This window comes from Coregonus lavaretus (assembly GCF_964263955.1).
Source record: "Coregonus lavaretus genome assembly, chromosome: 4".
NCBI classification, from domain to species: domain Eukaryota; kingdom Metazoa; phylum Chordata; class Actinopteri; order Salmoniformes; family Salmonidae; genus Coregonus; species Coregonus lavaretus.
Window position 1 is genome coordinate 52,424,651 of NC_139991.1, and position 71,015 is coordinate 52,495,665.

Genomic DNA, 71,015 nt, shown 5'->3' on the forward strand with positions numbered 1-71,015 from the left:
TGGTAGATCGGAGGGGAAACACAGGTGCCCTCTGTTTGACTGGCCTATTAGCACACAGCCCTGAGGGCAGGAAGCACTATTGACTGGAGACATCAAGAGAAACGCACCTTTCAAAGCACACACCTTCCGGACCCAAACACACACACTCCTATATACACCCACCTGGATAGAATCTGCCAGGTATCAGGTACTGCCCCGAGGGAGAGTCCTGAACTCTGGACATGGGGACAGAGTCAACCAAGACCAACACTGGTATCTCCATCAGACGCTTCAAAACATACTTTCCTCACACTCAACATTTCATTTGCTATGCAGTACTATTGTATATCTATCATGAATAACACCAAGATGAAACCCCTCACAAGTACTGATTAAAGATCAGTCAAGCTTAGATTGAAAAGAAAAATACAGTCAACATATATTCAGTGTTTGTCCTGCCTGTCGAGATTAAAAGGTCTAACGGCAGCGAATTGTTGCCTCTAAGCGCTATGTATCGTTATGTTTGTCTGCAGCTCGTGTGTCTGAGAAGCATTGAATCCCTGCCCAGGGAGTGTTGTCACAGGCAGGAGTGTGTGGAAGTGGAGAGGGCAAAGTTAGGTCATGCATTGAAATGCCCTTAAGCCAGGCACTTTACCTTAACTGTTCCAGTGAGAGGCTCCATGGGTACAAAGGCTTACATTCTAAAGGGTATGGAGGAAAGAGTAGAACATCGAAGTGTTATTCATGTTAGTACTGGGTCTGCTTAGCAAATTAAATAAATTTAGAAAAAACAACATATAGAGTGCTGTCTAGGAAAAAGAAAAGGATAGATGTAGCTAGTGCTATTTCTGGACTTACAGCCTCCATGCCCTCACATCTGGTCACCTATGAAAAGGGCCAAATAAAATAGAAGGAAGAGGGCAATAAGAAATACGATGATGAACATGAATCTACTAAGATGAAACAATCAAATGGATAAACAATAGAGTTAATTAAAGAAACAGCATAACTATGAAATGGAGCACCTTTTCTCTTGCTCCTTGTGGTGTGTGTGTGTTACAGTCCAGGGGTTGAGAGGCACACTAGAGACTCTCTACCTCAAGTGGCACGGAGGGAGCTGACAGAGTGGTTCAGTGAAGGGGGGACTAGGGTCCAAATGGAAAAAAGATTCCTGAAAAGATCACAGGGAGAAAGAGAAAATTCAAGAGCTGGACCACAGAGAAAGCCAGCAGTCAAGAGTGGAGCGACTGAAAGGCCAGGGATATAAAAGAGGAGGGGGAGAGTTAGAGGGAGTTAAAAGCAAAATCGAATACAGAGGAGTGTGAGAGAGAGAAATAAAGGGTTAGTGCGGATAAAAGATAAAAAGTAACAAGTAGAGCGTGCGAGGCGTCTGCACCAGATGGACAATGTGTGTCAGGAGGGACATAGTGCAGAGGCAGGAGACAGACGGAGAAAAGGAAGCAAAGAGACAAATATTGTGTGTGTGTATGTGTGTGTGTATTTGTGTGTGTGTGTGTGTGTGTGTCTATATTAGAGCTTTTGGAATGTTGGATGGCGTTCACAGCAGGATGAGTGTTGTTGTATGGAGGGGCTTATTTTGAGCCTGCTGCCCAATGCAACCGTTGGACAAGCCCCTAATGATCACAACTCTGGCCTGGCCTTTTTAATTACCCAACCAGCCCTGACAGAGCGCCACAAAGCTCTCCAGTCCACAGAATGGGGAGTACAAGGCGGAACAAAAACAGGACCTTTCCATCTGAAGTATGGCCCTAACCTCTGCTAATGCAAGCCTGAGTCCTGCCTGCCTCACTGCCATGGCCACTCTTTGTGCGGAGTGGAGGAGCATGATGGCACTCCAACCCAGCACCACTGCTGCTGTCATGGTCCAAAGGCCATGCATAAAGCCTGGGTCAAGACCCATCCATTGATGAAATCCAAAGTATGCACTGCAATTTTTTCCCTGCATGCATTAAGAAGAAACCCTATGTGAATGTATTAATGTCCATGGGCCTCATTTATCAATATTGCATAGAAACTATTCTAAAATACTACTTAGAACTGAATTTAGAATGGTCATATGCCTAAAAAGTGTGATTTATCAAACAATCCTACCAGCGTCATATGCACACCAGTAGGAGATAACTATTGATAAATTCCAATTTGTTCTCAGCCTCGGTGCTCTTGCAGTACCTTGGCTGTTTGCATTTCGAAACGCCCCTAATTAACCATATATGGTCAAAATCATCCCTTTAAAGCCTGTGGGGTATATACAACGCCGTACCATGAAATACAACCGCACAACCAAAAAAAGCTACAATGTTTTTTTGACTGAAATAGAAGTGCAAGTGTCAGAGATTGAGTACAACCAAAAGGTTTTATTTGGCTCGCTCAGTTGTGGCTTGACCAGTAAAAATAAAAACATACCTACAAAGAGAGGACCATTAGGACAAATGAGTAGGCAACAATCCACAGCCATCCATCCTCAACAGAGGTCTCCTTTAGGCCAGCCTGGTCTCATAGACTAGATGTAATATAGTAAATGTAAAGCCGGGACACTCAAATTAGTATGATATGTTATGTTTGGCATGGTTACATAAGACAGATTGTTACTTAAGGCAAAAACTAAAGTAGCGTGGTTGGGTGGGCGTATAACGCAAACGTCTGGCAACCCAAAGGTTGCGAGTTCAAATCTCATCACGTACAACTTTAGATTTGTAGCTAATTAGCTACATTTTATCATGTTAGCTAATTCCCAACCTTAACTCTAACCCTAACCCCTAGCCTAGCTAATGCTAGCCAGCTACCTAACGTTAGCCCCCTAGCTAGAATTTGTAACATATAGTACATTTTGCAAATTCGTAACATGATACTAATAGTAATTCGTAACATATCATACGAAATGGATGATCGACATCCACAAATTAATACATACCATATGAAAAGTAACATATCATACTAAATGGAGTGTCTTGGATTTATGCACAGAATAATACGAAATGCTCTAAGACCAGGTTGCAGCTGTAGGTGTATAGGCCAACATTGCTGTTCTGCAGAATGAACGAGTCGTGCGTTCCACCTGGCCACCTTGCCAGCACATTCAGCAGCAGCTTTTCCGCATCAAATATTTCTATCACCTGCACATAAAGAGTGGAAGCCTTTTCTTTTCACATAGTTGAAATCGTTTTGGGATGGGGATTTTATGGCGATTTGAGTGCCGTCTATTGCTCCATTCCTATTTGAGGACCCATTGATGACATCATGGCAAAGAAACCCCTCTTGACTTCAACCTGTTGTGCGATTGTGTATGGAAATGGTATGTGTTACTGTTCGTTTAGCTGAGATGGGCTGTGAGATGCCGATCGGCATGCTCCGACTGTTGCATGAATTCACAATGGAAATACAATGAAATCTAAAATGTATTTAATTATTACTCTCACAATTTCACACATTTTCAACATATATTTACCCCATTCTACTCTTGACAAGGAGTTCCCTTATTCCACCACTTGGCCCTGTGCATATGCATGGTCATGGCTGTGTGTAAATCTACGCACTCTCAAGCAACCGGTCATATTGACAAATCTCACACTTCCCACGCATGGTTTACGCACAGATGTGTGCCTATACATGATTGATAAATGAGGCCTCGTGTTTAACAGGTTAACATTGCCTCAGAACAGTAGGATTTCTGGATTTCTCCTACTGTTGCAATTCATGTACAACAGACCAATAACATGAAGGTTTTCCAAGATGGCTTATTTTCAGTTTATCAGGCAGACACACCTGGAGCATTGTCATGGCCTGAGGCTCCTGCCAATCTTTTGCCAATCATTCACATCTTTACAATCTGACTTCATCTTAATAGTCTGTTGTTATTCAAATAAATGAATAGGAACCATTTTCACAGAAAATACATACACATAAGCATTATCACATTAACCCAGGTCCTGTATCAGCAATAACATAAAATGACATATTTGATGAACCCATGTCTCATAAGAAGGGCCCTTCCTTTATCCTTACCAAGTGACCTGAACAAGAAAAACTCTGGGCCCTAGTAGGCCTGGAAAAAGGTGATTCCCAAGCAAATTATTTTGTATGTATAAATGATTTATGAATGTACAAATGTTCCTGTTAAAGCTACCAATCTGGATCCTGAAGAGACCAGCCCAGTCTGACAAGGTTAGCCCCATCTGTATTGTCTGTACCCCTCACTGTGTTACCTATTGTCACATCACATTCCTGTCTGTCATCCACAACAGTGACATTAAGGAGCAATGTGGGGGTCTTCTGAAACATCCTGTTCTTTATTGAGACACTCCAGGTTGACCGCGGCTGAAGATGTCACTCTGAAAGAGAACAAAACGACCCAGAATTCCTCCATGTGCCACCGAGAGAGATCAAAAAGTTGTCTTTGTCTACTATTAATTCCCTTTATGCCATTCCTATTACCACAAGGGCATATGTGACTGGCAGCTCAAAGAATTGGGATGGATAATTGAACTAAACTCAAAAAGTCTAATTGGGATTGATATAAATGAACTATCATAACCTTCTCTGTTCTCAGAAAATAATTGTGATACTTATAGTGAAATGTTACAGTAGTGTTAATCTTTCATGGAGATGCAATCAAAGTATGTTTATATAAAATTACATAAAAGATACAAGAATGCATAACAAAAATGAGCATATTGACATAATTTTGATGATTTGTCAAACTGTATGTGCCTTCATGTGTAATATGCTGTTGTATAGCACCCTCTTGAGGTTATAATTGCACACTGCATATAGACCATATGGAGCAAACAAGTAACATTTTGTAATTGCAGATCCCTTTCTAATAGAAATAAACAGGAATCTCAACATATCACAGAAAATTCAGAGGTGTAGGTATGTCCATGTGAGTTTTAAAGGGAATAAAATAATTCAGAGACAAACATTATCACTCTTCTTCACCTGTCTCAGCAAGGAGCATTGACTTCTGAGGTTTAATTAATTTTGTTAAGTTGAAAGTGCACAAATATGAACTAAAATACTTTTATGTAAAGCAAATGTAACAAAGAAAAGGACTCAAGCAAGTTCCCTGAGATTGACTTTTGCCTTCTTGCTAAATAACTGCAAGCTGAAAATGAAAAATGACAGTGCTTGGAAGTAACACATTGTGTCTATGTCCTAAAAAGAGCTATTAAAAACTCATGTAAGAGTCATGTGTGCATCACTTTTGGGCACCTGTTCTCATATGTCCTGGTTGCGTCGCGGTATGATGATCTTGCGATAGGTCCGTCTTTCCGAGATGTTGCGTTTGACTTTGACCACGTGGGGTGAGGCCATCTCCAGATCCAGGGAGGGGCTGGAATGGGACTTCTTCAGGGTTCCCTCCTCCCCCTCCTCATCCACTGTGTCCTTACACACAGCTCTGTCAAACAGGTTGAGCTCGCTGTTTCCCACCTCAGTGTCGACTGACTGGTTCAAACCCTTCCAGGCCTCCAGCATCTGGATGTAGGCCTCGTAGCGACATTTCTGTAGGGAGAGGTGGGGTCAGAGGGATTGTGAGTTAGAGACCAAAAAAGAACATACTCACACACACAAACCCACACCGACACACTCATCCCCCTCTCACACACCTCATGCTGCAGGTACTCCTCTCTGACTCGGTGTTCCTCCAGCTCCTTGGCCTTGGCCCTGCGGCTCTCAGGGAGACTCTGCTGCAGGTAGGCCAGGTCCTCCTGGAAGGACAGCAGCATGCGAGCATGGGACTGCAGCTGTCTCTCCTGCAGGGGGCAGCAGAGAGCCAGGCTCAGTGAACAGGCTCACAACACACCAGGTAGAAGGTGTCCCTAACCACAGATCTAGGATCCCTAAACACAGATCTAGGATCAGATTACCCTACTTGCCTCAGCACAACTATAGCACATACAGTCTCAAAGTACTACTATACCCCTAAATATCACAATTTACAAAGATGAAGACAATGCACTAGATTAGAAAACAAAGCAACAGGGACTCTGGGGAGTGAACCAAGAGTGCGAGAGTGTATGGTGAGTACAGTACCAGTTTGTGAGCAGACTGGGAGGCAGGCAGGATGGGTCTGCAGAACCTCCTCTGAGAGCCCACGGCAGCAGGGAAGGGAGGAGAGGAGTGCAGGGCTGACACCAAGTTAATACGGTTGATCCATGAGTTCATCTCTGCTGTGGAGCTGAGGACAACAATAAGTCCATGTACATAGAATACACTGTATTAGTTAACATATATCTAATATTAGTTTTATATTCTGTATAAGAACATATCATGTGAATTAAAGACAAAGTCATGGGATTATTGGACTGTTGCATCCTGATTCATTTGTTTGTTCCTTCACACCATCAAACATATTAGTCCCATGCGTAACAAACGTAGATTCACAATTCCAATACTACATATAGTTCCTGTCTCTCTCTGACACAACCGCTACCATACACACACACAGTAGACTCACGAGGCCTGGAAGAGGAAGACCCTCCAATCGGCGGTCTGCAGACGGAAGACATGTGGTCTCTTGGTGTAGTCTGCTGCCCGCTCTGCCAGGGCATGGTGCACACTGACCACCTCCTCTGTACTCTGCCACTCTGCCATCTTATACTCATCCTGTGGGGGTGGGGGGTTGGACAAGGTAACAAGCAGTGAGGGATTAGTGTGAAAGGCATCCTGGACATTATCAAGAGGCTGTGCAATGGAAAGTATGGAAAAGGAGGAGTTGACAAGAAAGAGGAGGAGGAGGAGATGACTTTAACCTTCTGTAAGTAGAGGACCATTCCCTTCAGCACTCCATTGAAGGTCTTCCAGCTTCTCTTCCCCCAAGGAGCTGTCAGACACAGTTACATTACATCACTCCTGAGGTCAAAGGATTCTTCTCAAACACACTCACACACTAAATAATTTAGTCAGACTGATGAATCATCAAAAGATTAATCAAAACACTATGATGCTATTGTACACGGTTCATTGCCCTGACATTTTAGTTCCTATGTTTTTGTGCAAACAGTGTCACAATCCAACTCACTGCGTTTGCCATCGATGTCAGCGTGGGTCTTGCGATTGAGAAAGCCCTGTTTGAACACTGTGGCCTTCTTGTCATGAGGCACATCTTGGAACGGGTTGCTCTTGGAGCGCAAGGGTGCGTCCTCTTTAGCGTCCTCCGCCAACAGCATGGAGCTCTTCAGTTCCTTCTCATCACTGCACAGGGCATATAGAGAGGGGAGGGGAGGAATGAAGAAGCAATGGAGATTAAATAAAAGAGGAATTAAAATATGAGAGGTGAAATGAAATCCAAATATATTGGGGAAAGCAACAGGAAGGCTTACAGTATGTACATCAGCATTGGGGACAAAGGGATACTGAACAGCTGGTGGTAAATAGTTTAGAATAATGTTACCCACTTCCTTGTTCTTAAATCAGACTACTTACACTGCCCATTCCAGAGGCTCGTTCTTAATGGAGTTGTAGAGAGCCTGAGAAAGAAACAAGAGAAAGAAGGACACTGAAAGGACACTTAAGTCTTACATAAGGACACTTAACAGTCTGTACTGAAATATTGAGTAGGTGTGGAATGAGGAGTATAATCTTACCTTTAACAGCTCCTTGCTGAAGTTCTCACCCACATTCATCCCATCCAGGTTGGAGATGAAGCTGGACACAGACATGGCTTTACCCACATTCTGAGGACAGACACACAAACATGATGTTTAAATGTGTACATATCCCACAACACCATTTCCTTTCAGTGAAAGTCCTGAATATCTGCATGTTTGCCACAGTATTTCATCACTGCAGTGGGGACTCACCTGTCCATGCAGATCAGAGTTCAGAAGCATCACAGCACAGGTGAGTGTGAGTACTTCTCCTGAAGAGGAGAAGGTGTGAGGGTTGCACTGCTGGAAGCGACAGGAGAAATGCTGCAGTACTCGCTCTCTCTCCTGGGTCTCACCGATTAGCACCACCACCCTCAGGAAAGACCTGGGAGAGGCGGGCAAAATAGAGGAAGTAGAAAATGATTTATCAATGGAAGATGTTAATTTAAGAGCATTACTTGTTACTATTATAGTGAACTAGGAGAAATCTCATTAGAAAGTGTGAAGGACTTACCTCAGGCCTTGGTCCAGACTCTGACCGGTGAAGTCAAAGAACTTGAGGTACTCCTCCCCAACAGCTTGGCTAAAGACATTGCTGAATTAGAGAGGGGCAGAGAAACAAGGACAGGTCAAGTTCATGATTCAAGGTGACACATTCTGAGAAAAAAAACTCTGAACATACTGCATAAGACCCATGTAATGTAAAGTTTGGCCACTCCGTGTTTTGCAGCCTTTAGTTCTTACTCTTTGTCTAGGTGTTTGACCACGTCTGTCTTGTGGATCCCATCCAGCCTGTAGAGTCTTTCAGCCAGCCTGCAGGCCCTCTCCCTGTCCAAACCTCCACCATTCATATGGACCACCACTGGTTCTGAGGCCTCTGTTTGCTGTACCTGAGACTCCAGTTGCTCTCCACTTCCTTCCCTGGGCAGCAAACATGAATCCTCTGTATACTCTTTCGGTTCCAATTGTTCTACCTGCTTGGAATGCTCTGTCTGCTCATCCTCTTCTGTCAATTCAGTCAGTGCAGTCTGCGCTGGCTGTTCAATCTCTGAGTGTTTCTGCTCTTCTGTATGGTCTGACTGTTCAACAAAACGTAGTTCTAACTGCTTTGAATGTACTGGTTTGTTATCTGTCTGCTCTGACTGTTCCGTCTGCTCTGACTGTTCCGTCTGCTCTGACTGTTCCGTCTGCTCTGACTGTTCCGTCTGCTCTGACTGTTCCGTCTGCTCTGACTGTTCTGTCTGCTCTGACTGTTCCGTCTGCTCTGACTGTTCCGTCTGCTCTGACTGTTCCGTCTGCTCTGACTGTTCCGTCTGCTCTGTCTGTTCCGTCTGCTCTGACTGTTCCGTCTGCTCTGTCTGTTCCGTCTGCTCTGTCTGTTCCGTCTGCTCTGACTGTTCCGTCTGCTCTGACTGTTCCGTCTGCTCTGACTGTTCCGTCTGCTCTGACTGTTCCGTCTGCTCCGACTGTTCCGTCTGCTCTGACTGTTCTGTCTGCTCTGACTGTTCCATCTGCTCTGACTGTTCTGTCTGTTCTGACTGTTCCGTCTCCCCTGATTGTTTTGACTGGTCAGAATCCCTTGAGTGTTCCATCTGCTCTGACTGTTCCGTCTGTTCTGACTGTTCTGTCTGCTCTGACTGTTCCGTCTGCTCTGACTGTTCCGTCTGCTCTGACTGTTCTGTCTGCTCTGACTGTTCTGTCTGCTCTGACTGTTCCATCTGCTCTGACTGTTCTGTCTGCTCTGACTGTTCCATCTGCTCTGACTGTTCTGTCTGTTCTGACTGTTCTGTCTGCTCTGACTGTTCTGTCTGTTCTGACTGTTCCGTCTCCCCTGATTGTTTTGACTGGTCAGAATCCCTTGAGTGTTCCATCTGCTCTGACTGTTCCGTCTGTTCTGACTGTTCTGTCTCCCCTGATTGTTTTGACTGCTCAGAATCTTCGGAGTGTTCCGTCTGCTTTGATGGTTCTGTCTGTGGTTCCATCTGCACTGAAAATTCTGTCTGCTCTGAGTGCATTGTTTGCTCAGAATGTTGTGTCTGTTGCAATTGTTTTGATTCTAAACATTCTGTCTGCTCTGACTGTTCCGTCTGCTCTGATTCTTTTGATTGTTCTGAGTGTTCTGCAGGTTGTAAATGGGCGTCTTCAGTTTGCTGTTCTTCCTCCCCTGACTGATTTGAATGCTCTACCTGGTCGGACTCTACAAGTTTCTCAGACTCTTCTTGCTGCTCTGTTGTCTCTGTGTTGTCTTTGTATTCACTCTGTTCTGTGTGGTTAGGCTCTGACTGCCCACTGTGTTCAGACTTCTCTGTGAGTTCTGACAGTTCTTTCAGTTCAGCTGGCTCAAACAGGTGCTCTAAGAGTTCTATCATCTCAGATTCCCCCTCACTGTCTGACTGTTCCCTCCCCTCTGACTGCTCGGTCTGTTCCGTCTGCTCGTCACAATCTCCATTATAATCTAAATTAGTTACAGTCTGTTCCTTCTCCTCCTCCTCTTCCTTCTCCTCATAGTTCGTAGAGCTTGATCCTTGCTCTGAACTGATCAGTATAGTTAGCACTCTGCCAGTCTGTTCCTGTTCCTCTCCCAGTACAGAGTCTAGACTCTCACTCTCACTCTCACTATCCAGCCCAGTCGCTGACTCTCCTGTCTGTACAGGGCTAGGAGCTCGGTCAGAGGGTGGGATAGTCTCTTCTGTCACAGGCTGTCCCATCCCTTTCTCTGTCTCTGGCCGTGGAGAGCTTCCTAAAAGAGAGTCTGAACACACAGACACCCATATTAACATTGACCGAGTTACTCTGTACTTTATGAAGTAAAAGTGGCATGAGAAGTCAAAAGCATTTGAAAGGGTTGCATCTATCAGAATATGTCAAGAATTATTCAATGAACTGTACAAAATTAAAATTGGGGTGGAACGATCAGTGTTTAGAAAAATGCAAGCTGTATGCTAATATAAGTAGCAAAGCCCATGCCCCGCCCACCTAAGGATCTCTCCTTTTCAGACATCTATTTCCTGTGTTTGGGGGGTGCAAAATCCACTTGTCACTTAAATCATGTCGCTGGATTGATTGCTTTCATTTTACTCAGGTGACTCTTTCCCACTCTTGCTTGTGTCATTGTTTTTTTCCCTTAACGTAACGACTGCAAAAACATGTGTAATTACCCATCAAACACACTCCGGTAATGGCTGAAATGAGCTCAATACATTGGCTTTCCGTTGCATCTATAAGAATGCTTCGTCTGAGATTAAACGCACCGTCTCGACACTTACATCACAAGAAAGAGAAGAAAGTTAACTTTATGTTGATGGGTGTTGATTTTTTGCGCAATTGTAAAAAGTAATGATTTAATACAGTTGAAATCTTTACAAATTAGATGCGCTGAAATAAAAGCAACTTCAGAAAATGAACACTTGGATTAAAGTTAAATTATGTCTGATTTCGCAAATAATGTAAAGTATGTATTGATAGGTGTAATTTAGAGCCAGGCGTTTTGATTTTAAATCGCATAGTATCCTTCTCTTGACACACTTGTTGAATTATGCAAGAATACATGACAACAACAGTAATTAATAATTAATGAGGCAGTCTAGCCACAGGTATAAGAGACAGGGCAAGTTTTTGGTGGTTGCAGCCCAGTTCCACCCCTTTATATACATTTTGTCATGTATGCAAATGAAAACAGTGTATACAGTGCATTCGGAAAGTATTCAGACCGCTTCACTTTTTCCACATTTTATTACGTTACAGCCTTATTCTAAAATGGATTCAATAAAAAAAAATCCCAATCAATCTACACACAATACCCCATATTGACAAAGCGAAAACAGGTTGACATTTTTGCACATTAAAAAAACAAAAAAAAAACGAAATACCTTATTTACATAAGTATTCAGATCCTTTGTATGAGACTCGAAATTGAGCTCAAGTGTGTTTCAATATGCTTTGCGTTGTAGTCACGACAGACAAAGATATATAGTTAAGCAAACTTTACTAGGCATGTTGTCAACCCGCACATTCATACAGTAAGTCCCAACTGGTTTCCGTTTCCTGTGTAACATCAATACGAGTAACATCAATATTGCTACATGTTCTCTTTATTTTTTATTTTTATTTTTATTTTTACAACAAAGGCAGACTCCACCTAACTTTGGCTTGTAGTCCATGTCTGCAATAAACTGGAACGTGAACTGAATGTTTGTTTACTGTCTCTGACTGTCCATTAATTATTATTATTTTTACCTTCCCACAAAGTCTTTCAGGTGTATAGGTCTTCGGATGGCCCTACCAGACCTTGTGTGGGGAGTGTTGATTACATCAGGAGGTGCTTGACCTGAGATGTTTGGATCTACTTGTTGAGGTGCAGCGTCCACCTCTAGGTTGTGTTCAGCACCCTGCTGGGTGTCAGCTGGTGCTCTGTTTACTGGCTCTGTGCCAGGCTCCTCAACAGTGGGGAAATCCTCCTCTATTTCTCTGCTCTTCCTCAGGTGTCGCCTGTTCCTCCTGAAGACTTGTCCCTGTTCTGTCTTCACCTCATAGGACCTTTGCTCCACTGGTCTGACTACTGTGGCCCTCTGCCACCAGTGTTTCTGTCCTGTGATTGGCTGAACTCTCACCCTGTCATCTCGATGCAGCTCTGTGAGATCCTTAGCAGAGGTGTCGTAGTACTTCACCTGTTTCTGCTGTCTTTCTTTGAACTTCTCCAGCTGACAGTTTGCCATCCCCGGTCTCAGAAGATTTTCACTCATTATAAGTAGTGTCTTTGTACGTCAACCCATGAGCACCATTGCAGGGCTGCTGTCTGTTCCTTGTGACGGGGTATTTCTGTGATCCAGCATGGCCAGGTATGGGTCAGCACCTGCTCTCTTTGCTTTTGCCATCAGTCTTTTGGCTGTTTTCACTGCCGATTCCACTTTCCCATTACTTTGCGAGTATCCTGGAGACTATGTTTTGTGTGTAAAGTCCCAAGCCTTGCTGAAACTTCGGAACTCGTCTGAAGAGTACTGGGGACCATTGTCTGAGTAAAGGATGTCAGGTATCCCATAGCGTGCAAAGTGTATCTTCAGTTTTCGAATGACCGTTTTCGACTGTGTGTTCTCCAAATGGTCCACTTCCCAGAAGTTGGAGAGATAATCAACTGTGACCATGTAGTCTCTGTCGTTGAACTGGAACAGGTCAGTCCCTATTTTTTCCCAGGGACGCTTTGGTGCTTCATGGGGCCTCAACGTTTCTTTCTGCTGCTTCATACCCCATGCTGTGCAGGTACTACATTGTACTATGTATGTTCACAGCTGTGCATTCATGCCTGGCCAGTAGACACACTCGCGAGCTCTTCTCAGACATCCCTCTGTTCCTATGTGTGAGGAATGGATTCTCTGCATTATCTCTGACCTGAGGGCAGTAGGCACAACGACTCGCTCACCTCTGAAGATAACTTCATTTTGCACACTCAGCTCATCTCTGTTGTGAAAATACATGGCTACTTCCAAGGGTACATGTCCTTTCACTTCAGGCCACCCCTGCAGGATCAAATTTTTCAGTGTCTGGAGCTCCCGATCCAGCTCAGTGGCTCTCTGGATGTGCTTTAGTCTCTTGCTTGACACAGGGAGGTAGTGTATCATATTGATTGATTCCACTTCGACCTCCACAGGGCCTCTGTTGTCTTGTTCTGTGAGGTATGCCCTGCTCAGGGTGTCGGCCAGAACCACATGTTTTCCGGAACGTATCGGAGACTGACCTCATAGTTTTGGAGTCTCATGAGCATGCGTTGTAGTCTTTTTGGTGCGCTGAGGAGAGGCTTTGTCATGATGCTCTCTAGAGGCTTGTGATCTGACTGCACTTCCACAGTTCGTCCATATGTGAATTGGTGGAACCTCTCCATGCCAAACACCACTGCAAGCAGCTCCTTCTCTATCTGTGCATACCCTTTTTCAGTCTCTGTCAGGGCTCTGCTGGCGTATGCTATTGGTTGTCCTCCCTACATTAAGGCTGCTCCTAACCCACTCTCTGAAGCGTCACACTGTAGTACAAGCTGCTCTGTTGGGTTGCAGTATTTCAGCACAGGGGTCTGTGCAATGGCATCCCTGATTTGATTGAAAGCCTGCTCATGTCTCTCTGACAACTCCCAAAGTGAGTCCTTGTGTGTTAGCTGTCGCAGTGGCTCGCAGAGCTCCGTGGCGTGGCTGCAGAACTTGGCTAGGTAGTTTACCATGCCCAGGAAGCGCTGCACCCCCTGCACATCTGTAGGCCTAGGCATCTGTTTAATGGCTGTCACTTTTCCTGGGTCCACTTTCAACCCCTCTGATGTTAGCAGGTGGCCAATGTAGGGCACTTCCTTCAGCCTGAGCTGCAGCTTCTCCGGATTCAGCTTGATATTGAGCTTCCTACATCTGTCCAGGAGCATTTTCAGGTTTTTGTCGTGGTCCAGAGTCGCCGCTTCATCGTTGTCTCCTTCTCCCACAATCAGGATGTCATCTGCAATGATTTTGACTCCTGGAAGACCTTCCATTGCCTGGTTCAACTTCCTCTGAAAGATCTCTGGGGCTGGACTGATTTCAATTGGCATGCGCAGCCACCTGTAGCGTCCCATGGGAGTAGAGAACGTGGTGCGATTGCTGGATTCCTCCTCCAGTTCCACATGCCAAAATCCATTTTTTACATCACAAACAGAGAACACGCGTGCTCTGTTCAGATCAGGCAGCACGTCTGCAATAGTGGGAAGTGGGTAATGGCTCCTCTTGAGCGCCTTGTTGAGAGGTTTCGGATCAATGCACACTCTTAGTATTCCAGACGGTTTCTTCACTACGATCAGGCTGCTAATCCAATCTGTGCTTTTTTCAACTGCTTTTATCATCCTTCTTTTCTCTAGACCACTGAGCTCCTCTTTAAGTGGTTTATATAGTGCTACTGGCACTCTTCTCTTTGGCAGCTGGACGGGCTCCACTCGTTCATCCACTTCCAGCTTCAGTTTGCCGGATAAGCATCCATCTCCCTGGAATACATCAGAGTACTCTTGTTTAATTTGCTCTTTAGTCCAGGATCCTGTTGTTTTCTCGATGGCCAGGATGTTGTGATGCTGCACAGTAATCAACTCCATTGCCTGGATAGCCTTACTGCCTAGAATGGGCCTGTGCACATTCTTGTTGACTACGATGAACTCAACTCGGTAGGTTTTCTTATTGCGTGGATTGATCACTTTAAGTGTAAACTTCCCCAGTGGCGTCAGAGTACTCTTGTTATACATCACCAATACCTGACTGCAGGGCTCTAGGTGACTGGCTTTTATGAGGTTTGCAGGGATAACATTACAACTAGCACCACAATCTAGCTGAAATCTGACTGACTTTTTGTTGACCAGCATGGTTGCAAAACGAGCTGCATTGGGGTCTGTGGTTTTCTCCTGCACCACGTTGATGCTCTCTGACTTTGGCCCTAGTGTGATGCAGAAAACATCCTCATCGCTCTCTGAGTCAGCTAACGCATTTTCCATTGCCAGGACTCTGTTTCTCTTGCTGGTCCCTGCACTTTTGCAAACCGTAGAGAAGTGATTGTTTTTTCCACAGGTTTGACATTTTTGTCCATATGCAGGGCATTTTTCCTTTTTCCTCTCATGTGTCCGTCCACAGTATCTGCATTGTATAATGCTCTGTCCCTCTGTAGGGTCTCCTCTCCCTCTCTGTCTATCTTTCTGTGTTACTGCATGCACTGCTACAGGGCCCTGCACATTTATGACTTTAGCTCTCTGTCTGAACTGTTCTGCAGCTCTTCCAATCTGTATGCATTTCTCTAAACTGAGATCAGTCTCTCTGAGTAAGCGCTCTCTTAAGTGTGGGTCACATGTGCCACACACAATCCTGTCCCTGATAAGAGAGTCTGTGATTACTCCAAAGTTGCAGGTGGCCACTAGAGTCCTCAATTCAGTGAGATATTTGTCTAAACTCTCATCTTGGCCCTGACTTCGCATGAAAAAATTATATCTCTCAATTGTTTCATTTTTCTTGGGATCACAAAATGCATCCAGTGCTGCAATTACTTCCTCAACAGAGATATTGTCTTTTGTACTGCCCACACATAGAGTCTCACAAATCTCTCTGCCTTTTCCCCAATGAGATAATACAGTAGCTTCACTTTGTAATCCTCAGGTTTTTCTCTCATTGTAAGAGCCATGTACAAATTGAATTCCTCTTTCCATCTTTTCCAGTTCAGTGCTAAATTACAATCATCAAAGTCTATTTTTCCCGGAGGTTTCAGTGCATTTTCCATGGCGATTTATTCGTAGAATGGAACGTTAGCTACTCACAAATCTGCTTGTATCCAATAGCCAGCTAGCTATTGGATACGATAGCTAGCTAACGTTAACGTTCGGCGCGATGACTAGCCTGTAAATGCGGCACTTTTTCAAACTGCCGCCTGGGATGTATTCTTCCTTTACATCGATGAGATCCAGGTTCTTTTGAGTACCGCTGCCACCATGTTTTAATATGCTTTGCGTTGTAGTCACGACAGACAAAGATATATAGTTAAGCAAACTTTACTAGGCATGTTGTCAACCCGCACATTCATACAGTAAGTCCCAACTGGTTTCCGTTTCCTGTGTAACATCTATATGAGTAACATCAATATTGCTACAAAGTGTATCCTGTTTCCATTGATCATCCTTCAGATGTTTCTACAACTTGATTGGAGTCCACCTTTGGTAAATTCAATTGATTGGACATGATTTGGAAAGGCACACACCTGTCTATATAAAGGTCCCACTGTTGACAGTGCATGACAGTGCAAAAACCAAGCCATGAGGTCGAAGGAATTGTCCGTAGAGCTCCGAGACAGGATTGTGTGGAGGCACAGATCTGGGGAAGGGTATCAAAACATTTCTGCAGCATTTAAGGTCCCCAAGAACACAGTGGCCTCCATCAATCTTAAATGGAAGAAGTTTGGAACCACTGAGACTCTTAGTAGAGCTGGCCGCCCGGCCAAACTGAGCAATCAGGGGAGAAGGGCCTTGGTCAGGGAGGTGACCAAGAACCCGATGGTCACTCTGACAGAGCTCCAGAGTTCCTCTGTGGAGATAGGACAACCTTCCAGAAGGACAACCATCTCTGCATTACTCCAACAATTAGGCCTTTATGGTAGAGTGGCCAGACAGAAGCCACTCCTCAATAAAAGGCACATGACAGCCCGCTTGGAGTTTGCCAAAAGGCACCTAAAGGACTCTCAGACCATGAAAAACAAGATTCTCTGGTCTGATGAAACCAATCCTGAACTCTTTGGCCTGAATGCCAAGCGTCACGTCTGGAGGAAACCTGGCACCGCTCATCACCTGGCCAATACCATCCCTACAGTGAAGCATGGTGGTGGCAGCATCATGCTGTGGGGATGTTTTTCAGCGGCAGGGACTGGGAGACTAGTCAGGATCGAAGGAAAGATGAACGCCGCAAAGTACAGAGAGATCCTTGATGAAAACCTGCTCCAGAGCGCTCAGGACCTCAGACTGGGGCGAAGGTTCACCTTCCAACAGGACAACAACCCTAAGCACACAGCCAAGACAACACGGGAGTGGCTTCCGGACAAGTCTCTGAATGTTCTTGAGTGGCCCAGCCAGAGCCCGAACTTGAAACCGATCTAATATCTCTGGAGAGACCTGAAAATAGCTGTGCAGCGACGCTCCCCATCCAACCTGACAGAGCTTGAGAGGATCTGCAGAGAAGAATGGGAGAAACTCCCCAAATACAGGTGTGCCAAGCTTGTAACGTCATACGCAAGAAGACTCGAGGCTGTAATCGCTGCGAAAGGTGCGTCAACAAAGTACTGAGTAAAGGGTCTGAATACCTATGTAAATGTGATATTTCCGTTTTTGATTTTTAATACATTTGCTAAAATTTCTAAAAACCTGTTTTTGCTTTGTCATTATGGGGTATTGTGTGTTGATTAATGAGGAAAATCCATTTTAGAATAAGGCTGCAATGTAACAAAATGGGGGAAAAGTAAAGAGGTCTGAATACTTTCCGAATGCACTGTATATGCAAGTGAGGCACATATAATTTTATTTATTTTATCACAAAGTATATATTTTTTACCTGATATACAGTGAGGGAAAAAAGTATTTGATCCCCTGCTGATTTTGTACCTTTGCCCACTGACAAAGACATGATCAGTCTATAATTTTAATGGTAGGTTTATTTGAACAGTGAGAGACAGAATAACAACAAAAAAATCCAGAAAAACGCATGTAAAAATTTTTTGAAATTGATTTGCATTTGTCACGCCCTGATCGAGAGAACTCTCGTTGGTTGGGTCAGGGTGTGAGTTTTCTGTTGAGTTCTATGTTATGTATATCTATGTTTAGGATCTAGAATGTGTATTTCTAGGTTTGGCCGGGTGTGATTCCCAATCAGAGGCAGCTGTCGCTCGTTGTCTCTGATTGGGGATCATACTTAGGTAGCCTATTTCCTACGTTGCATTGTGGGATCTTGTTCCGTTTAGGCTTGTATGTGTATAGCCTGAGGACTTCACGTTACTGCTTGTTTTGTTGTATGTTTATTGAGTTAATAAACATGTACGCTTTTCACGCTGCACCTTGGTCCGACCCGTCTCTCAACGATCGTGACAGCATTTTAATGAGGGAAATAAGTATTTGACCCCTCTGCAAAACATGACTTAGTACTTGGTGGCAAAACCCTTGTTGGCAATCAGAGGTCAGATGTTTCTTGTAGTTGGCTACCAGGTTTGCACACATCTCAGAAGGGATTTTGTCCCACTCCTCTTTGCAGATCTTCTCCAAGTCATTAAGGTTTCGAAGGCTGACGTTTGGCAACTCAAACCTTCAGCTCCCTCCACAGATTTTCTATGGGATTAAGGTCTGGAGACTGGCTAGGCCACTCCAGGACCTTAATGTGCTTCTTCTTGAGCCTATCCTTTGTTGCCTTGGCCGTGTGTTTTGGGTCATGCTGGAATACCCATCCACGACCCATTTTCAATGCCCTGGCTGAGGGAAGGAGGTTCTCAGCCAAGATTTGACGGTACATGGCCCCGTCCATCGTCCCTTTGATGCGGTGAAGTTGTCCTGTCCCCTTAGCAGAAAAACACCCCCAAAGCATAATGTTTCCACCTCCGTGTTTGACGGTGGGAATGGTGTTCTTGGGGTCATAGGCAGCATTCCTCCTCCAAACACGGCGAGTTGAGTTGATGCCAAAGAGCTCTATTTTGGTCTCATCTGACCACAACACTTTCACCTAGTTCTGCTCTGAATCATTCAGATGTTCATTGGCAAACTTCAGACGGCCCTGTATATGTGCTTTCTTGAGCAGGGGGACCTTGTGGGCGCTGCAGGATTTCAGTCCTTCACGGCATAGTGTGTTACCAATTGTTTTCTTGGTGACTATGGTCCCAGCTGCCTTGAGATCATTGACAAGATCCTCCCGTGTAGTTCTGGGCTGATTCCTCACCGTTCTCATGATCATTGCAACTCCACGAGGTGAGATCTTGCATGGAGCCCCAGGCCGAGGGAGATTGACAGTTATTTTGTGTTTCTTCCATTTGCGAATAATCGCACCAACTGTTGTCACCTTCTCACCAAGCTGCTTGGAAATGGTATTGTAACCCATTCCAGCCCTGTGTAGGTCTACAATCTTGTCCCTGACATCCTTGGAGAGCTCTTTGGTCTTGGCCATGGTGGAGAGTTTGGAATCTGATTGATTGATCGCTTCTGTGGACAGGTGTCTTTTATATAGGTAACAAGCTGAGATTAGGAGCACTCCCTTTAATAGTGTGCTCCTAATCTCAGCTCGTTACCTGTATAAAAGACACCTGGGAGACAGAAATCTTTCTGATTGAGAGGGGGTCAAATACTTATTTCCCTCATTAAAATGCAAATCAATTTATAACATTTTTGACATGCGTTTCTCTGGATTTTTTTGTTGTTATTCTGTCTCTCACTGTTCAAATAAACCTACCATTAAAATTATAGACTGATCATTTCTTTGTCAGTGGGCAAACATACAAAATCAGCAGGGGATCAAATACTTTTTTCCCTCACTGTATGAGTGCATAACAAAGTGACATTTTACAATAAATGGAATACCTGAATTCCCACCAAAATGCCTGACCTTGTTTTATTCTAAAAATATGGAGCATCTTCATCTATTGTCCAACTGATGCATTTTTTACCTTTTAACAATTTATAACATAAGAGTTAGCCTGTGATTAGTTTGTGAACAATGACTAGGGCCTGCACTCACCATGGTCCTCAAATAGCTGTTGTGCTGAAGCCTCCGCTTCCTGTGTATGTGCTGCATGCTCCTCCACATCTGGGCTTGGTGTATCACATGCCTGGAATTGCAACAGCAGTTGTCAACAATAAACATCGGGCCAGGAAGTACTTGTGATTAAGTAAGACGTGGGTTGATCATCACTCAGACAGAAGGGACCTTGGTCTCAGATGACTGATATGTATAACGGTATATATTCCATCCACCTCTTCTCCACCTATGACTGAAACCTAAATACTGGTGTCTATGAACACAGAGGTAGTGGTATTTTATCACCCTAAATATTATCTTCCTCTTGCACTCTCTCAGACAGACAAACACACACACACACACACACACAGTACCCAATGCTATCATCTCAAACAGACACACAACCACAGTCCCTCCCTGTCGGGCTGACGTACCGGATGGGAGTTTTCACTCTGGTCTGTATCCAGAGGCAACTGTTGCTCTGGTCTATTGTGCTTCTCGGTCTTCTCCTGGACAGACAGCTCTATGTTTATCACTGTCATACAGGATTCATGCTGCTGCTGCTGGTGGAGGGACAGCGGGCTCACAGTCCAGTCCAGACTGGCTGCTCCACTGGAGTCCAGCTCATCAGCCAAGCTGTTGTCAGTCATGGGGAAGGGCGTGTCAGGGGAAGGGTCAGGCATGTCCCACTGCACTGTGGCAAAGGACATAAGGACACTGGGACAGGTCATGGGGTACACAGGTAAAGTCATGGAGTCCCAGTGCTCATCTGGCTCCTCAGAGGTCCTTCCAGTCTGAGGAGAGTTGTCCTCTTTCACCCTGTCTGCCTCGTTCACCTGCTCCCCCATCTCTCCCCACCCAATATCCTCCTCCAGTGGCCTGCTTGGTGGTGGGAGCTCCATAGAGGTCCATGTCTGGCTGTCTGGCTCCCTGAGGTCTGGGAGAGGAGAGCACACCCTAGCCTCCTCCATAACCTCTCTCTTCACTCAGTCCTAAGCAGAGAGATACGGTTCAGCTTAGTTCAGTCTCGTTCCTCTATGCAGGGCAGGGTAACCATCTCGGAATTAGGTCACAATGATGCTGTCATGGTAGACTCCTGTGGTTGGTTACAGCTTCCGGTGCTGCCCTAGTAAGCAAGAACATTCATGTACAATAAAATGACTACACAACATACATTCATCCAAACCCCAGAGTAACTACTGAAAGTAGTGTTTGTAGAGTAGGGTGACCAGACGTCCCCAATTTCCGGGGAGAGTCCCTGATTTTGGTGACCTGTCCCTGTCTAGAGCTGTCCCCGGAAATGTCCCAGATTTGCCTTCAGAAAGAAAAAAGCAACTCTAGAAGTTAAATTGAGGCTGATAATTCAATAATCAAATGCTGTATCCAATCAGATTTGCATGTAAAAATGTCTGTCCCTGTAACAAAATCTTTGAGAACCTTATAAGAACGTTTGATCAGTGATATATTGTGACCACCGCATGAACAACCATGGCCAGAAAGTGTTGCCTCAAACAGCATAGGCTACCAAACTTGGATGATTCTGAAATTACTAAATAGGCTAAGATTAAGAAAACTGTTGAGAGGTAATCCATTTCTCTGTTATAATTAATACAAATATTTGAGAGGCATATAGTGAAAATGTATAGTTAAATATAGTTTCATACAAAAATATACACTACCAATCAAAAGTTTGGACACACCTACTCATTCAATTTTTTCTTCATTTTTACAATTTTATACATTGTAGAATAATAGTGAAGACATCAAAACTATGAAATAACACATATGGAATCATGTAGTAACCAAAAAAGTGTTCAACAAATCAAAATATATTTGAGATTTGAGATTCTTCAAATAGCCACCCTTTGCCTTGATGACAGCTTTGCACACTCTTGGCATTCTCTCAACCAGCTCCATGCGGTAGTCACCTGGAATGCATTTCAATTAACAGGTGTGCCTTGTTAAAAGTTCATTTGTGGAATTGATTTCCTTCTTAATGCGTTTGAGCCAATCAGTTGTGTTGTGACAAGGTAGGGGGAGTATACAGAAGATAACCCTATTTGGTAAAAGACCAAGTCCATATTATGGCAAGAACAGCTCAAATAGCAAAGAGAAATGACAGTCCATCATTACTAAGAGACATGAAGGTCAGTCAATCCGGAAAATTTCAAGAACTTTGAAGGTTTCTTCAAGTGCAGTCACAAAAACCATCAAGTGCTATGATGAAACTGGCTCTCATGAGGACCGCCAGAGGAATGGAAGACCCAGAGTTACCTCTGCTGCAGAGGATACGTTCATTAGAGTTACCAGCCTCAGAAATTGCAGCCCAAATAAATGCTTCAGAGAGTTAAAGTCACAGACACATCTCAACATCAACTGTTCAGAGGGGACTGTGTGAATCAGGCCTTCATTTTACATTTTACATTTTAGTCATTTAGCAGACGCTCTTATCCAGAACGACTTACAGTTAGTGAGTGCATACACATGGTCGAATTGCTGCAAAGAAACCACTACTAAAGGACACCAATAAGAAGAAGAGACCTGCTTGGGCCAAGAAACACGAGCAATGGACATTACACCGGTGGAAATTTGTGTAGTTCCCACCGTAAAGCATGGAGGAGGAGGTGTTATGGTGTGGGGGTGCTTTGCTGGTGACACTGTCTGTGATTTATTTAGAATTCAAGGCACACTTAACCAGCATGGCTACCACATCATTCTGCAGCGATACGCCATCCCATCTGGTTTGGGCTTAGTGGGACTATCATTTGTTTTTCATCAGGACAATGACCCAACACACGTCCAGGCTGTGTAAGGGCTATTTTACCAAGAAGGAGAGTGATGGAGTGCTGCATCAGATGACCTGGCCTCCACAATCCCCCGACCTCAACCCAATTGAGATGAGTCGGACAGCAGAGTGAAGGAAAAGCAGCCAACAAGTGCTCAGCATATGTGGTAACTCCTTCAAGGCTGTTGGAAAAGCATTCCAGGTGAAGCTGGTTGAGAGAATGCCAAGACTGTGCAAAGCTGTCATAAAGACAAATGGTGGCTATTTGAAGAATCTCAAATATAAAATATATTTTGATTTGTTTAACACTTTTTTGGTTACTACATGATTCCATATGTGTTATTTCATAGTTTTGATGTCTTCACTAGTATTCTACAATGTAGAAAATAGTAAAAATAAAGAACAACCCTTGAATGAGTAGGTGTGTCCAAACTTTTGACTGGTACTATATATATATATATATATATATATATATATTCCGCGCAGCTATGAAATGAAAGCCGATCTAAACAGGTACAGTACACCAAAGAGAAAATACCAGTCTGCTGCCTGCTGTCTAAAATCTACTCACCAATACTGGCTACCTGACCAATATATTAAGACTCTTACAGTAAGACATTTAAATTAATAAATTGTATTCATTTTCTAAAACTGGACTATGGTGTGAGATTAACATTCTTTAAATTGACAGAAAGACAAAATCCCAAAATATAGACCAGTGGCAGTTCATGTCCCTTTCACACACAAACAGCCATGGTTCAGTGACAAACAAACCAGAGCCTCTAAAACATTAAAATGTAAGCCAACACTCACCATTCACTTCTGTATACCAAACACTGTTATTTTATTTTATAAACCCTGTTTACTTCTCTCTCTTTTGGCGTGGCACGACGGATGCACCTTGCAATTACTTTTGCTGAAACATTACAGAGGCGCATTTACTTCCTGACCACAGAAGAGCAGCCTCCTCAGAACGAGATAGAGATAGAGATTGAGAGCCAGCGGGTTGGGGTGTGAGCAGGTGTCCTGAATATTAATGTCTACTGCTAACCATGAACCATTAAACACAGCTTGGTAACGATTCATGTGAAGCCTCATATTAAGCCTCAAGTATTCAGAATTGCGCTGTCATAAAAAGAAGGGCAACGTGGAAAAGGGTACAAATACTGGACACCTATTCCCTCCATTTTAAACTTTCACTCCATTTCTGTCTGTTACTCTCTCAGTCTTCTCTTCAATAGTCTACTCACGTCACATAACCGACATCCGGGACAGTGCTTGGCCACACTTCCTGTGTGGGTGCTCATTTTTCATTTCCTGTCAGGGTGCTGGGCTGGTACTCCATCTACCAATAACAAAGAGTGGTAGAAAGTTAGAATGATAAATGGACCGTTTCTTTCTGCACCTCATACTTCCTCATTGAATCTGTCCGATTGGGATTTTCAGATCACTGAGATTGTATAAAGACCCACACGTGTTGTACCAACTCTTTTACTCTTACATTGGAGTCTGGATAAAAACTTTACAGTCATCAACTTTCTTTAGGTATAAGATTTGAAGGTATTCAGGAGGTCATAGGTTCCACTTGAAATATAATTTGAGGAAAATTGTTCCCGTATGCAAGCACAATACAGGCCTATCTATTGTTTGGTGTATTTACAACAATAGTCTCTGTAATTGGATTTGAATGTTGCTGGTAATTAAGTCTTCAGATTTTAAAAGTTGAGGAATAAATGTACATTGATAAGACAGAGATTTCAGTTGTCCTTTAAATTACCAGCATAATTTAGCCAAATTAGGGAAGGAAGTTATAAGGAACAGCGACAAGAAGACAATGGCAAAGGTTTAGCGCAGCTGATGAACCATTACATGAACTTGTGAATGTCCCAGTAATTATGTGGATCTGTTAGTATCCCCTACCAGTGGACCGTTGTATTAGCACACATTTTGCATGAGACTCTAGAGTCTAGAGGTGTTGAAGCAGCCCACAGGCTATCAGAATGGGATGCCAAACTGATTGTAACCACATTGACTCTTAAACAACACAACCAAAGGTGCTACATGACATGTACAAATATGCAGAAATCAAACCACAAACTTGAATGATACCATAAATACCAACAGACTAACATGGTTAAAATACAGTATATTATTAATGTGTGGAAAAACACCAGATGCAAACTAGTCATAGCAGAACACGGCTGAGATCATTAAAAACTCAAACACATTAAATGCACCGTTAGATCTACAAAGTTAATAATGTCCCTAAAAACAACCAAGGTTTCAGAGAGTAACACTTGCCAATTTCGTAGTAAACTTGGATATCGACTTACCCTTTCAAGCTTTCTCAAGGGGTATCATATGATCAGTTAGCTAGTTGTGCTTTAAGTCAGTCTGCTGGGAAAACCTCTTTATTGCTATGTAGACAGACAGTTTACAGCACACGGCGTAATCCCTCCAATGACTTGTCAATCTGGGTGCTGCAGCACAGACCCACAACAAACAAGTCTTACAGACTCTCTCACTCACACAGTGCAAGCCTGGGGTGTCACAGAGAGGACGCATGCAACTCACAAGTCCTGATCCACTCCTCCTCTGTGACAGATACCTCTCATCTCCAGACAACAGATCCCAGACTTCCGCCTCCCTCTGCTCCTCTGCAACACGGATATGCCTGGGAAAGACAGGCGAAGGGGGAGGAGAAGTGGCATGAGAAAGAGCTGAAAGAGGCAACAAGAAGGAAGAAAAGGCACATTGTGATTGGCAGTCAGCGAATGAGAACAAAGACACCTGAGAGCATTGGGCCCCTGCCCACAGCCTAAAGGCAGACACACAGGTTTGGGGAGTGGCTGAACTTCATTCCTGCAACACTGACTGACACAAGTGAGTGAACTGGTAGAGCCTCAGAGCACAGCATGCATTCTTATAAGCAAATACTTATGTTAGCCATGAGTCCCAGTGGACCATATTCCCCCATGTCTACTTACAGAGGAAGAAGATGCTGTTCCAAGAAAATATTCCCTCTGTTTCTTCCTAAGAATTGTTCCATGTAAACCTCAAAATAACAATAAAGGTAAACAAGCACTTTGCATGTGTTGACTTCATAAATTATGTTGTTTTGTAGGGCTAGTTGTTGTGACAAGTAGTATGACTTGGATCTATGCTTCTTGAAGACTGGCTTCTTGAACAGTAAACACGTCTCAAATCACCAAACAACCCCCTACTAGACCCCCTCGACAGAATGCACTAAATGTATCTCATATGAATAAATATTAAACGTACCTTTACCTGGCAAATGGCTACTACGCTTGAATAGACGGCCAACACACATGCAATGAGTACTCCTTAACTGCGGAGGCGGTAAAAGTGGGAGAAGCGCGAGGCACTATAGAGAGAGAACAACAAAACGAAATAATGGTACGTCACTTTCACGCGACGATTACTGCTTTGCTTTGTTCCGTACACGGCAGCAACATCATACACACCCATCTTGTAAGATAGTTTAGAAGGTTTTAAAACATGTTTATCGTTTATTTGTAAGTAAACTATGGCCAAGTCAAAAGATTTAAAAGTATTCTTGGAGTCGTCTCTGAATGAGATTTTTAAAGCCACAGTGAGTGACATTTTAGAGTCAGTGGACCAGACATTGTCTGAGTACAAGGGTAAAATACAACGAATTGAAACTGAGAATGAAGATCTTAGACGAAGGCTGCACGATCAAGACAATAAGGATTCGATAGTTAAGGGTACGTACATAATGCACAATTGGCTTAAAAACAGGGGGGAAAAACACCAGCGCATCTATCGATGCACACTTGGTTGCATAATGGCGAGGTAGGCCTAGCTGTCCTTTGTTGTCCAAACTTGAGGTACACGCCGCCCTCAAGATGGCCACCGAGCCTAGCTGACCCTCACTCTGTTGCATGTTTACATGTCCTTTTCCAGGCACCCATTGAAACCATGGATAACAGTTTACATTTTTTTACTTGAAAATGTGTTTTGTTTTGCACAGACCTTAGAAGTAACCAGGATGCTGTTCACCTCCCTGACTTGTCAAGGAGGACCTGTTCCAGCCATTCATCTGTCAGCCAATCCCAGAAGCCAATCAAAACACAGGGTGATGAGAGAAGGAGCTCCAGGAGACAGCAGAAGGACAAAATGCCTCAGAGCAGAGGGTCTGTCTCTATTACGGATCCAGCAGCTCAGCAGGAACCAGAATGCCTCCAAAACATTTCCGCCTCAATGTTCAAAAACATAAAGACAGAACCTGATATGGAGGATGACTACGCCATAGACCTCTCAAAGCCCCCATCTCCTCTCAACCTGGCTTCGAAGCAAATTAAGACGGAGAGCGCTGAGGTGAACTACATCATTCCTGAAGAGTATGATGAATACCTTCAGTCACCACTGGACACAGATGTGGACTCTAGAGACAGCGACAGTGAGGTCAAAGTCACCATAGTGTCTGACAGTCACATGGCCATGGAGATGGGAGACGACGAGGGCGGCCATTTTGTTGAGTCGGAGGGAAGGCTGCGTCACAATGATACTGGAGAGGCTGAGCCAGAAGAAGACCCCTTCCTAACATACTACCCTGACATGGGAACTGACCCTGCTGGGATGAGTGGGGAGGACATTTTACCCACTTTGAACTCTGCAGAGCCCTCTAAAAACGCACAAGGCTTCTACAACTGCACCCAGTGTGAGAAAACATTTAGTCGAGTGAACTCCCTCAACATCCACCTGAGGACTCATAGTGGAGAGAAGGCCCACTGCTGCAACTACTGCGGAAAACGCTTTGGCCGGGCAGACCTGCTCAAGTCCCACAAACGCACTCACACGGGAGAGAGACCGTTCAGCTGCGACCTCTGTGGGAAGAACTACGGTCACCCGGGCCAGCTCAGGATACACAAGCGTGTTCATACTGGAGAGAGACCGTACAGCTGCCCACACTGTGGGAAGCGCTTCAGTGAACACAACCAGCTTAAAGTCCACTTACGAACTCACACAGGAGAGAGGCCATACAGTTGCACTGTGTGCGCCAAAACCTTCAGCAACGCAGGTAACCTGAGGATACACCAGAGAATCCACACTGGTGAGAAGCCTTACTGCTGTGTACAGTGTGGCAAGAGGTTCAATGGTATGGGGGACCTCAAAACACATTACAGGATTCATACAGGGGAGAGGCCGTACCACTGTGACCTGTGTGAGAAGACCTTCAGCCAGGCAGGCCACCTCACCATACACAAGCGGATGCACACAGGAGAGAAACCGTACACATGCTCAGAGTGTGGTAAGAGGTTCAGCGTGGCGAGTAGCCTCAAGCTGCACCTTAGGACTCATACAGGGGAGAAGCTCTTCAGCTGCTCTTACTGTGGGAAGAGCTTCAGTAGGTCTGGCCATCTGAAGAGACACGAGCAGGTCCACACCAAGGAGAAGGTCTACCCCTGTGACCTTTGTGGGAAGACCTACACCGACCAGTCATCCCTCAAAAAGCACCAGAAGACTCACAAAACTGAGGAGCTGAGGACTGAGGAGAATGAGAGCAGTACCAGTGGGACTGATGTTCCCCATAACCTGGAAATAAAGACTGAGGACTGAGACTGTTATGTCATGTTACTGTATGTGTTACAGTGCAACAATATATATATATGGCTATTTAATGTTGATGTATCAGTACGTTGTAGAAACACTATGCTGAATTTCACAAGAAGTCAAGCTTAGATTTCCCCAAGTAGTAGGACAGGCACCTGCTTTTAGTGTATGTAGCCTAAGAGCTACTCTTGCCAGTATTGAAGTATGGTAATGATTGTCATTCGTGTTAGAGCCTTTCTATGTATAAAGTGGTAATGTTATTTCCTCTATCAACAAAATGTTGATTTTCTTAAAAAGAGTGTCATGCATTTTAGGCTGTGCAAAGTGTAAATAATGAAATTCACCAAAATGACCTAGAGACAAAACATTTTATTTAATCTATGAACATGTCACTAATTTTCACAGTTAATGGTTTTAGAAACCATACTTTTAAGACATTGTTACACTATTATTTTGGTAAGAATGATGCCAAACTTTCCAAAGGATTTATTATTCAAAGTGTAATTAATAGGCCGATGTATTGTGGCAAATGATACATCAAAACATGGACTCGTTACTGAGGATCTAGCCTATATATGGAATATAGTCTGTGCTTTTAGTCCAAATTAAAATAATTTATCAAAACCAAATACCTGTATTCCTCAGTTTCTACAATGTTGTATTTATTTCTACAATTTTCTTTTGACCTTTTATCATTCTGACACCAGCATTCACATCAGTTGGTATACAGACACAACCAAATGCATAATCCTCTCAGACAATACAGTAGGTGTTAAGAACATTTTTGTTAGTAATTCATTACACGCCTTTGATACAACAGCAAAAACATATGAAATGACATTGGCATACATATCAAAATAACTGAGTATGCTCAACATTTGATTACATTTACTTTCTAGGCAGGCTTATTTTCTCGAAGGCCTTTCCATCCCTATAAATGCAGAATGAAGTAAGTAAAAACAAAGATATAGAGGAAGTAAAAAAACGTTTTGCCCATATGCTAATTTGGTTTCACCTTAAATCTGATAATTGTTTTCTACTGGTAGTCTACCTACATATTGTGTCCTCATCAATACCTGACATTGTCAGTTTTGGACCAAAACTACTTCACACAATAATAACCAGACTTCTACCTGTACAGTATGTGTGTTGAGGGATCATCCTGAGTTGGCTTTATTTCCGGTACAGCAGCAGCCAGGTTTCTGTGGTAGTATTTTCTCTTTGGACAGGTAAAGCACAGGCTGAATACTGCTGCTAATGTCCATGAAGCCAAAGGCAATGTAGTGGATGTAGCACTGGAATACATCAGGGGAGAAGTATTGCTGGAAGGGGAACAGAGCCACGGGAGGGAAGTAGTTAAAAACAATGATTGCCAATATGATGAGGACCATTTTAAAGGCTCTCTTCTTGACGGGGTGCATCTCGTCGCGGCCCGGCCCAGACTGCTTCAGGGCCCACAGGATGGCGACGTTACAGAACATCATGAAGGCGAACGCCGCCAGGATCATGACTGTGAAGACTATTTCAAAGTTAAAGATGTTGCCCACACACTTGGCGGCGGAGTAGGCCAGCGTGACAAGCCACATGACGGCGGCAAGCACGGGCCGGTGGCGGCGGTCCTTGAGCTCTGTGAAGGTGATTGGGTGGAGCACGGCCATGTAGCGGTCCAGGCAGATGCAGGAGAGGAAGAGCGGCGAGGAGTCCTTGACGCCATAGAAGAAGCGCAGCACGTACCAGTTGCTGGCGGTGCTCAGGTAGACGATGTTGGCCAGCTCCAGAGGAGGGATGAGGCAGAAGAAGGTGTCCAGGATGGCCAGCTGCAGGATGAAGATGTCCGAGGTGGTGGAGTCACTCTTGTTCTTGTGCAGGAGCCACAGCACCATGACGTTGGCTGGGATCCCCAGGAACATGTTGATGAACTGCAGCGCCAGGTAGAATAGAAGCACAGCTGGCATGCCATCACACTGCTCATACACAGTCTTGTCCCGTATGCTGGAGTTTAATGGTCTGTGTGAAATGAAGAGCAAAGACGAGTTGAAGAACACCTCCATGATGACTGGATTTGTGGGAGACTCAGTGGACACCGGACAACTGGACAAGAACTCTATATCTGGACAAACAAATAATACAACTGTGTCAGATTTAGCACAACTTCTCTAACAGCTAGTTGGACACTTTGACATATCATTGATCATGCTTTGTAATAAAACAACCTTTCCAGTAGCATCTTCCTTTTTCTCTTTACCCACTGAAGAACATCAACATGACTTAATATCTGTCTTAAAAAATAAATCATTTTACCTGATTCCAGAATCTAGTTGTCTGATATTGAATAATTCCCCTTGCCACGTTTGTAATATGTACCACTGTTTAAACGTAAACGGAGGACATTTTAGTTTCTGTGCACGTAATAAGGACTGAGACTTGCCATGACACCTTATTGCAGGTGCATGTATTTGCAAAGTAAACGTGCATAAGTAGTAGATATTCCTATGTACCTGCAATAAAAAAAAATTAAACAAATGTACGGTAGCTAAAGCCCAGACTCGTATACTATGGTTGACTATATAATTAAAATCCTTGGTTCTTCTGTTGGAGAATATATCCTATTTCTAATAATAGTCTGCATTCTGGACACCTGAACTGGAGCTCGACTGATAAGAAGCCTATTGAAGGTTTAATAAAACATCTGAATGGACAGAACCTCCCAGTATATGCAAAATAAAGATACAGACTTACCAGTAGGTTACAGGGCTTTTGGTTATAAAACATTTGAATGGAGAGAACCTCCCAGTATATGCAAAATAAAGAGACAGACTTACCGGTAGGTTACAGGGCTTTTAGTTATAAAACATTTGAATGGAGAGAACCTCCCAGTCTACTCAAAATAAAGAGACAGACTTACCGGTAGATGAAAGGGCGTTTGAAGGTACAGTATGTCTTCAGCTGGTTCAGCTCTGTGTTGCAGTGAATGGTGTCTCCACTGTAGCTCATCCTCCTTAGTCCTTCATCTGTGTTCAACTGTGAGTGTGTGAGTATGGACTGAGCCCTCACCTCAAAATAAGGTGTAGAGAACACCCCCTCACCGATGACCCAACACTACAGGGATCCTAACGATCCAATCACCACATGAAGAGAAGGGTGTGGAAACCTGGAAAATGTTCCCCCTGGCAGCCATAGCTCGCTTGGCCGTTAATTCACTGTACACACATCATTAATCCATTTGCATGACTAAAACACTATGTAACAGTACTGTTTTGTCATTAATTAAACAATTATAGTTTAATCAATATTATAGTTTAATAAATATGGAAATAATAATACATTTAAAGAAAGAGAGGTTGGGGTATTTTGGTTCCATTGGTTTGTTTGGGGAATGTGTCATGGGAAGCCATTGCCATTCACACTGATTGGCAATGATGCAACACGCCATTGGAGCCTGACGGAAATTTAGTGGTAAACAACTGATGTAACAATCCAGAAGATCACTTCTGAAATTCAGTGTAACAAAGTGTAATCTGTTACATGGGCATGACATGCATTATTTTGTGATCCGTGAGCCGTGATGACTGTCAGTGGTGTACACATTACATTGGCAGGGAGGATTTTGTGTGTGGCTTCATTGGCGAAAAAGACTCCTTGATGCATAGCCTACATGGGGTGCTTGGCCTGTTATCTGTACAGATGTGTAAAATGGCTCCTAATAGCCTACTCTTAATGTCAGAAACTGATCTCATAGTTTGTTTGACCTTTCAGATGACCTCTCAAATTACAGAGCACAGATTGTTCTTTCTTCATTTTCATACAATTATGGAAGAACCGAAACTTAGAGGACTAAAGACATCTACACAAATGAAGGACGCTTTTTTCAATGACAAATTGGAATTAAATGACACTTCGCTATGATGCCACATATTGGTGGTTATCTTTAAAATATTTGAATAAACTTCTCATACAGTGAAAGTCAATCAACACAACTGGATCCAGTCCAGAAGGATTCACCTTTTTAGTTTACTAATTTGTCTGTCTGATTTGTTTCTGTTTGGGTGAATATGGTTCTAACTTCTGTATAACTTTGTGTGTTTATCTTGGTTAATGGTTACAACTCGCCACAGCATCTATTGAAATACAACCCAGGTTTGTTCATCATGTTACTGAATCCAAGGTGGTGTTTACATTAGTTCTATGTTCACACAGGACATCTTTTGCTCATATAAAGGAAGACTCCCAGACATGTGCCACTTTCAGCCCGGGCTCTGAGCATCACCTGCAGCCACAAGACAAGGGTTCTGTTTTTTATCATGCAACAGCAGACAAAATATCTAACCAAAGTTAATTTTTTATGTCCCCACATTCAAATGTCATATACATTTTAATTATTCCATTCTGATTTAGTTTCATGTCATTTCCTTGTAATTTCAGTTATCAGTTTCAGGAAATGTCTCATTAGATTGTCAATTTTGAAGAAAATGCCAGCAATGAAACTGCTAGGTTAAAAGGAGATGCCATTTAGTTGAGTTAAATCCCCTTCTCTTGCAAGTATCTCAGAGAAAAGTGACTACCTGAAGTCCCATAATTGAAGAACACATAATGCCAGACATGTTTTCATGCTTCTCCTATCCCACAGACAGTTTGTTGTGTAAAAGTCACAACCCCACCATGCAGCAGTCAGTCATGCAGACGACATGATGCCCCTGGGATGCCATTGCCATTCTGTTTAGTTAGTCTCTGAGAGAGAGATGAACAGCAGAGGAAAACTGCCCTTGGAGTCTCTGAATCAACATGCTTAGTTGTTGCTGCTTTGGGTGCTCTTTTAATTAGTGGGAATTTATGCTTCAAGTGGAATCAGTGGAGTCTAAGATAATCGTAATTAATTAGGAATGTTCATTGTTGTTGTTGTTGTGTCTCAAGCTGGTGAAATGTAGTGTAATAAAAAATGTGAATGTCATAAGTTCATTGTTAATTTGTTTATAGTTATTACATATATAATACATTTTAAACTCATGTTTCTAATGAATAAACCCCACTGTCTCACCATTTCCAAAACTTTGGAAAGACATTACACCAATTCCAATCAAGTTTTTCCTGAGAGTTGTATGCCCAGGCCAAACAGAATTATATTCCTTATTGAAATCTCCTCCATTGGATCTGACCTAATAATATCCAAGGGTACAAACTGAATATTGGATGAATCATGTCATACAGTGAGAATGTAGTAGGGCCTTTCCTAATCTGACGGTTACGTGTGAGGCAAGATCCCCCTACTCAACTACAATGGGTGGCATTGATCTGTCAGAGAAGCCAAATATATTATCTCTCAACAGAGAAGATACAAAGATCTCTATCTGAGAGTTGATTATGTAGCTTCTAGTAGTCTGGAAGAGGTGGTTATTTTCTTATTGATAGACAGATCATTTAGCATGGTAGATTTTCTGGTTAGTTACACTGTGTGTCTGTCCATCCCTCCTGTTACAATAACACATACTCAATCAAAGGTTATTCATTTCAACCTGTCCATCAACTTGGCACTGGTGACTTTTATATTTTAACAGAATGAACAAATTGGAAACAAAAACAGTCATCATTGTTCAGTGCTACTGTATATGTGTGTGATTATTTAATGGTGCTATTAACAAGCAACAACAGACACGATGAGTTATACAAAAGAAGGGGGAAAAGTGTTTCAGATGTAGACTTATCAGTCAGTCTCTATCTAGACAAACCATACACAACCAGTCTTCATTCTCTCCACCATGGAGGAGAAACACATGAGTCCTATTACATGTCATAGAATAACTGTTATCTTGCTCACTGACACATTTTCTCATTGAGACATTTGTGTACCAACAGTTTTAATAAGATCCTATATTTTCCATAGACACCCCGCACTGGCAAACATTGGTTGAGACTACGTTGTTCCCACAATGTAAACATTGCATCAACATTGCTCTTTGATAGATGTTGCAGATTTCTAAATTTAACCCAGGTTACAACCACAAATCAACAACAGTGTTTGGTTGATTTCAAATTGAATTCATGTTTTCTGTCAACTCAATCAAATATTCATACAAATTTGAAATATTTTCCCAGTGTGCTGTCCGTATAAACATTTTTTAAACCAAAGTAAATATTCTTTCTATTTTACTGCCATGCTGGAAAAGAGGTTGGAATATTAATTGAGGAGTAATATGAAAGGTCTAAGCTCCCAACTGTGCCATGTAAAATACGACTTGGAGACACCTGCACCCAAAAGCTGTTCAGTCAACATCCTATAACATCCCCCTGAATAGAGGTGACTGCTTCCTAAATTAAGCAAACTTTGTGCAACAAGAGGCTAATATCAAATCTTCAAAACACTGCTGATGACCCTCATCTGGATCAACCCTGTAATACAAAGGAATGGAAGAGAGAAGCTAAAGTGTTCCCAAGGTAAAACACTACAAAATACATGAAAAGGGGGCTGATTATATGACCTTACTGGCACCTTTTGGTCATGTTTATTTTAGTCAAGTGGGAATACTACAATAGAAAGAGGAAAGGATAGGGTGGCATTCACTAACATACAATGCGAAGCAAGATAATCACAAGACCAAAGACATACAATCTAACAGGAGAGACAGCTAGGCAGTCAGTCACAACAGATAGTATTTATACGCAGACATCACAACAGTACCTAATAAGAGTTGCATTGCAAAATCATTACATAGTTGCGTTACATAGCAATTACTGCCACTAAAAAACATATTCTCAATTAGAAATGTAAAGGGATTCAAGACTGAATGGGCCCAGATGACTATGTGGTTTATGAGACCACTGGTTTAGATTCTGGTTTGGTGGGACCATTATAAGTACAGCATTGAAAGAGCAGCAGTATCTTTGCTTGGTCTTAACCTCTCAGCAAACCAGGTCTCACAAACCACATTCTGTTCATCCTGTACTAACATTGCATTACTCATTTTTGACACAAAGGCTCTGAGACACCTCTGTAGGAAGACAGAGAGGAAGTGGCACTATAAAGCCAGTCTTGCATGAATCATTACAGCACATTACATTACATTTGAAGTCTATCAACCAAGGAGGAGTTGTTTTTTCCCACTAGCCAATCCAACATTACTCTTCTCTGAGACCTGTCCCGTTCCGGTGGTCCCTCTGCCACCAGGGACCAGGGCTCAAACACATTCATGAAATACCAATCCTTCTCATCTTCAAGTCTCTTCTACATGCAAACTTCTCTCCTACCCTCTCCACTACTAGATCTCATTGGCTTGTAGGACATGTGTCACTTTTCTAGTGCTCTCAATTATTTAATTTTAAGGGAAACAAAACAACATTTACATGCTGCTCATGTTCTACTATTAAAATGGTGGCTATATGTACTAGTGCTTCACGTCATGTGCATTTGGCCCACTTAAAGGGTACATAGAGTGACAAACAGTAAATGAGATACTATACAGTCATGGTGTCCTCCTTAGGGTTAAGCTCTCTACAAACTAGTAAGCTCCTCCAGGTCAGGAGAGCCCAGCTTCTCATCTTACCAACTATTTCAATTAGGTTTGAGATACACAAGTGGATATATTGGAATACAATGGGAGAAATATCTATCAAAGTGTGACTGAGATCAAAGTATCTGGAGTAAATGTTTCATAAAATAAATACATTTTGTGTGGTGTGTGTCCAATGGAATCCCTCCAACTAATGTATTTGTACAGGAGCTGTTGTCATGGTGATTGGCAGGGATCCTGTAGCTCCATGTAACGGTTTTAGATTTAGTTCATGATGTCCAATCACATAGCTTATACTGTGATGGGAGGGAGGGTAAACATTAAGTCAGGTTCAATAAGGTAGGATCCTAGTGGATCACAGTAGATCCTTGGAGTGATCGAGGGGGAGTGGAATCCTGGGCAGGTCCCAGTTAGGAATGGTTAGACTATGGTGTTCCAGGCTTTCTGCCCAGTGGGTGAGGCTGACGGTATCAGAGTGAGGGTGGACTCGGGAGTCCCCCCCCCCCCCCCAGGAGGGGTCGGCCCAGATTAGTGGCAGGCCATTTTAAGTGGAGTGGTCAGTTGGGGAGATCCAGAGGGAGTGGTCAAGTGGGGGGGGGGGGGGGTCAAAGTTCAAGGTGCTTTCATCATGCCAGGAGTGGTGAGTTGAGTCTGATGCAGTTGTCTTGTTGTGAGTGGGGGTCAGATAGAGCTGGAGACCAGTATAGTTGTATTATGGTGTCTGTATTCAGATGAAGGTGGAGTCCATGGTGCTGCTGTCGTTCGTGCTCTGGGCGCGAGCCTCAAACAGCTGTTTGATCAGAGCAGACTTCTCCTGCTCCAGCTGAGTGATGCGCTCACTCTTATCAGTCACCTCCTGCACCGGGACGTAGAGAGGGTTGGAGGGGTGGAGAGAGGAGGAGTGGTGGAGAGAGGAAATGAGGAGGGGAGACATGGACAGGGGAGAAGAGAGTTTAAACAAGCTTTTATTGCGCATTTAAGGAGTGTACATACAGATCTTCAATGCAGCAGGGAAAAGAGAAGAGATAGGTAGAGGTTAGACGATCATAGACGGGCAGTGGTGATGGATATATATACAGTATATATACAGTACATTTAATTGACATCTAACAGCATCTTCAGTTTACCTGGGTAAGAAGGCGGTTCTGGTCCTTCAGTCTCTGAATGGCTTGTGGGGGGGCAGGGGCAGGGGGCTGGGAGCTGGAGGAGATCGCTGTGGGCTGGTTGCCAGAGAATGGGAAAGACTGCTAAGACAGAGAGAGAGAAATAAATAGATTATTCACAATTATTTACCATGTTTCAGTAAAGACTCCAGTGTTTAGGGTTGACTATACTCTCTGTCTAAAACATAGAACGAACATTCAACATCTAATTGCCACTGAGAGGACTCCAGTAAGAGGAAAATAAGTAACTTGACAATTACTGTGGAATTCAAATTGACCTTAGAAATTGCACAGTCATATGAGACAACCATCCCTCATAGGGCGGTGAGGAGGCGGAGTTAGACACAGTCATATGAGACAACCATCCCTCATAGGGCGGTGAGGAGGCGGAGTTAGACAAAGTCAGGTAATATGTCTTATTTCAAGGTAAATCATCAATACCATTCCAGAGCAGGAAATGAGGTCATTAAGGCAGCGGTTGACTTCCTGCAGTTTGGGAAGCAGAACATCCATGCGACTTTGATTCTGGGATTCTGTGAAGAAATCCTGGTGGGAGAGAGAACGCGAGACAGTAAGAACTAGACAGTTTCAGATAATGTATATATTATCCATACCTACTGTACTGCATTATACATGACCTGGGTCATGTTCATTAGGGCATATTCATTTTTAAAACAGAAAAAGCTTTAAAACGTTTTGCAACGGAAAATGGACAAGTCCAGGAGGTAGTCCCTCCCTGTTTCAGTTAGTTTTCTTCTGTTTGTTGCCTAATGAACAGTCCTTACCGTGCAGTGGCTGCTCTGGCCCACGTGTCTCTGTCTCTCGGTGACGTTGTGGATCTGGGTCTGGTACCACTCTCTAGCCCGCTCCAACACATCCAGACCAGCCAGCAGAGAGTCCTTCTCTTGCTCCAACTCCTTCATTTGCTTCAGCTGGAGCAAGAGGGAGTCAACATCTATCTCACTATCATTGTCAATATGGGTCACTTACCTGAAGTCATTTGGCGACTCTGTATGCTTGCTGCTTGCTCCTCAAGCTTATACTCACCCTGAGCTCCAAAAAAGGGGTCCCTAATTTACAATCGTCTCAGGGTAAATGTTGTAAACTAGCTAAGCTTGCATGTCACATTTATGATGGTAAAAATGCTACATCTCTACATGTTGTCTTGAGACAATGGCCCAGGGCCAATTGTGCCAGAATGGTACCCCAACCTCAAAAGGAGGAGCAATGTTTAGAGGAGCAATCAGCCCTGCGCCATAGCAACGGTGCAGACACCTAAGAATGGGTAAACAGTAGCCACTCCAACAGGCCGTCCTGTCCCAGTGGAGTTCTGCTGACCATCCTGTCCCAGTGGAGTTCTGCTGACCATCCTGTCCCAATGGAGTTCTGCTGACCATCCTGTCCCAGTGGAGTTCTGCTGACCATCCTGTCCCAGTGGCAGGCAGACATCAATGAGTTCTGCTGACCATCCTGTCCCAGTGGAGTTCTGCTGACCATCCTGTCCCAATGGAGTTCTGCTGACCATCCTGTCCCAGTGTAGTTCTGCTGACCATCCTGTCCCAGTGGCAGGCAGACAGCAATGAGTTCTGCTGACCATCCTGTCCCAGTGGCAGGCAGACAGCAATGAGTTCTGCTGACCATCCTGTCCCAGTGGCAGGCAGACAGCATTGAGTTCTGCTGACCATCCTGTCCCAGTGGCAGGCAGACAGCAATGAGTTCTGCTGACCATCCTGTCCCAGTGGCAGGCAGACAGCAATTAGTTCTGCTGACCATCCTGTCCCAGTGGCAGGCAGACAGCAATGAGTTCTGCTGACCATCCTGTCCCAGTGGCAGGCAGACAGCAATTAGTTCTGCTGACCATCCTGTCCCAGTGGCAGGCAGACGGCAATGAGTTCTGCTGACCATCCTGTCCCAGTGGCAGGCAGACAGAAATTAGTTCTGCTGACCATCCTGTCCCAGTGGCAGGCAGACGGCAATGAGTTCTGCTGACCATCCTGTCCCAGTGGCAGGCAGACGGCAATGAGTTCTGCTGACCATCCTGTCCTCCAGTGTCACAGCACAGCACAGGCCCCATTCCTGGCATTCAGCCACCTGATGTGTCATCCACCCTCTCTATCACTGTCGGGAAAACCATGTCTGTACAAAGGCCTATTTCCTAATGATATAATGCAATGGTCAAACCAACCAGCATTGTCAAAGTCTGCTGATACTGTTGTTGTTATCTGATCTGGACTGTAACCAGCCAGGGTAAACCTGTGCCCTCTTGTACCATCATTGCATACTAAACACATTTCCCCTTTCAGCTCTGGCCCTGCTGGGTTGAATGGGAGCCGCAAACAGAGGACAGAAGAGAGGAGAGAGAGGGATGAAAGAGAGAGAGAGCAGAGAAATACGGAGAGGGGTGGGGGGTTTTGTGCCTAGAATTAAGCGTGACCCAGTGTCAGGCTGTGTGTTTGTGTGGTGGGCCACAGGCATAGGGAATGATAGAAAAGTTAGAGAGGGGAGAGGGGGGTACAGGAGGGGGAGGGTATCATGTCCCAGCTGGCTGACAAGGCTAACATCACTAGTGTTACAATGACAACTGCTACCATACAACTGCTAGGGCTAGAGCAACAATATGACAACTAGGGGTTTACAGGTTATCAACAAGACACAACCTGATACAAACCCACACTAGCACTGTCTACTGGCACTGTCCACTAGCTTCAACAACTCATTAACCACAGACACAGAACAGAACTGTCAAACATTCAGCTAGTTGACAAGCAGTTATCACTCTCTGACTCTGCTCATAGCATATATATATACATGGCAACTCCTCAAACAAGACTCTCCTCCAGTCTAATTATCCTTTCTTCTCTTCCTCTCTCCTACTCTTTACCGTCCTTTCTCCTGTAGTTGTTCTCACTCACCCAAAGGAAAAAGTGCAGTGCCTTGCTGCTGTACAGACTGCTGCTGAGAGGGATGAAGACAGTGGTGTAGGCTGCCCAGACGGCTGTCCAGGCTGGGCCGGGTGGACCAAGCAAGTCCCCTGCTTCCAGGCCCCTGGGTCCGACCCGGCTCATTACCATGTGGACAGGCAATCAGAGGGGGGAGGAGGGAGGGGGAGGGGGAGCAGCTCCCTCTATAACTCCACACAGAGAAAGAGTGGAAGGAGAGAGGAAAAGACAGAGAGAGAGGGACAGAGAGAGTAGGGCTCAGAGAAATGAGAGGCAGGGGGATAGAGAAAGAGAGAGAGGGAGAGAGAGGAGGCATGGAATGGGGGCAGGAGATTGGGAGGGCCACAGAGGAAGAGGGGTTGGACTGAGAAAAAAGAGGGAGGGGTGTAGGGAGAGGGGTGGAATGGGGGAGTGAATGGTGGGTGTTAGCCAACAGAAACAAAGTGACAGAGAGCAGTAGAAGTCTGCACAGAGCAGAGAGGCCTGTTTATCCTTGAAACTGTTCTCTGCTTCACCCCTACTCTAGATAAAAAGTGAACTGACCCCTAACATGAACCCCATCACTGAACATCACTAGCAGTGAGAAGATGGTTGTTTGACTGCCTCTCTTAAATCTGTGCATATGCAACAGTGTGTGTGCGTGTATGTGTGTGAGTGTGTGTGTGTGTGTGTGCGTGTGTGTGCACTCGCGTAAGTACCATTCCATAACCCACTCCGTTGGTGATGGTGTGGCGTCTCTGCTCATCTCGGCTCCGCCCATGGTGTCTGGAGGCAGTGAATCCCGTGGCTGACTCACTCTGGGACCTCGGCAAACCAGCCTCCACAATACCTGGACCAGAGAAAGGGCAGGAAGGGGTGGTCAGAAAGATTCTTAGCTGATTTCACCAACTGACTTCCTGATCTTGTCTGGAACACAGGTATCAACTGTCTGGTTAGTACAACGTACAGTGAGTTCCAAAACTATTGGGACAGTGAAGATTATGTTGTTGTTTTGGCTCTGTACTCCAGCACTTTGGATACAATGACTACGAGGTTAAAGTGCAGACTGTCAGCTATAATTTGAGGGTATTTTCATCCATATTGGGTGAACTGTTTAGAAATTACAGCACTTTTTCTACATAGTCCCCCCATTTTAGGGGACCAAAAGTATTGAGACAAATTCACTTATATGTGTATTAAAGTAGTAGAAAGTTAAGCATTTAGTTTCATATTCATAGCACAATGACTACATCAAGCTTGTGACTCTACAAACTTCTTGGATGCATTTTATTGTTTGTTTTGTTTGTGTTTCAGATTATTTTGTGCCCAATAGAAATTAATGGTAAATAATGTATTGTGTCATTTTGGAGTCACTTTTATTGTAAATAAGAATATAATATGTTTCTAAACACTTCTACATTAATGTGGATGCTACCATGATTACGGATAACCTTGAATGAGTGAGAAAATTACAGACGCACAAATATCATACCCCCCCCAAAAAATGCTACCCTCCCCTGTTATTGTAATGGTGAGAGGTTAGCATGTCTTGGGGGTATGATATTTGTGCATCTGTAACTTTCCCACACCATTATTCACAATTCCTTTAAATTAAAGCTGACAGTCTGCACTTTAACCTCATAGTCATTGTATCATTTCAAACCCAAAGTGCTGGAGTACAGAGCCAAAACAACAACAAATGTGTCACTGTCCCAATACTGTTACGAGTTCTGAGTTCTGTATATGCTTCTGGGTACCCATCACCTAACACATCAAATGAAAACATAACCATTTGCTGTAAGGAAGAACATAAACTTTAGGTACATGTTAGTGTTTGGGTATTTTGCTCTTATATAATGTTAGTATCAAATACATAGAGCTAGGTGGACATGAAAGCCAGAGATGAACTCAGAGAGAAGTTCTGACTCACTCTGTTGTGTTCAGTGGATCAAGGTTTTTATCTATGATAGAACTGAACTGTGTCTCCCAAACTAGAATCACCAGAGATAACATCAGACTAACACATTGTCACCACAAACCCACCCCAAATCCTGCGAGTTTGTGAGAGACAGAGACATCCTACTCTGCTATGGTGGCCACATGAGGGAGCTAACCTCCCTGCTAACCAATATCAACTGAGAGGCAAGAGGTTTCCTCTGGTTGTATTTAATGGGGACAAATTACAATTCTGAGGGTGATGAGAAGAAAATGCAAGACCTTATGCATAGAAAAACAGTTCATGTGATAGTAGATAACAGAGCAGAACAAAGATGATACTCTTCCATGTTGTATCATGACTCCCAGAAATCCTGTTAATCGGTAACTGGATATACAGTGGTGTGAAAAAGTGTTTGCCCCCTTCCTGATTTCTTATTTGTTTGCATGTTTGTCACACTTAAATGATTCAGATCAAACACATTTAAATATTAGTCAAAGATAACACAAGTAAACACAAATTGCAGTTTTGAAATGAAGGTTGTTATTATTAAGGGAAAACTAAATCCAAACCCACATGGCCCTGTGTGAAAAAGTGATTGCCCCCTACAACCTAATAACTGGTTGGGCCACCCTTATCAGCAACAACTGCAATCAAACGTGTGTGATAACTTGCAATGAGTCTTTTACAGCGCTGTGGAGGAATTTTGGCCCACTCATCTTTGCAGAATTGTTGTAATTCAGCCACATTGGAGGGTTTGAGAGCATGAACTGCCTTTTTAAGGTCATGCCACAACATCTCAATAGGATTCAGGTCAGGACTTTACTAGGCCACTCCAAAGTCTTCATTTTGTTTTTCTTCAGCCATTCAGAGGTGGACTTGCTGGTGTGTTTTGGATCATTGTCCTGCTGCAGAACCTAAGTTCGCTTCAGCTTGAGGTCACGAACAGATGGCCGAACATTCTCCTTCAGGATTTTTTGGTAGACAGTTCCATTTATCACAGCAAGTCTTCCAGGTCCTGAAGCAACAAAACAGGCCCAGACCATCACACTACCACCACCATATTTTACTGTTGGTATGATGTTCTTTTTCTGAAATGCGGTGTTACTTTTACGCCAGATGTAATGGGACACACACCTTCCAAAAAGTTCTACTTTTGTCTCGTCAGTCCACAGAGTATTTTCCCAAAGGTCTTGGGGATCATCAAGATGTTTTCTGGCAAAAATGAGACGAGCCTTAATGTTCTTTTTGCTCAGCGGTGGTTTTCGTCTTGGAACTCTGCCATGCAGGCCATTTTTTCCCAGTCTCTTTACTTGTGTTATCTTTGACTAATATTTGTTTGATGATCTGAAACATTTAAGTGTGACAAACATGCAAACAAATAACAAATCAGGAAGGGGGCAAACACTTTTTCACACCACTGTAGTTCCCTGAGGACAGAATTATGTGGGGTTCAGAGAGGCCAAGGGAAATATGTAAAGCACCGAGTTTAGTGTTTCTAGATAATCTTCAAGTTGGACTGTGGCACCCAAAGAGGATATTGTTTACCAGTGTAGGTAAGCCTCATTTGCACAACTTATAACAGTATTGCTAATTGAAATGGTTTCCCCTGTCGATGTGTCATTTCCCATTTGGTCTGAACACATAAACACAACAGGTGTCAGTACATGCATTGTTTTCCCATTCCAGCAGCAAGAAATTGTGATGAAAAACGATTTTGATTGTACAGCACAGAGGAGAGGTTAGGTTGAGAGAGCATGTGAGAAAGAGCCAGTCAGTGAGAGAGAGTATAAGGATGAGAGAGAGCGAGACAGTGAGAGAGACAGTAAGAAGAGTTAGTTAGTAATGAGATCATCATATCAGGGTCAGAATCTGCCCTACAGAGCATGAATGCTGCTCAGCTAAAGATAAGATGGTGGCCCACGGGGGAACCTGTAGGCTTATTCTATCACACACAACTGATCTAGACTCAGCTATGGAAATGTAATTTAATTTGCACTCATTACAGAGCCTCTTTATCACTTGGATGGAAGGCTGACAATATTTTTACATTTACTGTAGCATTGTCTCTTATTAACTCAGTGTTGATGGAAATATTGACATTTTCACATATGGCACTGACTATCCCTGTGCTACATTCCTAACTCTGTTGTGCTGTGAATGAATAACGTTCCAGGCAGTTGACAGACGTCTTTATAGCAGTTTCTATTGCTCCATCCACAGGTGATGTCATGTTGTCTTGAGCAGTAACGGCTGAAAAAGAATGTCCCTCCTGTCCTTATGAGCTCACTCTGCCCCTCCCCTGTTGTCTGTGTCTGTGTCTGTGTCTGTGTCTGTGTGTGTGTGTGTGTGTGTGTGTGTGTGTGTGTGTGTGTGTGTGTGTGTGTGTGTGTGTGTGTGTGTGTGTGTGTGTGTGTGTGTGTGTGTGTGTGTGTGTGTGTGTGTGTGTGTGTGTGTGTCTGGCTCCAGAGCCAGTTTTTCCTGAGTTGAGTTGTTCCTCACGCCTCACAGCTAATCTGCAGTCAGACGGGTCAGGAAGGCAAGCTTTGACAAGCTCTCTCTCTCTCTGTCCAACCTCTTCCACACAGCCTCCTCCGCCTGTCTGGCTGCCTACAGCTCACTGCTCAGATACACAGAGATAGAACAGCAGGAACTGCAGCCATGAAAAATGCTAAATCTTTCCTAATGTTTAGAGCATCGTATAGCATGGATGTCATGTCCCCCACACAGTGATGCTGTCCAGATGCTGCCTTTAAAAGCGTGGGAATTATTTTCCAGTGCTCCAGTGGAGTGATACTTGTTATTGTGCCTTCAATTCAGCATAACCTTGGCAGGACACTAAAGCATTGGGGTCAGTAGCTCTGTAAACCATAGCCCATAATCCAGCTCCAGCCGCTGGCCCATTACCCTGCTCCAATACCACATCAGCCTCTTCACTGAGTACCACAGGGGCAGCTGTGACCTCTATCCATGGTTTTGGACATCCCCCAAGAAGAGGCTGCATCCCAAATGGCACTCTATTCCCTATATAAGGCACTACTTTTGAGTAGTGCACTATATAGAGAATAGTGTGCCATTTGGGACGCAATCAGAGAGAGACAGAGAGAGAGAGAGAGACGGAGAGAGAGAGAGAGAGAGAGAGAGAGAGAGAGAGAGAGAGAGAGAGAGAGAGAGAGAGAGAGAGAGAGAGAGAGAGAGAGAGAGAGAGAGAGAGAGAGAGAGAGAGAGAGAGAGAGAGAGAGAGAGAGAGAGTAATGGTCGCTTGTTCAGGGGTGGGCATGATTTCACCGCTGACGTGCCTCAATTACCCTGCGTGTGGTAATCTGTGCTAATCCAGCGGGTTTGCTGGGGGAGTTTACATCGCCATTCAACACACTTTCCAATCCCATGTAGAGGCTCCTGTAGAGTGGCTCTGTGGCACTGATGTAAGTAGCTAGCCAGGGCCTCCAGGCTGCTGCTTCATGGACATGTTACCGTTATAGCTCCAGACAGTCACAGTTATACATACAGACAGGCTCGGAGCAGTGCCATTAGAGAGAGAGAGAGAGAGAGTGTGTGTGTGTGTGTATGTGTGTGTGTGAGAGTGAGAAAGGATGTGTGTGTGTGTGGGCGTGCTTGCGTGACACATGTGACAAAGCAGGATTTTTCCCATGGCTTTCCCGACCTCAGTGAACACAGGCCAGTCTAATGAGGGACACCAGGAAAGGACCAGGAAAGGTTGGGCTGATGATTCTGTTAGGAGCAGCCCAGACCCCAGTCTAAACTCTGGCTAAGCATCCAGAGGATTTTGTGACTCACTCTGGACAAGCTGGAGGTCAATTACTCAATTACACACTCTTCACTGGAGCGGAGAGATTTAAAAGGCTACCAGGGCTTTGAAATAATGGTGGTTAGTTAGCTGAGCTCAACCATTAGTAAAAACCCAGAGAGTGTGGAAGGATTGACCCCTAGCTGTGGCCCCTAGCTGTGGGCTCTGGTTCTCTGTTTTAATGTGGCCATTTGGCAGTGGTTCCAGTGGTTCCAGGGCTAGAACATTTACAGCAGCAGTGTGGCTGGTCTTATCATCTTCACAGAGAGGGAGAGAACAAACATTTAGCAGGCGCTATCGACAATGATCAGTGGAGAAAAGTTGTGATGGACTACTTTTCTGCACAAGGTCAGTGTGAACCAGAATGACTTGACACAACAACGGGCCAAACAAGTTGTAGCTAGCTACAAACCAAATGGAAAAGACACACTTGAAACGTACATCCATGTATACGGGTAAGAGTCTAGGTACATTTTCAGATATTATACATTTCTAATTTTGTCAGAAAGTCGTTTTCATTGAAAATTAAAGAGTACTATTAGCTAGCTAGCAAATGTTAGGTTGCTGGCTCGCTAACTAACATTACGTGTATGATCTGTGTAGTAATATTATTCGTATCTCAGGAAGCCATTTGCATTGCTAGTTATAGCCTAATGTTAGCTAGCTAGCTAACATTGAACCTAGTTGGTTAGTTTGAGCTACCTGCAGATTCATACTCCAGCATATCATGCATAGTGGCTAGCTATGACAATCCGTTTGTACTGTAGCTATGGGCTGGGATTATGGTTAATTGTTTAGCTAGCTAGCTGGCTACATGTCTAAACAAAAGACTCCACTTCGCAAGATAATGATTACATGACCCATCAAGTTAGCCAGGTATGTCTGGGGGTGGTTATGGCCATCGATTGTATTTCATGAACATGTGTACATGTCTAGACAATAGTGACCCATCCACTTAGCTAGATGTGGGTAAGGGGTGGTTATAGCATTTCTTTCAGATGACCCATCAATTTAGACAAGTGTCTGTGTAAGCATCATCTAATAGGCTAATTATACAATATTTATAAATATTTTTTCTCTGGACACTTTCAAAGTCAGATTAGGATATAGGCCAAGTACTAGATGAAGTGTGTTTTGTAAAGAGATGGGTGGGGCTAAGGCTTAAGAGGGTGTGAACGATGCTGAATAGGTGTAGACAATGAAGAGCTCTTCAGTAGGTGTACCAAAACATTCAAGGGACATTTTCTCAAACGTGGGGTTACAAGTTTATCAACTTTCAAAGCATAATTACTTTACCATTGTTCCTCAACTGCAGTGTATGATATACCATTTTGTAGCTCTGAGTCCCTACATGTATCCAATGTAAAAACACAATTTCAAATGTTGCTAGTCTACATAAGACCGAATGGAGGCGGTGGTCACATATAGCCAATTTTGACTTTGCAGCTGTTCCATCTAGCAGAAATCGCTCAGTTCTGCCTCCAGGGCAAGATTCATGACAATAAACGTCAACCTGCGAGACTGCATGCATCAAGAGCTCAGAAGGCAGCTGACATTTAGTCCAGTTGTGGAAAAAGTACCCAATTGTCATACTTGAGTAAAAGTAAAGATACCTTAATAGAAAATGACTCAAGTAAAAGCTAAAGTCACCCAGTAAAATACTACTTGAGTAAAAAAAAGTACCCAATTGTCATACTTGAGTAAAAGTAAAGATACCTTAATAGAAAATGACTCAAGTAAAAGCTAAAGTCACCCAGTAAAATACTACTTGAGTAAAAGTCTAAAAAATATCTGGTTTTAAATATACTTAAGAATCAAAAGTAAATGTAATTGCTAAAATATACTTAAGTATCAAAATTAAAAGTAAAAGTATAAATCGTTTCAAATTCCTTATATTAAGCAAACCAGACGGCACCATTTTCGTGTTTTTTATTTATTTTACAGATAGCCAGGGGCACACTCCAACACTCAGACATAATTTACAAACGAAGCATTTGTGTTTAGTGTGTCCAGAGGATCAGAGGCAATAGAGATGACCAGGTGTGTTCTCTTGATAATTGTGTGATTTTGACCATTTTCCTGTCTTGCTAAGCATTCAAATTGTAACGAGTACTTTTGGTGTCAGGGAAAATGTATGGAGTAAAAAGTACATGACCTTCTTTAGAAATGTAGTGAAGTAAAAGTAGTCAAAAATATAAATAGTAAAGTACAGAAAAAACTACTTAGGTAGTACTTTAAAGTATTTTTACTTAAGTACTTTACACCACTGATTTAGTCTGATGCTAAACATGTTGTAACCTGGAACTCGCGTGTGTGTTTCATACTGCTCTATGTCCACACCTGGGTCAATGAGACTGAGGCGGCAGAATTGTCCTGACCTGTTTACAACCCACTTGATCTTATTACTGAGTGACGATCATTGAGCTTTACATAATTGAGTCTTTCCTGATCGCTTAGCCTAGTGAGAAACAAAATACACACACCGGCCTCACCCTACTAGAATTTGAAGTCAAATGTCTTCTGTTTGCTGATGATCTGGTGCTTCTGTCACCAACCAAGGAGGGCCTACAGCAGCACCTAGATCTTCTGCACAGATTCTGTCAGACCTGGGCCCTGACAGTAAATCTCAGTAAGACAAAGATAATGGTGTTCCAAAAAAGGTCCAGTTGCCAGGACCACAAATACAAATTCCATCTAGACACCGTTGCCCTAGAGCACACAAAAAACTATACATACCTCGGCCTAAACATCAGCGCCACAGGTAACTTCCACAAAGCTGTGAACGATCTGAGAGACAAGGCAAGAAGGGCCTTCTATGCCATCAAAAGGAACATAAAATTTGACATACCAATTAGGATCTGGCTAAAAATACTTGAATCAGTTATAGAACCCATTGCCCTTTATGGTTCTGAGGTCTGGGGTCCGCTCACCAACCAAGAATTCACAAAATGGGACAAACACCAAATTGAGACTCTGCATGCAGAATTCTGCAAAAACATCCTCCGTGTACAACGTAAAACACCAAATAATGCATGCAGAGCAGAATTAGGCCAATACCCGCTAATTATCAAAATCCAGAAAAGAGCCGTTAAATTCTATAACCACTTAAAAGGTTATAGAATTTACTTACTCCTGAGTGGCACAGTGGTCTAAGGCACTGCATCGCAGTTCTAACTGTGCCACTAGAGATCCTGATTCGAATCCAGGCTCTGTCGCAGCCGGCCGCGACCGGGAGACTCATGGGTGGCGCACAATTGGCCCAGGGTAGGGGAGGGAATGGCCGGCAGGGATGTAGCTCAGTTGATAGAGCATGGCGTTTGCAACGCCAGGGTTGTGGGTTCGATTCCCACGGGGGGCCAGTATAAAAAAACAAAAAAACAAATGTATTCACTAACTGTAAGTTGCTCTGGATAAGAGTGTCTGCTAAATGACTAAAATGTAAAAGGAAGCGATTCCCAAACCTTCCATAACAAAGCCATCACCTACAGAGAGATGAACTTGGAGGAGAGTCCCCTAAGTAAGCTTGTCCTGGGGCTCTGTTCACAAACACACACAGCCCCAGGACAACAACAACAACACAACTAGACCCAACCAAATCATGAGAAAACAAAAAGAGAATTACTTGACACATTGGAAAGAACAAACAAAAAAACTGAGCAAACTAGAATGCTATTTGGCCCTAAACAAAGAGTACACAGTGGCAGAATACCTGACCACTGTGACTGACCCAAACGTAAGGAAAGCTTTGACTATGTACAGACTCAGTGAGCATAGCCTTGCTATTGAGAAAGGCTGCCGTAGGAAGACAGGCTATGTGCACACTGCCCACAAAATGAGGTGGAAACTGAGCTGCACTTCCTAACCTCCTGCCACATGTATGACCATATTAGAGACACATATTTCCCTCAGATTACAGCGATCCACAAAGTATTTGAAAACAAACCCAATTTTGATAAATTCCCTTACAGTGTGCCATCACAGCTGCAATATTTGTGACCTGTTGCCACAAGAAAAGGGCAAACACCATTGTAAATACAACCCATATTTATGTTTATTTATTTTCCCATTTGTACTTTAACTATTTGCACATTGTTACAACACTGTATATATACATAATATTACATTTGAAATGTCTTTATTCTTTTGAAACTTCTGAGTGTAATGTTTACTGTTAATATTTATTGTTTATTTCACTTTTGTTTACTATCTACTTCACTTGCTTTGGCAATGTTAACACACGTTTCCCATGCCAATAAAGCCCTTAAATTGAAATTGAAATTGAAATAGAGAGAGAGAGAGAGAGAGAGAGAGATGGATGACTGGTCTTGATCTTAGATAATTAATCTATCCTGCAGACCCACTCAATACTCATTCAAATATGTATTTAATTTATCACAATGTGAAATCAATCAAGAGTGACATTCAAACTTACTTGGTTTTTGGAGGCTTGGTGACTCGAGCGCAAGGGACTCTATGGACCTCACCCGACTCTGCTGTGGATGCGCTTGCTTCCCCACCCGAACCGAATCCGCTCGATACGAATCGCTTTCGAGCACAATGGGATTCCGTTCCAAACTTCTGCCTGTTCTCTCATAACCCGCATTGGTGTACCGCATGGGACCACCTGCGGTAGAAGTGACTGGGTATCCAGTTTTCCCCTCCTCATGTCTGGACCGAATCTGAAGTGAGGACGCGCGGTTGTGATTCGTATTGTTGGTCCCGTTGCTCGGATCCAGTGGAATAACTTTGTTTTCAATCCGAGTTCCGACAGAGCAGGCAGAGAGCGGGGCAGGTTTTTGCGCTGGCAGATGGTGCTGTTTGGAGTGCGGGTGTGCTTGTTGCGGATGCACCGCAGCCTGGCCCTTAATTTGGTTGTTGTTGTCCGGGTTCAGCATGGAGTATCGCAGCCCCGCCACGAAGCGCTCAAATGTCAGGCAACCATGCCGTGGGGCCACCCGCCTCAGGCACTCCAGCACCCCGCCGGGCAAATCATGAGTATCTGCCCCTTGCCATCGACTCTCAATCTCCGATATGTGCACATACCCTCTCTTCCCGTCATCAAGGATGTCAAAGAGTGTCCTTAAACTGTGTAAAAATGCTTTGGGTAACCCATCTGTTGAATATTCCGGGTCTTTCGGCTGCATTTTACCGGTTCTGCCTGTCTTGCCTTCTCTTCTTGTGCCAATCCTACCGTAAATTGTCGACGACCCGTTCAATTCGCAGCTCCGATCAGTTGCTATCAGAGCCATTAATTTATCAATCGTTGAACTGAATGATGGCAAACTCAAACCTCACCAAGATATATCTTATAAAGTGGTTATAACGTCGTATTACTTTGCGCGTGATACAAACATTATTCGTTTGTAATAGGTAGCCTAGCCTTTGTATTTAGCTTATAGGCTATATTTATAAAAAATTGATTAGAAATTCCACCAGCTTCTCTTTATGCCTTCCCTTAAAGAAACTCTGCTTTCCCTCCCCGGATTTGCGGCTCCAGGATACTTTTTTCCAACAGGACAGTCCTTCAAACGTCTGCGCAGATTTGTCTAGGGACTCAGCCATTGGTCATCGTCAGAATTGCCGTGCGCTTATTGGTAGGAGCTTGTGGAAGGCAGAAGTTTGAGTTGTGCTTTTGTTATTCATAGAGCCGGACGTTATTCACCCCAGGATTCATACCCAACCCACTTTATGAGTGAGGAAATATGTTTGTTTACCCTACCTGTGGATAATAATAATAATAATAATAATAATAATAATAATAACATGCCATTAAGCAGACGCTTTTATCCAAAGCGATTTACAGTCATGCGTGCATAAATTTTTCTTATGTGTATGGGTGGTCCCAGGGATCGAACCCACTACCTTGGCGTTACAAACGCCGTGCTCTACCAGCTGAGCTACAGAGGATCTTATTGTAAAAACAAAAAAAGAGGCAGTCTTTTCCCAAGATGTTTATAATAACGCTTATACATAGTATCAGGCTTATGATACATTGTAGCCTATGAGTGATACATTGTAGATTTGAACATTGTATCACAGCTACATTCCATAAATGAAAGTGTTTTAACTGACTATGCCACTTATATTTCAGAATTTTTGACATATAGGGCTTTGTAAGTTTTATATGACCAAACATATCATAAAATATCTTTAGAAAAAAGGTTATTATAACTAACACAAGTCACAACAATCTCTTCTTTCCTCCATGTAGATACATCATTAGAGAAGGGTAGTCACTTCCAGTCCCATTTTATCCTTAAGCCTCGCTTGCTCAGACTTGAATTCTTTTCTCATCCCTTGAGGGCAACTTTTAATTTGATGTAATTTAGTTTCACACTGTCACTGGGAATGCTGCAACTTATATAGGCTACATTTATGATGTATCCCTGTTTCTACTCCCTCCTCGCCTCTCACTGTAAACCAACCAACACAGCACTAGTCATTATTGATAACATATTGATTGTGGGAACAGACTCACTGAATGCCTGAGGGTGAGATCAAATTGATTGTCATAGTAAAGGATCTGACCATTGCATACAGTAGAAAGTCCTACACATACAGTGGCTTTGGTCATTCGTGGAGGGAATTATCCTAACAGTAAACCCCGTTTGGCTACTCCACCAGGGTCAGCAAGTTCACTCTCCTATGTAGTAGCATAGATAGAGAAAGAGATGGTGTGTGTGTGCATGCGCATGTGTGTGTGCACGTGACGGAGAGAGATAGACTGCACTGTCCAATGTGAGTGGTGTTCTTTTACTGATCGGCAGGTTCACAGGGTCAGACAATTTCATCCTCAATTCTCTACCAGCCTCCCTCCCCTCCCTCTTTTCCTTTTACCCTGTCTCTCTCCCCCTGTCACGCACATACACTGCCACAGTCACACAAACACATGCGTGCACACACACTACAGTGCCCACAGTTCATGAGTGGAAGCTAAATCAAGAGTGCGCTGAGGGAATTATCCCTGACCCTGGTATTGTTTATCTTACTTATTAGAACCATAGGTATACCCACACCCCACTGGCCAACTCAGACCCCAAGCCAGCACGCACACGCACAATATATCATTTATATATTTTACAGTGGAAGACAGAGAGAAGTGGAAGTAAATTTAGGCCACGGAGGCTAAAGGAGAGAACAGATAGTGGCAAGTCTTTCTCTCATTTAGCCTTCAGATTAGACTGTGAATGTTTATCCCCAAATAATGAAACCAATCCAGTCCTCGTCTATGACAATCCAAGCCTTCATTCTATTCCTGCTCCTCTGGTGTTTCTGGAGCCTAGTGTCGTGTATTAGGATTATGCCTTTGTTAAATGTTTTTATGATCTTAGTTCAAATGTAGCCGTTTGGAGGGTGACGCCCCAGGGGAGACTGGTGATTGGCCAGAAGAGGGAGCACCCATCTTTTTGCATTGTTTATAAGTAGGGGCTAGACAAAGATAGGGCAGAACGGCCATTGCAATCTGGGACGCCGTTCTCCGGGTGTCATGACATCTGTCACTTATGCTGTAAACGTGTGATATTAATAAAAGCCTCTAATCACAGTGCAGCCTAAGCGGACTCCTTGTTGACAGCAATAGCCACCAACAACAGACACGACACTAGCATTGTTAAGAGGGTTTCTTTAAGCACTTATCTGGGTGCCTAAGGGACTGGACTTTGGTCACCTTGTTTCTCCGGGTAGTTATGTGTAAAAATAAGTGAGAAACAAAAACACATATTTGCACGAAATTGAAAAGGAAACTAGTTCAGCTATGCAAATGTTGCCACGGTAGGGTTTTAGATACAATACAATCGCATTGTGTTCTATTGACATACATACTGATTTTTACCACCCATGAAAGCTGATCCTGTGTTTTTTTTATAACAATACTGATGCAAAGGACTGATATCTTAGCCAAATCCTTCTAGTCTAAGCCATCTATCGAATCCATCATGTGACAGGGGGCTTATGAAGAGACAAATGTGTCCTTGTTCTTGGAAGCATTGTTTATCAGTGTAAATACCAAACTATATGGTAATGACACACTGTGCCTCTAGTATGTATGAAGACCGAATATCAGACCAATTCAAATATGCCTGTTAGCACTAGTTCAAGTATGATTTTTTTATGGCCTTCAGAAAAGGATCTTGAACCATACTACATCGTCATGTTTTACCCAGCGGCAGTATATTTTTAATCCTTTCAGACTCTACTCTAGAGAAGACTGAACTTCACTAAAACATCTAATACCATTTTATTGGTTGCGTACACATATTTTGCAGATATTATCGCGGGTGTAGTGAAATGCTTATGTTCCTAGCTCCAAAAGTGCAGTAATACCTAACAAAACAAAACAATAGATACAAATCCCCAAAATAAAAATAAAGAAATAAAGAAATATCAGAACGAGCAATGTCAGAGTCCAGAATATAAATATATATGTATATAATGGTGTGTATAGACAGTATGGACAGTATAGGAATAGAAAAGGTGTGTACAGCAGTAGTTATATAGGATGAGCCTTGACTAGAATACAGCATATACATATGAAGTTGGTAAAGCAGTATGTAAACATGATTAAAGTGACCAGTGTTCAATGACTATATACATAGGGCAGCAGTCTCCAAGGTGCAGGTTTGAGTACCGGGTGGTAGCCGGCTAGTAACAGTGACTAAAGTTCAGGGCAGGGTACTGGGCGAAGGCCGGATAGTGTTGACTATTTAACAGTCTGATGGCCTGGAGATAGAAGCTGTTTATCAGTCTCTCAGTCCCAGCATTGATGCACCCGTACTGTCTACGCCTTCTAAATGGTAGCGGCCGTGGCTCGGGTGGCTGAGATCCTTGACGATCTTCTTGGCCACTACTACAATCTTGGTGTTATCGTTTTTGGATTGTCAGCTAATGCATTGCGTGGGTGTACACATTGTCTTGAATGTCCTGAAAAGTCATTCAGAGTCAATAGAATGAGAATGAGTTAAGCTGGTCATTTGGGACATGTGAAGATTAAGACACACATAAGACTACTCGTAGACAGCTCCAGTGTAGAGGCAGCCTCAGCCTCAGAGATTGGCAAGGAATGCATTGAGAGCACAACCTCACCTGGCTGCCCATGCTGCCAAGGTTATGACGAGAACCCCTGCCACTGTCTTCTGCATAATCCCTAATCACCACATTACAGATTTTCCATCTGCAGGGTCCCCAAGATTCACTTTGCAGATAATTTTTACTGTACAAAAACAAGACCTTTTCAGCCCTCAATGGCAATGAAAAGCATTTCTGGGACAAGCAGCTGTTAACTAACACCAAGGCAGATGGGATGTATTCAACTCTCCTCACTGATGTCTGGGCAGATGCTGGTGAGAGATGGATTCTGAGTTATGTACAAGTCATAACCTATTCTGTCAGGAGCACTGAGTGGTCATAATCTACACTACCGTTCAAACGTTTGGGGTCACTTAGAAATGTCCTTGTTTTCTAAAGAAAAGCAATTTTTTTGTCCATTAAAATAACATCAAATTGATCAGAAATACAGTGTAAACATTGTTAATGTTGTAAATGGCTATTGTAGCTGGAAACGACTGATTTTTTATGGAATATCTACATAGGCGTACAGAGGCCCATTATCAGCAACCATCAGTCCTGTGTTCCACTGGCATGTTGTGTTTGCTAATCCAAGTTTATCATTTTAAAAGGCTAATTGATCATTAGAAAACCCTTTTGCAATTATGTTAGCACAGCTGAAAACTGTTGTTCTGATTAAAGAAGCAATAAAACTGGCCTTCTTGAGACAAGTTGAGTATCTGGAGCATCAGCAATTGTGGGTTCGATTACAGGCTCAAAATGGCCAGAAACAAATAACTTTCTTCTAAAACTCATCAGTCTATTTTTGTTCTGAGAAATGAAGGCTAATCCATGCGAGAAATTGCCAAGAAACTGAAGATCTCATACAACGCTGTGTACTACTCCCTTCACAGAACAGCAAAACTGGCTCTAACCAGAATAGAAAGAGGAGTGTGAGGCCCCGGTGCACAACTGAGCAAGAGGACAAATACATTAGAGTGTCTAGTTTTAGAAACAGACGCCTCACAGGTCCTCAACTGGCAGCTTCATTAAATAGTACCCGCAAAACACCAGTCTCAACGTGAACAGTGAAGAGGCGACTCCGGGATGCTGACCTTCTAGGCAGAGTTGCAAAGAAAAAGCCATATCTCAGACTGGACAATAAAAATAAAAGATTAAGATGGGCAGTCTGAGATATGGCTTTTTCAACCACTCCACAAATGTCTTGTTAACAAACTATAGTTTTGGCAAGTCGGTTAGGACATCTACTTTGTGCAGGACACAAGTAATTTTTCCAACAATTGTTTACAGACAGATTATTTCACTTATAATTCACTGTATCACAATTCCAATGGGTCAGAAGTTTACATACACTAAGTTGACTGTGCCTTTAAACAGCTTGGAAAAGTCCAGAAAAGAATGTCATGGCTTTAGAAGCTTCTGATAGGCTAATTGACATAATTTGAGTCAATTGGAGGTGTACCTGTGGATGTATTTCAAGGCCTACCTTCAAACTCAGTGCCTCTTTGCTTGACATCATGGGAAAATCAAAATAAATCAGCCAAGACCTCAGAAAAAAATGTGTAGACCTCCACAAGTCTGGTTCATCCTTGGGAGCAATTTCCAAACGCCTGAAGTATCTATATCCATAGTAAAACTAGTCCTATATCGACATAACCTGAAAGACCGCTCAGCAAGGAAGAAGCCACTGCTCCATATCCACCATAAAAAAGCCAGACTACAGTTTGCAACTGCACATGGGGACAAAGATCGTACTTTTTGGAGAAATGTCCACTGGTCTGATGAAACAAAAATATAAATTTGGCCATAATGACCATCGTTATGTTTGGAGGAAAAAGGGGAATGCTTGCAAGCCGAAGAACACCATCCCAACCGTGAAGCACGGGGGTGGCAGCATCATGCTGTGGGGGTGATTTGCTGCAGGAGGGACTGGTGCACTTCACAAAATAGATGGCATCATGAGGAAGGAAAATTATGTGGATATATTGAAGCAACATCTCAAGACATCAGTCAGGAAGTTAAAGCTTGGTCGCAAATGGGTCTTCCAAATGGACAATGACCCCAAGCATACTTCCAAAGTTGTGCCAAAATGGCTTAAGGACAACAAAGTTAAGGTATTGGAGTGGCCATCACAAAGCCCTGACCTCAATCCTATAGACAATTTGTGGGCAGAACTGAAAAAGCATGTGCGAGCAAGGAGGCCTACAAACCTGACTCAATTACACCAGCTCTGTCAGGAGGAATGGGCCAAAATTCACCCAACTTATTGTGGGAAGCTTGTGGAAGGCTACCCGAAACATTTGACCCAAGTTAAACAATTTAAAGGCAATGCTACCAAATACTAATTGAGTGTATGTAAACTTCTGACCCACTGGGAATGTGATGAAAGAAATAAAAGCTGAAATAAATCATTCTCTTTACTATTATTCTGACATTTCACATTCTTAAAAGAAAGTAGTGATCCTAACTGACCTAAGACAGGGAATTTTTACTAGGATTAAATGTCAGGAATTGTGAAAAACTGAGTTTAAATGTATTTGGCTAAGGTGTTTGTAAACTTCCAACTTCAACTGTAGGTGTGTGCCTTTCCAAATAATATCCAATCAATTGAATTTACCACAGGTGGACTCCAATCAAGTTGTAGAAATATCTCAAGGATGATCAATGGAAACAGGATGCACCTGAGCTCACTTTCGAGTGTCATAGCAAAGGGTCTGAATACTTACAGTACCAGTCAAACGTTTGGACACACCTACTCATTCCAGGGTTTTTCTTTATTTGTACTATTTTCTACATAGTAGAATAATAGTGAAGACATCAAAACTATGAAATAAAATATATGGAATCATATAGTAACCAAAAAAGTGTTAAACAATTCAAAATATATTTTATATTTGAATTTCTTCAAAGTAGCCACAGAAAAACCATCAAAATTTTCGTAAAACCTGTTTTCGCTTTGTCGTTATGGGGTATTGTGTGTAGAATGATGATGCATTTTGGAATAAGGCTGTAACGTAACAAAATGTGTAAAAAGTGGAGGGGTCTGAATACTTTCCGAATGCACTTAATGGATGTTTCAGAGTTAAATCCTATACGTCATTAACACTAATGCTTATCACTAACAGGAAATCAACACATTCCACTAATCCATTTAATACTATTCATTTTCAACTGCTTCAGTTCAATTAACATTATGTCATGTAACATTACAGACATCATCTTCACATTAGCGCACCCTTGTCTGTTGACTTTCCTTCCCTCCGGTCATCACTTCTTTGCCATCTCTCATCAATGCAAATTCCATTGACTTTTAATTTAACATTATTCAGCAAATCATGCAACGTACTCACAAATGTGTTATTGAAAAAAATCCACTAAGGATTAAAAGCTATAATCGTAAAATATACTAAGTAAATTGATGTAGTATTAGCCTACATAAAGTGTGAGACACATTCACCAAGTGAATGAATACAGACAGAACAGTCCTTACAATGCAATTCTATAAGACCTTTGTGAAACAGTATCGCATCCTGTAAGGCATCATGCTCATGCCCTCTGTTGACTCAAAGTAAAACTTTGAGAGGAGTTGCTGGATAAAGGAAATTCTGAATGAAAGAGAAAAACTTAATGAAAGTCAATTCTGAATAAAAGAGAAAAACAGTATTATACCTAGTGATACACAGTAAGTAGTGTTTGTTATGCTGCGAGTATAACCTGTTCCAAACTGTGTTACATGCGCAGGAATTCTACAAAACCTCAATGATCCATACTAACCACTAGTGGCAATTTAGGAAACTACCGGTTCATTTCAGCCATACAACATGCCAACCAAGGCATAAAAAATTATACAGGATCATGAGCTTAAAATTTGAATCCCCAAAAAAGTGAAAACAGATTTGTGGAACTCTGTCAAAATGCAACAACATATGCCCTCATATCCCGCTCCAGGGATTTTTCTGCTATAGTAATCCTTGGGCGGAAGCATTTTTTCGGGTCACCTAAGTGCAAACAGTGTAAAATATATATATATATATATATATATATATATATATATATATATATATATATATATATATATATATGCGTAAACTTAAACGACTAAAACCAGATATAAAGTATGTAGAAAAGATAATTAACCTAAACATTTTTCAATAACAATCTTTGAGAACGAATAATCACCAAAATAAAAGCTAGACAGTCAGAATTGAAAATTCCAAAAACAATGAATTTAGCAGTATTCATTTTGTTAGTTTGAGCAAAATAAACTAGCTTGAAAACTGCAACATTTTCTCTCAGTTGCATGACAAAATGTGCAGAATTGCAGGAAATTAGCTTTAAAACAGAAAAATATTTAAAAAATACAGCGCCAAGATGGGAGCCTCTAAAATGTGTTCTAAAATGAGGCCACGCTCATTGCCACGCCCCCTACCACACCCCTTGGCACACCCACCTCCTAAGCCCCTTTTTGATCCAGAAAAAAACCCTGCGCTCCAAATCCAAATCTCACAGCATATCGCTCTGGAAATCTGACCCTTACTCATCTGTCAACAGTGGTTTACCTTTGAGGAAATAAAAACTTTATGATGGCTATGATTTCTATCGCAATAAACCCAGTATTTACAGGATGTGATCAAATGGACATTGTTTATTCAACCCTCAAGACCCAAGGACCACTCTGTAACAGAGAATAACAATGTTTCCCCCTTACATTTTACATATATTAAATACAGAATAACAATGTTTCCCCCTTACATTTCACATATATTAAATACAGTATGCACTATACAGTACACATCTGGACACAAGTCAGGGTTTCCAAATCTGACAAAATGCCATGATCAACTAAAACCCTTAAAAGTTTTTCTGATCTATATCAAGGGTTCAATCACTGAACCCGCGTGAAAAGAAGTCCAACGTGGCAGAACATCGACCAATGGTGACACAGTCTAACCATAATACATAAATAAATGTGTTTATTGATAGGGTTGAGTGGGTGCGATGTGAAGCAGATGACTGGGGTTTCCTGTACATGAGTATGTCCTGTGGTCATTCCATCACATCTCCATATGGGGTCTTCTTAGGCCCAGCTGGTTCCTCAGGGGCGGGCTCTGCTACTGCAACACAGACAGACACAGAGAGATGTCAGAGACCTGAGAGCTGAGTAAACCACTGGCCTAATGTCAACCACTCTTATTTGGTGTCCGTCTGCACAACAAGCATTGAGATGGAGTCCACGTTGTATAGAATGACATAGAATAGAGTAGAACCACTGCTATACTCACTGTGTGGCGTTCGGTCTGGTTCTTTCCCTGTCTCTATTAACATCCATAGGTCAGTGCACTTCATTGTCTCCCAGCGTGTTACTGCATAGCTGCCCACTGACGAAGCCACTGAAGGGGAGTTGAGGTGCCAATGAAAGGAACAAGGTGAGACAAAAAGGTAGACATGATTGACATTTAGACAATCATTCTAAACTCTATATCACTGCAGGTTATACCTACACATCACATGCTGTAATTTGAGTACACAGGCACACTCTCACCTGTTGAAATCAGCAGATTCCACTGCAAAGGATATGGAAACCTCTTCTGAATAACTTTTTGTATGATAAATAATCCACTTGTCCCTAAGATAGAGTACAGGAAATGTTAGGGTACATGAAAAAGGGTCCACTATGCATTCATGCATAAATAAATAAATAGTTATATGAAGAGAAAACAAAGCATTGGGGGATTGTCACTCACCCAATATAAAGGTCCCTGTCCCTTTCATGAAGGCATGAGACTGACAGGCAGCATACTGTTGTAAACCCTGAGAGAGGAAAGATAGCAAATGTGTTGAATACAAAATGTAATTATCATGAGAGATTATTTTAATGTTCAATATGTGTCCTAGGTTAGGTAGCTCTGGTGAGAAATCTGAGAACACAACTAGCAAAGAAGAACAAGGAAGGCTGTAAAACCTAGTAAATGTATATAATCTTGTATAAAATGTCAAAACACAAAGCATGTGTCCTCTACAGCTGAGCTACAGCAGCCATGCAGCAGTGTCTTGCATAAAAGGTTGAAGCAGTAGAAAGAGAAAGGACCTACCGGATGTTTTGCTGCAAGCGCATCGTCCACTTTTGTGAGTCCAAGGTTGACCATTTCGTCAATAACAACTTTAATTAAGCTGACGTATTTATTATACCGCCACAATATTCAACAACTACAAGCCAATGTGTACATAACTGTTGTTATGAAACGTGCAACTTCCGCATAAAGAGTCCAATAAATCCCGAAGAGTATATTTTCATGAATGTTTCTGTGATACTAAATGACTCACGACGCATCGTGGTGTGGAGGCGTCAGTGCAGCTCTAAACTGATGAGCACTGTTGAGAAGCTAAAAGTGTGCATAACTGTATTATTTTATTTTATTTATTTATTTTCTCTTTTAGGGGTAGACAAATCGTTTTGCTTAGTGGTATGGATATAGTTTATTTTCTGCTGTGTAAACATTTTTCATTTATATATTATGCAAAAGTTTAAGATTTAGCATACAAATACAAAAAAAGAATAATCAAAACAAAATGTATTTTATTATGATTCAAACGCATATGCTAAATCAAAATACTATAGAACAAGCTTGTCACAGTCTTGATTATTTATAATTTTCTTCTCTGAACAAGTAGGATTTTTCAGTGTGATCCCATGCTTTACTCTACTAGTTATAGTCAGCCTAGTTTGGTCCAGTTTGTTGTCAGAGGATGTCTTCCTCTGATTTCGCTCTGTACTCTTGGTCCTGTTATAAGCCTGGTCCTAGGACAGAGATCGACACAGACAGAGTTATAGGAAGGGATTTCAAAGCAGAATACAATATTGAAAGTCCCGTGTAGCTCAGTTGGTAGAGCATGGCGCTTGCAACGCCAGGGTTGTGGGTTCGATTCCCACGGGGGACCAGTATGAAGAAAAAAAAATGTATGCACTCACTAACTGCGTCTACTAAATGACTAAAATGTAAATGAAAGACAGCAGAGCATTCCAAGCTATTTATGATACACAGATACAGTGGGGGAAAAAAGTATTTAGTCAGCCACCAATTGTGCAAGTTCTCCCACTTAAAAAGATGAGAGAGGCCTGTAATTTTCATCATAGGTACACGTCAAATATGACAGACAAAATGAGGAAAAAAAATACAGAAAATCACATTGTAGGATTTTTTATGAATTTATTTGCAAATTATGGTGGAAAATAAGTATTTGGTCAATAACAAAAGTTTCTCAATACTTTGTTATATACCCTTTGTTGGCAATGACACAGGTCAAACGTTTTCTGTAAGTCTTCACAAGGTTTTCACACACTGTTGCTGGTATTTTGGCCCATTCCTCCATGCAGATCTCCTCTAGATTAGTGATGTTTTGGGGCTGTCGCTGGGCAACACGGACTTTCAACTCCCTCCAAAGATTTTCTATGGGGTTGAGATCTGGAGACTGGCTAGGCCACTCCAGGACCTTGAAATGCTTGTTACGAAGCTACTCCTTCGTTGCCCGGGCGGTGTGTTTGGGATCATTGTCATGCTGAAAGACCCAGCCACGTTTCATCTTCAATGCCCTTGCTGATGGAAGGAGGTTTTCACTCAAAATCTCACGATACATGGCCCCATTCATTCTTTCCTTTACACGGATCAGTCGTCCTGGTCCCTTTGCAGAAAAACAGCCCCAAAGCATGATGTTTCCACCCCCATGCTTCACAGTAGGTATGGTGTTCTTTGGATGCAACTCAGCATTCTTTGTCCTCCAAACACGACGAGTTGAGTTTTTACCAAAAAGTTATATTTTGGTTTCATCTGACCATATGACATTCTCCCAATCCTCTTCTGGATCATCCAAATGCACTCTAGCAAACTTCAGACGGGCCTGGACATGTACTGGCTTAAGCAGGGGGACACGTCTGGCACTGCAGGATTTGAGTCCCTGGCGGCGTAGTGTGTTACTGATGGTAGGCTTTGTTACTTTGGTCCCAGCTCTCTGCAGGTCATTCACTAGGTCCCCCCGTGTGGTTCTGGGATATTTTCTCACCGTTCTTGTGATCATTTTGACCCCACGGGGTGAGATCTTGCGTGGAGCCCCAGATCGAGGGAGATTATCAGTGGTCTTGTATGTCTTCCATTTCCTAATAATTGCTCCCACCGTTGATTTCTTCAAACCAAGCTGCTTACCTATTGCAGATTCAGTCTTCCCAGCCTGGTGCAGGTCTACAATTTTGTTTCTGGTGTCCTTTGACAGCTCTTTGGTCTTGGCCATAGTGGAGTTTGGAGTGTGACTGTTTGAGGTTGTGTACAGGTGTCTTTTATACTGATGACAAGTTCAAACAGGTGCCATTAATACAGGTAACGAGTGGAGGACAGAGGAGCCTCTTAAAGAAGAAGTTACAGGTCTGTGAGAGCCAGAAATCTTGCTTGTTTGTAGGTGACCAAATACTTATTTTCCACCATAATTTGCAAATAAATTCATTAAAAATCCTACAATGTGATTTTCTGGATTTTCTTTTCTCAATTTGTCTGTCATAGTTGATGTGTACCTATGATGAAAATAACAGGCCTCTCTCATCTTTTTAAGTGGGAGAACTTGCACAATTGGTGGCTGACTAAATACTTTTTTCCCCCACTGTACATGAGAAATAAACAATATCCTTCAACAGTGCCTTGGAAAATTCATCACAAGTTCCAGTTTAACAGTCACTACCTGTCTCAGCAGCTTGATTTTACAGTGTCCAGCGTAAGAGGTGGGATGGACTAACTTCACCATGTCTGCTAAAATGTACCACCACATACAGACATAAGCACAAGCACAGACATTGACCAAAGAACAAGCACATGACTCAAAGATGTGGCTTTTTAAACACCTCCCTCTGCAACTGGATCCTGGACTTCCTGACGGGCTGCCCCCATGTGGTGGGGGTAGGCAACAACGTATCCGCCACTCTGACCCTCAACACGTGGGCGCCTCAGGGGCGATTGCATTGTCCTCTCCTGTTCTCCCACGACTGCGCGGCCATGCACGACTCCAACATCATCATTACGTTTGCAGACGACACAACGGTGGTAGGCCTGAACACCAACGACGATGAGACAGCCTACAGGGAGGAGGTCAGACACCTGGCAGTGTGGTGCCAGGATAACAACCTCTTCCTCAACGTCAGCAAGACAAAGGAGCTGATCGTGGACTACAGGAAACGGATGGCTGAGCACGCCCCCATCCATATCAACGGGGCTGTAGTGGAGCAGGTCTAGAGCTTCAGGTTACTTAGTGTCCACATCACTAAGGAATTATCATGGTCCACACACACCAACACAGATGTGACGAGGGAACAACCACACCGCTTCCCCCTCAGGAGGCTGAAAAGATTCGGCATGGGCCCTCAGATCCTCAGAAAGTTCTTCAGTTGCACCATTGAGATCATCTTCACTGGCTGCATCACCGCTTGGTATGGCAACTGCTTGACATCCGACCGCAAGGCGCTACAGAGGGAAGTGCGTACGGCCCAGTACATAACTGGGGCCGAGCTCCCTACCATCCAGGACCTCTATACCAGGCTTGTCAGAGGAGGGCCCTAAAAATGGTCAAAGACTTCAGCCACCCAAGTCAAAGACTGTTCTCTCTGCTACCGCATGGCAAGCGGTACCGATGCACCAAGTCTGGAACCACAGGACCCTGAACAGCTTCTACCCCCAAGCCATAAGACTGTTAAATAGTTAGTTAAATAGTTAATCATTTGCTACCCGGACTATCTGCATTGACAATTTTTTACTCTTTTGACTCATCACATGTGCATTATCTATCCTGTTGCCAACTCACTTTATCCCTGCCTAAACACTGAGTGTACAAAAAAAGTTGCACCCCCCTTTTTGCCCTCAGGACAGCCTCAATTCGTCGGGGCATGGACTCTACAAGGTGCTGAAAGCGTTCCACAGGGACGCTGGCCCATGTTGACTCCAATGCTTCCCACAGTTGTGCCAAGTTGGCTGGATGTCCTTTGGGTGGTGGACCACACAGGAAACTGTTGAGCGTTGAGCATTGCAGGAATTGACACAAACCAGTGTGCCTGGCACCTACTACCATACCCAGTTCAAAGCCACTTAAATCTTTGTCTTGCCCATTCACACTCAATGGCACATATACACAATCCATCTCTCAATTGTCTCAAGGCTTAAAAATCCTTCTTTAACCGGTCTCCTCCTCTTCATCTTCACACTCCCCAAGTCCAGAACAGACTTGGGAAACGCACAGCCCTACACATTACTACATGGAACTCTATTCCACATCAAGTAACTCATGCAAGCAGTAAAATCAGATTGAAAAAAAACAGATAAAACTACACCTTATGGAACAACGCGGACTGTGAGGAGACACACACAGGCACACACACGCTAGCACACGCAATCTACACACACATACACTGTGGTGTTGTTGTATGGTGGTATTGTACATTTTGTGTTGTGGATAAGTAGTGGTGTAGTAATGTTATATGATCTACAGTTATATTTGTGATGTGCCTTAATGTGTTTGGACCACAGGAAGAGTAGCCACTGCCTTCGCAGCAGCTAATCGGGATCCCTAATAAAATACATATAATACACTGATTGAAGTGGATTTAACAAGTGACATCAATAAGGGATCATAGCTTTCACCTGGATTCACCTAGTCATTCATGGAAAGAGCAGGTGTTATTCATATTTTTTACACTCAGTGTATGTACAAATCTACCTCAATTACCTCGTACCCCTACACATCGACTCAGTACTGGTACCCCGCGTATATAATCAAGTTATTGTTACTCATTGTGAATTTATTCCTCGTGTTATTCTTCTTCTATTATTTCTATTTTTTTCTATCTGCATTGTTGGGAAGGACCCATAAGTATTTCACTGTTAGTCTAGATCTGTTGTTTAGGAAGCATGTGACAAATAACATTTGATTTGATATATGTAACATACTCACCCCCCCCCCCCCCCCCCCCCTCATCAATCTACACACAATACCCCATAATGACAAAGCAAAAACAGGTGTTTAGAAATTTGTGCAAAAAAAAAGAAAAATGAAATATAACATTTACATAAGTATTCAGACCCTTTACTCAGTACTTTGTTGAAGCACCTTTGGTGATTACAGCCTCGAGTCTTCTTTGGTATGACGCTACAAGCTTGGCACACCTGTATTTGGGGAGTTTCTCCCATTCTTCCCTGCAGATCCTCTCATGCTCTGTCAGGTTGGATGTGGAGCGTCGCGGCACAGCTATTTTCAGGTCTCTCCAGAGATGTTCGATTGGGTTCAAGTCCGGGCTCTGACTCGGCCACTCAAGGACATTCAGAGACTTGTCCCGAAGCCACTCCTGTGTTGTCTTGGCTGTGTGCTTAGGGTCGTTGTCCTGTTGGATGGTGAACCTTCGCCCCAGTCTGAGGTTCTGAGCAGGTTTTCATCAAGGATCGCTCTGTACTTTGCACCGTTCATCTTTCCCTCGATCCTGACTAGTCTCCCAGTCCCTGCTGCTGAATAAAATCCCCACAGCATGATACTGCCACCACCATGCTTCACCGTAGGGATGGTGCCAGGTTTCCTCCAGACGTGACGCTTGGCATTCAGGCCAAAGAATCTTGTTTCTCATGGTCTGAGAGTCCTTTAGGTGCCTTTTGGCAAACTCCAAGCGGGCTGTCATGTGCCTTTTACTGAGGAGTGGCTTCCATCTGGCCACTCTACCATAAAGGCCTGATTGGAGGAGTGCTGCAGAGATAGATGTCCTTCTGGAAGATTCTCCCATCTCCACAGAGGAACTCTGGAGCTCTGTCAGAGTGACCATCGGGTTCTTGGTCACCTCCCTGACCAAGGCCCTTCTCCCCCGATTGCTCAGCTTGGCCGGGTGGCCAGCTCTAGGAAGAGTCTTGGTGGTTCCAAACTTCTTCCATTTAAGAATGATGATGGAGGCAACTGTGTTCTTGGGGACCTTCAATGCTGCAGACATTTTTTGGTACCCTTCCCCAGATCTGTGCCTAGACACAATCCAGTCTCGGAGCTCTACAGACAATTCTTCGACCTCATGGTTTGGTTTTTGCTCTGACATGCACAGTCAACTGTGGGACCTTATATACAGTTGGAAGTCGGAAGTTTACATACACTTAGGTTGGAGTCATTAAAACTACTTTTTCAACCACTCCACAAATTTCTTGTAAACAAACTATAGTTTTGGCAAGTCGGTTAGGACATCTACTTTGTGCATGACACAAGTAATTTTTCCAACAAATGTTTACAGACAGATTATTTCACTTATAATTCACTGTATCACAATTCCAGTGGGTCAGAAGTTTACATACACTAAGTTGACTGTGCCTTTAAACAGCTTGGAAAATTCCAGAAAATGATGTCATGGCTTTAGAAGCTTCTGATAGGCTAATTGACATCATTTGAGTCAATTGGAGGTGTACCTGTATTTCAAGGCCTACCTTCAAACTCAGTGCCTCTTTGCTTGACATCATGGGAAAAATCAAGAAAAACAGCCAAGGCCTCAAAACTTTTTTTGACCTCCACAAGTCTGGTTCATCCTTGGGAGCAATTTTCAAACGCCTGAAGGTACCACGTTCATCTGTACAAACAACAGTATGCAAGTATAAACACCATGGGACCACACAGCCGTCATACCGCTCAGGAATGAGACGTGTTCTGTCTCCTATAGATTAACGTACTTTGGTGCAAAAAGTGCAAATCAATCCCAGAACAACAGCAAAGGATCTTGTGAAGATACTGGAGAAAACAGGTACAAAAGTATCTATATCCACAGTAAAACAAGTCCTATATCGACAAAACCTGAAAGGCCGCTCAGCAAGGAAGAAGCCACTGCTCCAAAACCGCCATAAAAAAGCCAGACTACGGTTTGCAACTGCACATGGGGACAAAGATCGTACTTTTTGGAGAAATGTCCTCTGGTCTGATGAAACAAAAATAGAACTGTTTGGCCATAATGACCATTGTTATGTTTGGAGTAAAAGGGGAGAGCTTGCAAGCCGAAGAACACCATCCCAATCGTGAAGCACGGGGGTGGCAGCATCATGCTGTGGGGGTGCTTTGCTGCAGGAGGGACTGGTGCACTTCACAAAATAGATGGCATCATGAGGAAGGAAAATTATGTGGATATATTGACGCAACATCTCAAGACATCAGTCAGGAAGTTGAAGCTTGGTCGCAAATGGGTCTTCCAAATGGACAATGACCCCAAGCATACTTCCAAAGTTGTGGCAAAATGGTTTAAGGACAACAAAGTCAATGTATTGGAGTGGCCATCACAAAGCCCTGACCTCAATCCTATAGAAAATATGTGGGCAGAACTGAAAAAGCGTGTGCGAGCAAGGAGGCCTACAAACCTGACTCAGTTACACCAGCTCTGTCAGGAGGAATGGGCCAAAATTCAGCCAACTTATTGTGGGAAGCTTGTGGAAGGCTACCCGAAACGTTTGACCAAAGTTAAACAATTTAAAGACAATGCTACCAAATACTAATTGAGTGTATATAAACTTCTGACCCACTGGGAATGTGATGAAAGAAATAAAAGCTGAAATAAATCATTCTCTCTACTATTATTCTGACATTTCACAATCTTAAAATAAAGTGGTGATCCTAACTGACCTAAGACAGGGAATCTTTACTATGATTAAATGTCAGGAATTGTGAAAAACTGAGTTTAAATGTATTTGGCTAAGGTGTATGTAAACTTCCAACTTCAACTGTAGATAGGTGTGTGCCTTTCCAAATCATGTCCAATCAATTTAATTTACCACAAGTGGACTCCAAGCAAGATGTAGAAACATCTCAAGGATGATCAATGGAAACAGGATACACCTGAGCTCAATTTCGGGTCTTTTTTACTTATGTAAATAAGGTATTTCGGTTTTTAATACATTATGGGGTATTGTGTGTAGATTGATGATGCATTTTAGAATAAGGCTGTAACGTAACATGTGTAAAAAGTGAAGGGGTCTGAATACTTTCCGAATGCACTTAATGGATGTTTCAGAGTTAAATAGTATACATCGTTAACACTTATGCTTATCACTAACAGGAAATCAACACATTGGGCTAATCCATTTAATACTATTCCTTTTCAACTGCTTCAGTTCAATTAACATTATGTCATGTATCATTACATGTTTTCAATTTGTCATTATGTGGTATTGTGTGTAGATTGATGAGGGAAAAAAATTATATTAGCAATTTTAGAATAAGACTAACGTTACAAAATGTGGAAAAGGTCAAGGGGTCTGAATACTTTCCGAATGCACTGTATATGATGGGGGGAAAAGGGGAGTTTTCGTCTGTCTCTGGGTCCTCTTCTGAGAGCACTCCACTGGAAAAGCCTCCCTGAGGTTATACAATAGATATACCATACATACAATGGGTCAGAGTGTCAAGCTAGTATAACTGACTGGTGAAGCCTCTCTCTGACACACACATAGAACCGTACCTGGGCTTATTTTGGCCCTAAGGCATGAGGGGTCTAAAGTCTGGTCCATGCCACAGTGGGATTGGCTCTCAAGCAGGTTTTCATCAGTCTTAGCCCGGAGATGGAGCAGGGGCTGGACAGGAAGTACGGCAGGGCAAACGGACACTCCTGCCCTCTCTCTGGTTCTCCTCCATAAGGCCTTTGCATAATTTTCGTTCACCAGCCCCATGGTCATCTAGTAAAACAGGAAAAATCACTTGCATTTGGACTTCCTAAAAAGTATGTTCGGTACTGCACTGTCTAAGATATCAAAGTGTAGGTAGGCCTACCTCAGATGATTCCATGTAGCTGTTTTCACAGCCAGGAGATGGCGTGGAGAACAAAGGCTGCCTGGAGGAAGACAAAGAAAAGGGAAAGCATAAAATCACAACAAATCTACACATGTCAACATGATCAATCTCTCTTAGGACATAGCTTAGTTTGTGATGAGAGTAACCTGTGCCGCTCTCTGTCGTGGTCAGTCCCTCTGTATTGCCTGCTGGACAGATGGACCTTGGTCAGATGGCTGTGTGCAGAATGGGTCTTCTTTACCTTTTCCATGACTTCTATGACCTTACGTCTGACCTCTGTTGCCTCCGTGACTGATGGGGGTGATGAAGGAGTCTGAGGAGGTGGCTGGCGGCTGGAGGAGTATAGACACCTGATAGGGAGACAGACAGACAGAATGTAAGAACACTGTGGCTAGGGTTACCGCTTACACAGTGGCAAGAGCAGCACTGTATATTGAACACTAGATTGAAGTTCCCCCTCCTAATGCATAGATTCAGCCACATAAGCTATGTTACACACAATCTGATTCCTCCTGTCACCTCTGTGTGTGGGTACTCGTCACAGGCGGTCCTCTTGGTGATGGGCCGGCTCTGACAGCGCCCTTTGGAGGTGATGGCTGTTACAGTACAGGTGTAGGCTGTGTTGGTGGCAAGGCGGCGGACAATGTGAGCACGCTCTGTGCCCAGGTAGGCAACACGGCCATTCAGCCTCAGCTCATAGTGGAACAGGCAACCCAGGGGCACCAGGGGAGCCCCCCACATGATCTGGAGCTCATGCTCAAGCTCATCACACGGGCCAACCTCTTCCCCAGGCCCCACTGCACACACACCCAGCTGGTACAGGGTTCCTGGGGACAGACCACCCAGTACAGCCTTAACAAAGATAATTGTACAAAATACATTTGGTGTTATGGTAAACGTTTAAGGCTGCTGTATTGATTGCTGTAGCATAACTTACCACAGCTCTATTAGTGTTTCAACACGATACAGTTGATACATCTTGGGCTTCAGCTCGCCCGCTGGTGAAAACCCAACTCAGTCGCACATGAGACGCTGTGCATCCAATCAAACGCAGCTCCTGTGGATGACCAGGCCTTGTCCCTCCCCCTCTGATTCTATGGCCAATAGCACGGGGTCGCTGCAGGTGCTGGTGCCCCCATCAGAGGTAGAGTGGAGCAGTCTGAGTGAGAGTTCATGTCCAGGTTTGAGGATAAATACAGGCAAGGTCACATGACTTAGGGTTCCACGATACAGAACTGTCTCTCTGTCCAAAAGGCTGGGGACCGAAAAAGAGTATCAGTCAACTGCTTATACAATGATACCCTTCTACATTGAACGACACAATGTTGCTTGTCCATGAAACAACTTTTCTCTTTTCTTTTACGTTTTCTCTAAGAATATTATGAGCCTTGGCATGAGTATATTTGGTGAAAAGGTCCCTATAATAAAACTCCTTAACGTTCCTGCAGTCAGCTGACCTGTAGGTGACCTCTAGGCCACTCTCAGGGAAACACTTTTCAGGGGCAACGGCTTGGAAAGCAGCTGTAGCTTCCTAAGACATGAGTTCACTTCCTCCCTGAGCTCCTGGCCAATGGAGGGAGAGCTGGAGAGAGACTGGAGGAGAGAGTCAGAA

The 71,015-nt window shown here is 43.2% G+C and overlaps 5 protein-coding genes across 7 annotated transcripts; 1 reads left to right on the forward strand and 4 right to left on the reverse strand.

Annotated features, from left to right (window-relative positions):
- Window positions 1-3,384: 3,384 nt before the first annotated feature.
- LOC311128373 (uncharacterized protein) lies at window positions 3,385-25,265 on the reverse strand. The gene is made up of 15 exons (XM_084160489.1): window positions 24,935-25,265; window positions 23,852-23,946; window positions 20,251-20,942; window positions 19,817-19,907; window positions 8,331-10,338; window positions 8,101-8,181; window positions 7,800-7,971; window positions 7,584-7,673; window positions 7,423-7,466; window positions 7,019-7,191; window positions 6,750-6,820; window positions 6,455-6,603; window positions 6,031-6,175; window positions 5,604-5,750; window positions 3,385-5,499 (listed from the first exon to the last, which is right to left on the reverse strand). The coding sequence occupies exons 3-15, from the start codon at window positions 20,785-20,787 to the stop codon at window positions 5,215-5,217; spliced, it is 3,993 nt and encodes a 1,330-aa protein (XP_084016615.1). The 5' UTR covers window positions 20,788-20,942; window positions 23,852-23,946; window positions 24,935-25,265; the 3' UTR covers window positions 3,385-5,214.
- An 803-nt stretch (window positions 25,266-26,068) lies between these two features.
- Window positions 26,069-28,814, forward strand: LOC311127818 (uncharacterized protein). 2 transcript variants are annotated; one of them, XM_084159699.1, is made up of 2 exons: window positions 26,069-26,347; window positions 26,614-28,814. In XM_084159699.1, exons 1-2 carry the CDS (start codon window positions 26,149-26,151, stop codon window positions 28,200-28,202), a joined length of 1,788 nt encoding a protein of 595 aa, XP_084015825.1. In that variant the 5' UTR covers window positions 26,069-26,148; the 3' UTR covers window positions 28,203-28,814. The 2 variants fall into 2 exon arrangements, with proteins under 2 accessions (XP_084015825.1, XP_084015826.1); XM_084159700.1 differs by having other exon boundaries at window positions 26,275-26,347; window positions 26,660-28,814.
- Window positions 28,815-29,353: 539 nt separating this feature from the next.
- Window positions 29,354-30,247, reverse strand: LOC311127462 (proteinase-activated receptor 3-like; the record flags this gene model as incomplete). The annotated part of the gene is made up of 1 exon (XM_084159296.1): window positions 29,354-30,247. One exon carries the CDS (start codon window positions 30,245-30,247, stop codon window positions 29,354-29,356), a length of 894 nt encoding a protein of 297 aa, XP_084015422.1.
- A 3,438-nt stretch (window positions 30,248-33,685) lies between these two features.
- On the reverse strand, window positions 33,686-50,991 carry LOC311128710 (suppressor APC domain-containing protein 2-like). Of its 2 annotated transcripts, none has more exons than XM_084160949.1 (6): window positions 49,956-50,991; window positions 40,499-40,629; window positions 37,647-37,793; window positions 37,303-37,407; window positions 36,826-36,945; window positions 33,686-36,554 (listed from the first exon to the last, which is right to left on the reverse strand). In XM_084160949.1, the coding sequence occupies exons 1-6, from the start codon at window positions 50,770-50,772 to the stop codon at window positions 36,426-36,428; spliced, it is 1,449 nt and encodes a 482-aa protein (XP_084017075.1). In that variant the 5' UTR covers window positions 50,773-50,991; the 3' UTR covers window positions 33,686-36,425. The 2 variants fall into 2 exon arrangements, with proteins under 2 accessions (XP_084017075.1, XP_084017074.1); XM_084160948.1 differs by having other exon boundaries at window positions 36,826-36,942; window positions 49,956-50,802.
- An 8,222-nt stretch (window positions 50,992-59,213) lies between these two features.
- On the reverse strand, window positions 59,214-60,868 carry LOC311127222 (transmembrane protein 141-like). Its single transcript, XM_084159018.1, has 5 exons — window positions 60,679-60,868; window positions 60,331-60,397; window positions 60,129-60,212; window positions 59,869-59,976; window positions 59,214-59,700 (listed from the first exon to the last, which is right to left on the reverse strand). Exons 1-5 carry the CDS (start codon window positions 60,730-60,732, stop codon window positions 59,633-59,635), a joined length of 381 nt encoding a protein of 126 aa, XP_084015144.1. The 5' UTR covers window positions 60,733-60,868; the 3' UTR covers window positions 59,214-59,632.
- Between the last annotated feature and the right edge of the window lie 10,147 nt (window positions 60,869-71,015).

Coding starts and splice junctions, on each gene's coding strand:
- LOC311127818 (XM_084159699.1), top strand. CDS start 26,149: ATGGCCAAGTCAAAAGATTTAAAAGTATTCTTGGAGTCGTCTCTGAAT. Junction 26,348..26,613: donor TAAGGATTCGATAGTTAAGG/GTACGTACATAA, acceptor TGTTTTGCACAG/ACCTTAGAAGTAACCAGGAT.
- LOC311128373 (XM_084160489.1), bottom strand. CDS start 20,787: ATGGAGGAGGCTAGGGTGTGCTCTCCTCTCCCAGACCTCAGGGAGCCA. Junction 10,339..19,816: donor ACAGCTATTTGAGGACCATG/GTGAGTGCAGGC, acceptor CTGTGTGTTCAG/ACTCTCTTTTAGGAAGCTCT. Junction 7,467..7,583: donor TCAGCAAGGAGCTGTTAAAG/GTAAGATTATAC, acceptor TTTCTTTCTCAG/GCTCTCTACAACTCCATTAA.
- LOC311127222 (XM_084159018.1), bottom strand. CDS start 60,732: ATGGTCAACCTTGGACTCACAAAAGTGGACGATGCGCTTGCAGCAAAA. Junction 60,213..60,330: donor GACAGGGACCTTTATATTGG/GTGAGTGACAAT, acceptor ACTCTATCTTAG/GGACAAGTGGATTATTTATC. Junction 59,701..59,868: donor ACCAGACCGAACGCCACACA/GTGAGTATAGCA, acceptor TCTGTGTTGCAG/TAGCAGAGCCCGCCCCTGAG.
- LOC311128710 (XM_084160949.1), bottom strand. CDS start 50,772: ATGGCTCTGATAGCAACTGATCGGAGCTGCGAATTGAACGGGTCGTCG. Junction 37,794..40,498: donor ACGGAGTGGGTTATGGAATG/GTACTTACGCGA, acceptor CTCTTGCTCCAG/CTGAAGCAAATGAAGGAGTT. Junction 36,946..37,302: donor TCATTTCCTGCTCTGGAATG/GTATTGATGATT, acceptor TCTCTGTCTTAG/CAGTCTTTCCCATTCTCTGG.